The sequence below is a fragment of the Ranitomeya imitator genome, chromosome 2, assembly GCF_032444005.1.
Source record: "Ranitomeya imitator isolate aRanImi1 chromosome 2, aRanImi1.pri, whole genome shotgun sequence".
NCBI classification, from domain to species: Eukaryota; Metazoa; Chordata; class Amphibia; order Anura; family Dendrobatidae; genus Ranitomeya; species Ranitomeya imitator.
Window position 1 is genome coordinate 103,007,049 of NC_091283.1, and position 72,089 is coordinate 103,079,137.

The 72,089-nt window shown below is 43.4% G+C and overlaps 1 protein-coding gene across 1 annotated transcript; it reads left to right on the forward strand.

The window, feature by feature from the left end:
* The first annotated feature begins 11,363 nt into the window (after positions 1–11,363).
* On the forward strand, positions 11,364–36,268 carry LOC138667217 (homeobox protein ARX-like). The gene is made up of 5 exons (XM_069755494.1): positions 11,364–11,645; positions 12,841–13,159; positions 26,282–26,327; positions 29,448–29,734; positions 35,343–36,268. The coding sequence occupies exons 1-5, from the start codon at positions 11,450–11,452 to the stop codon at positions 35,572–35,574; spliced, it is 1,080 nt and encodes a 359-aa protein (XP_069611595.1). The 5' UTR covers positions 11,364–11,449; the 3' UTR covers positions 35,575–36,268.
* The last annotated feature ends 35,821 nt before the right edge of the window (positions 36,269–72,089 follow it).

Sequence of the window (72,089 nt, forward strand, 5' to 3'; positions counted from 1 at the left end):
TAGCACAATCACAATCCATATGCGGAGGTAGGGTATCGGACTTGGGCTCATCAAATACATCCCGGTAATCAGACAAGAACTCTGGAACCTCAGAAGGGGTGGATGACGAAATAGACAGAAATGGGACATCACTATGTACCCCCTGACAACCCCAGCTGGACACAGACATGGATTTCCAATCTAATACTGGATTATGGACTTGTAGCCATGGCAACCCCAACACGACCACATCATGCAGATTATGCAACACCAGAAAGCGAATAACCTCCTGATGTGCAGGAGCCATGCACATGGTCAGCTGGGTCCAGTACTGAGGCTTATTCTTGGCCAAAGGCGTAGCATCAATTCCTCTCAATGGAATAGGACACTGCAAGGGCTCCAAGAAAAACCCACAACGCCTAGCATACTCCAAGTCCATCAAATTCAGGGCAGCGCCTGAATCCACAAATGCCATGACAGAATAAGATGACAAAGAGCAGATCAAGGTAACGGACAAAAGAAATTTTGACTGTACCGTACCAATGGTGGCAGACCTAGCGAACCGCTTAGTGTGCTTAGGACAATCAGAGATAGCATGAGTGAAATCACCACAGTAGAAACACAGCCCATTCAGACGTCTGTGTTCTTGCCGTTCAACTCTGGTCAAAGTCCTATCGCACTGCATAGGCTCAGGTTTATGCTCAGATAATACCGCCAAATGGTGCACAGATTTACGCTCACGCAAGCGTCGACCGATCTGAATGGCCAAAGACATAGACTCATTCAGACCAGTAGGCATAGGAAATCCCACCATGACATCCTTAAGGGCTTCAGAGAGACCCTTTCTGAAAATAGCTGCGAGCGCACCTTCATTCCATTGAGTGAGTACGGAACACTTTCTAAATTTCTGACAATATACCTCTATCTCATCCTGACCCTGACACAGAGCCAGCAAATTTTTCTCTGCCTGATCCACTGAATTAGGTTCATCGTACAGCAATCCGAGCGCCAGGAAAAAAGCATTGATATTACTTAATGCAGGATCTCCTGACGCAAGAGAAAATGCCCAGTCCTGAGGGTCGCCACGTAAAAAAGAAATAACGATCCTAACTTGTTGAACTGGGTCACCAGAGGAGCGAGGTTTCAAAGCCAGAAATAGTTTACAATTATTTTTGAAACTCAGAAATTTAGTTCTATCTCCAAAAAACAAATCAGGAATAGGAATTCTTGGTTCTAACATAGAATTCTGAACCACAAAATCTTGAATATTTTGTACTCTTGCCGTGAGCTGATCCACACATGAAGACAGACCTTTAATGTCCATCGCTACACCTGTGTCCTGAACCACCCAAATGTCTAGGGGGAAAAAAAGGCAAAACACAGTGCAGAGAAAAAAAAAATGGTCTCAGAACTTCTTTTTTCCCTCTATTGAGAATCATTAGTACTTTGGGCCTCCAGTACTGTTATGATAAGGTAATTCAGTACCACAATGGACATAGAAGTCAGAGTACATACAGTGACCTGACAATAACCCAAAAACATAGAACGAGCTCTGAGACGTGGGAACTCTGCTGACCGCAATCCCTAATCCTCTCCAACCACACTAGAGGCAGCCGTGGATTGCGCCTAACGCTCCCTATGCAACTCGGCACAGCCTGAGAAACTAGCTAGCCTGAAGATAGAAAATAAGCCTACCTTGCCTCAGAGAAATACCCCAAAGGAAAAGGCAGCCCCCACATATAATGACTGTGAGTTAAGATGAAAAGACAAACGTAGAGATGAAATAGATTTAGCAAAGTGAGGCCCGACTTTCTGAACAGAGCGAGGATAGGAAAGGTAACTTTGCGGTCAACACAAAACCCTACAACAAACCACACAAAGGGGGCAAAAAGACCCTCCGTACCGAACTAACGGCACGGAGGTACACCCTCTGCGTCCCAGAGCTTCCAGCAAGCAAGAAAAAACAAATAAGCAAGCTGGAAAGAAAAAACAGCAAACAAAATAGCAAAAGCGGAACTTAGCTATGCAGAGCAGCAGGCCACAGGAACGATCCAGGAGGAAACAGGTCCAATACTAGAACATTGACTGGAGGCCAGGATCAAAGCACTAGGTGGAGTTAAATAGAGCAGCACCTAACGACTTCACCACATCACCTGAGGAAGGAAACTCAGAAGCCGCAGTACCACTCTCCTCCACCAACGGAAGCTCACAGAGAGAATCAGCCGAAGTACCACTTGTGACCACAGGAGGGAGCTCTGCCACAGAATTCACAACAGGTGGCCCAAAGTCGCATGTACGGTAGAGTAGGACCCATCAGAGGGAGGTCACCTTGCCGTGGTTGATGGGCACACATGAATTGGCCAATTTATGCACTAAGAACCTTCATTTCATCCATTACTGCAAGTTTTATGAAAAAAAAAATTTTTGAAAAAATATGTGAAAAAATATTTTTTGAGAAGTATAATCTATATTGAATATTTATGTGTTTTCATGTGGCCTAGATTCATGCACATGTGCTGCTGTGTTCTTTTTTTATCTATATGATGCAGTTTGCAACGTGCACTTGTTAACATTAGGAGTGCTGGTTGGTTGTTTTTGTTTATATATATTCTATTTGATTTTAACATGAGCTTTACATAGAGCAATTCTCTGTCATTTCCACATAATTTTCAAAGGAAATATTCTTTAATATACAGTACAGACCAAAAGTTTGGACACACCTTCTCATTTAAAGATTTTTCTGTATTTTCATGACTATGAAAATTGTACATTCACACTGAAGACATCAAAACTATGAATTAACACATGTCGAATTATATACTTAACAAAAAAGTGTGAAACAACTGAAATTATGTCTTATATTCTAGGTTCTTCAAAGTAGCCACCTTTTGCTTTGATGACTGCTTTGGACAGTCTTGGCATTCTCTTGATGAGCTTCAAGAGGTAGTCACCGGGAATGGTCTTCCAACAATCTTTAAGTGGTTCAAAGAGATGCTTAGCACTTGTTGGCCCTTTTGCCTTCTCTCTGCGGTCCAGCTCACCCCAAACCATCTGGATTGGGTTCAGGTCTGGTGACTGTGGAGGCCAGGTCATCTGGCGTAGCACCCCATCAATCTCCTTCTTGGTCAAATAGCCCTTACACAGCCTGGAGGTGTGTTTGGGGTCATTGTCCTGTTGAAAAATAAATGATGGTCCAGCTAAACGCAAACTGGATGGAATATCATGTCGCTGCAAGATGCTGTGGTAGCCATGCTGGTTCAGTATGCCTTCAATTTTGAATAAATCCCCAACAGTGTCACCAGCAAAGCACCCCACACCATGACACCTTCTCCTCCATGCTTCACGGTGGGAATGAGGCATGTAGAGTCCATCCGTTCACCTTTTCTGCGTCGCACAAAACCAAAGATCTCAAATTTGGACTCCTCAGACCAAAGCACAGATTTCCACTGGTCTAATGTCCATTCCTTATGTTCTTTAGCCCAAACAAGTCTCTTCTGCTTGCTGCCTGTCCTTAGCAGTGGTTTCCTAGCAGCTATTTTACCATGAAGGCCTGCTGCATAAAGTCTCCTCTTAAGGGCTCCTTCTCACTTGCGTGAAATACGGCCGAGTTTCATAGGTTGAAACCCGGCTCTGCCGCCGGCACTCCAGCAGCACAGCAATACATGGAGCTGCATGCTCCGCTCCCAAGTGACGGCCTGTGTGGCATTGACCTGGTCTCTAATCTGAACTGCTGTTATCCTGTGATTTCTGAGGCTGGTGTCTCGGATAAACTTATTCTCAGAAGCAGAGATGACTCTTGGTCTTCCTTTCCTGGGGCGGTCCTCATGTGAGCCAGTTTCTTTGTAGCGCATGATGGTTTTTGCTACTGCACTTGGAGACACTTTCAAAGTTTTCCCAATTTTTCGGACTGAATGATGGCCACTCGTTTTTCTTTACTTTGCTGCTTTTTTCTTGCCATAATACAAATTCTAACAGTCTATTCGGTAGTACTATCAGCTGTGTATCCACCAGACGTCTGCACAACACAACTGATGGTCCCAACCCCATTTATAAGGCAAGAAATCTCACATATTAAATCTGACAGAGCACACCTGTGAAGAGAAAACCATTCCCGGTGACTACCTCTTGAAGCTCATCAAGAGAATGCCAAGAATGTGAAAAGCAGTCATCAAAGCAAAAGGTGGCTACTTTGAAGAACCAAGAATATAAGACATAATTTCAGTTGTTTCAGACTTTTTTGTTAAGTATTTAATTCCACATGTGTTAATTCATAGTTTTGATGCCTTCAGTGTAAATGTACAATTTTCATAGTCATGAAAATACAGAAAAATCTTTAAATGAGAAGGTGTGTCCAAACTTTTGGTTTGTACTGTATATTAAAGAATATTTCCTTTGAAAATTATGTGGAAATTACAGAGAATTGCTCTATGTAAAGCTCATGTTAAAATCAAATAGAAATCACACTGCATTTGGATGTAAATCGGATGCTAGGTGTGAAAAATCAGATTGTACTCACATGAAAAATGCATGACACTCGCATAACACTTGCATTGCACTCGGCCGACTTTGCAGGAACAAAATCGGACCGATTTTAAAATCGCTAGTGTAACTCCAGCCTTATGCCTTAGGCTGGAGTTACACTAGCGATTTTAAAATCGGTCCGATTTTAATTTAGGAGAGTGTTGTGAATTCTGCTTTTGGGTTCCCTCCAGTGGTTGTAGGTGGGAATGCAGTTGTCCCTGAGTTGCAGTCCTGGCCAGGTGTATCTGCTGATTGCAGTTCTGACTGGGATATTTAGGTGTGCAGGATTCATTAGTCCTTGCCAGTTGTCCATGGTTCTGGGAGGTTTTGGATCTTTGTCTGGTTCCTCCTGCCTTGCTGCCAATTCAGCAAAGATAGTGTCTGGTTTTTGTTTCTGTGGCACACATGCTGTGTGCTTAATAATTCTGTGCTATCCATTTGTTTTCTCTTGTCCAGCTTAGACTGTGTCAGTGTTTTCTCAGTCTTGTTGGATTCTCTGGAGTTGCAGATATACGCTCCACATCTTTAGTTAGATGGTGGAGTTTTTTGTATTTTCTGCTGTGGATATTTTTGGAAGGATTTTAATACTGACCGCTCAGTATTCAGTCCTATCCTTTCCTATTTTAGCTAGAGTGGCCTCTTTTGCTAAATCCTGTTTCCTGCCTGCGTGTGTCTTTTCCTCTACTACTCACAGTCAATATTTGTGGGGGGCTGCCTATCCTTTGGGGTTCTGCTCTGAGGCAAGGTAGAATTCCTATTTCCATCTATAGGGGTATTTAGTCTTCCGGCTGTGTCGAGGTGTCTAGGATTTGTTAGGCATACCCCACGGCTACTTCTAGTTGCGGTGTCAGTTCAGGATTTGCGGTCAGTATAGTTTCCACCTACTCCAGAGAAAGTTCCATGCAGCTCCAAGGTCACCGGATCATAACAGGAGAGTAGGACAAGTGTCATGCGAGTGTCTTGAATTTTTTATGCGAGTACATTCTGATTTTTCACACCTAGCATCCGATTTACATCCGAATGCAGTGTGATTGCTATCTGACTGCAGTTTAAAGATTATGGAGGCCACTGTGCTCTTTGGAACCTTAGGTACTGCAGTACACGCTTACGTCGGAAAGGTGAAGTGACTTCATTGGCCATGAACTCACAGGACCTGTCAGATAGCACTGCGAGCAGGAGAGCTTTTTCACGCTCGCTGTGCTCTCAGACAGGGAATAACTGTTCACAGTGCTCAGTGTCGCCTTGATGACAGGCTGTATGGATGCATCATGCATCCATGCAGCCTGCCATCTAGGTGTGGCAGAGCTGGACCCATCGTGGGACAAATGGATTAGCAACATCTCTGTGGAAACACCTTTCCCAGGAATATTGTTGTTGTTTTTTTTTACTCTTTTGCAGATGACGAGGGCAACAGGGGTCGTAAGTATGGTTTAATTAAGAATATTAAAGGAGTCTGTGTAACTTTTTCAATTAAAGGACTTTTTCTGAGTGTCTGTGTTTTCTTCCAATGTGACTATGGGGTTACATTATTATTGACGCCTCTCCATAACTATCCTCGGAGCTTGATGTCACCTGACATTACAAAGGTGACATCAACCCCTCAACTATCACCCCAGTTGCCACCGCTACAGGGCAAGTGGGAAGAGCACGGTAAGTGCCAGAATTGGCGCATCTTAGAGATGCGCCTTTTCTGGGGTGGCTGAGAGCTGATGTTTTTAGCTCTCAGTGCTGAGAGAGTTATAAGGCCATTCCAGGGCTGGGTTGTTACGAGCAGTTATATGAGATGAGTGGGAATGACTGCTCACATATGCCAACCCCAGGGGCATGGTTTGGCTAATAAAATCAAGGCCGAATGTCTCATTCATTGCCTGTGGCTGGAGGTGTTTTTGCTAAAGACACTAAGGGACTGTTTATTTTTCTGTTTGCTTTTCACTTTGTGCCGGAAAAAACTGTTCATTTGTTTTCTATCCAGAGCAGTTTATGCAGTTTTAATAAACTTTCTTGGACATTTCAGCAATACTGCTTCCTGTAACTACCTCAACCGCAGCCGAGTGAGTACAGAACCCTACAATATCTATTCAACCTATTCTATTCTAACCTGTCAGTGTGATTTTACTGTACCCGTTCATATGAATTGCCGGATTTTCAAATGCGATCGGTGTGTAAAAATCGGACAGCATTCGCATGGTCCAAGTGCTGTGTGATTTTTTTTTTTTATAGCATCCATTGACTTCTATTGCGCGATGCAATCCTATTTCCGATTAAAATTGCAGCATGTTGCAATTTTTTTCCAGTCTGATTGTTATCCGGACACACATTCATAGACTAACATTGGTCCGAATTCAATCCGATTTTTTATCGGATTGCAGTCGTCCGATTTCATCGCAAGGGGGAATGAGCTCTTACACTATGCATACTGAGTTCCACAGCATGTTTTAACACACAATGGGCATGAGTCTTCAAGAAATCACATCTACTTTGCTTGAACAGTAAAATGCTGTTATATGTTCACACAAACAAAAATGTAGCAGAAGATCAGATGCATTTTCATTACGCGAGAAAGTACCCTGAAGGACTTTTACCAGCAAAGTGTATTCATTTCTTTTTGCAAGAAATAATCACTTAAAGTGAACCTGACGGCAGATAAATCCTGCCTGATCCAAGGACAGCGTGTATCAGGCACTGGCTGTACAGTCTCAGCCATGTATGTTTAACTGTATGAATGCACAGAGCACGGGAAATAAGCAAGGAGAATTGGAGCTGCTAACACAGGAATAGAAATATGATGTCATAGGCATCACTGAAACTTGGTGGGATGATACACATGATTGGAATACAAACCTTGAAGGCTACAACGTATTTATTAGAAACAGGATTAACAAGGGGATGAGGTGTTGCATTGTATGTTAGAAAAACGTATCTATCTCTACAGAGATGCACGCTTCAGAGAATGGCATCTCTGCAGAAACTAGGTAAGAATACAAGGAGAAAAGAACAGAAAGGACACTATTGTAGGTGTTTGCCATAGGCCACCTGGACAGTCTGAAAATATGGATGAAGTCTTTTTACATCAGATGCCTCTGTTCTCGAAAAAGTACGAAATAGTAATCATGGGACAATTTAACTATCCAGATATTTGTTGGGAATCTCTCTCAAGCAAAAGTAATGGGTCCAGAAAATTCTTATCTTCTCTTGCTAACAACTTTATATTTCAAAAAGTAGAAGCGATAACAAGAGGATCTGCAGTCTTGGACCTAATTCTTACCAACAGAGAGGAAATGGTTGAGGAAGCAAAGGTGGCTGGGAATTTAGGAGGCAGCGATCATGCTATCTTCGAATTTTGGATTACAAGAGGAGGAAGACCAGTGATGACTCAGGCTTTAAGACTGGACTTCAGAAACCCAGATTTTAATGGACTTAGAAAGAGGGTAGGAAAGGTCCAATGGCCTGATGTTCTAAAGGATAGAAATGTCCAAGAAGGATGGGAGGTTTTGCTAAATGAAATTCTCACTATACAATCAGTAACAATCCCATAAAGAAGGAATTTAAAGAGACCTGGATGGATGAAAACAGAACTTAACCACTTGTTAAAGAGGAAAAAAGAAATGTATATTAAATGGAAAGAGGGGGGCATGTCTAAAGAAGAATATTGTCAGGATTCAAACCCAGCAGCTTCTGTGCACCAGATGGCAGCTCTTTCCTCTGAGCTATTCAGCTCGCTAAACAGTTCTGTGCTAACCCAAATACTTGTACCTATTTTGTTGTGGATGTCTTCACACTGAGCTCCTGTTGGTCACCACCCTCAGATTCTGATTTGCTGATCCTGATTGCACACCCTATTTAAACCTGGCCTTGCTCTCCTTTACTTTAGAGATGGGCGAGCTCAAACAGCAAAGTTCAGGGTCCATACTGAACACCTACTGTTTAGCCATGGTCCCCAAACATGGATTCCACCAGAAAATCCGTGCTACTGTTCAGGTACGGCATCACGAAGCATTGGAGCCGTGGCTCTCTGACCGGCGATAGTTATCTTACTGCCTATTAAAGGCAGTATTTGCCGCACTGTCATGCACATGAGAGTGTTGCAAACATTGGATGCTCGGGCCCCCCATTCAAGTGAATGCATACCAGCTTTGGTCACTGTTCTTGTACCCAAACCAAGCTTTTTTTTAACTGTTTGGCTGAACCCACCGGCCCCGAACATCCAGGGGTTCCCCTATCACTACAACTGATCTTCATGGTGGCATTGAAGGAGTAAAAGATTACACACTATCTGTAAACAGAGAAACGGTAAGGGAACACAGCTAATTTAAGGTAAATCTTCTGGTCCAGATGAATAACATCCTAGGGTACTGAAAGAGTTAGCAGAGGAAATTGCAGAACCACCAGCTAGAGTCTTTGAAAAATCCTGGAGAACAAGAGAAGTCCCAGAAGAAAAAGACAAATGTTGTCCCTATTTTCAAAAGGAAGAAGATGGAGCCAGGAAATTACCTGCCATTGAGCCTTACTTCTGTAACAGGAAAGAGTAAATTATTAAACAGTATGTATGTAAGTACTTGGATAAGAATACAGCAAATAGCAAGAGTCCACATGGGTTTGTAGCAAGCAAGTCATGCCAGACTAATCTAATTTCCTTCTATGATGGAATTACTGACTGGGTGGATCAGGGAAATGTGATAGATATAACTATTACTAGAGAACACAGAGAAAGGATACAAAAGGATCTAGATAAGCTTTAACAATGGGCAGTGACTAATAGAATGGTACTGTATTTATCAGGGAGAAATGCAAGATTCTACATCTGGGCAAGAAAAACAAAAATTATATCTACAGAATGGGAGCAACAGCACTTGGGAAAGGACTTGGTTATACTAATAGATCACAGACTGCACATGAGTCAACAGTGTGATACAGCAGCAAAAAAGACAAACACAGTTTTAGGATAATAGAAAAAATTGAAGTCCGGCTCAACAGGACTGGATTTTCCTGTTCTTTTTCTTTTTCAAAAGAAAATATGGTGCACACAAAAGAAAAATTTACATGGTCGACATGACCCAGTTGACGCGTTTCGACTGCACTAGGCAGTCTTACTCATGACACCATTTCCTTGATGTGAGGCCTGAGTGAGGCCGGTGTCTGAGCCCCAGGTGGATGAGCATATAGCGACTGGGTGAGCTGGAATCAAATTTCTATAACAGTTCTAGGATGTATTAGGAGAAGTAGAGAGTCTAGATCATGTGAAGTAATTATCGCCCTCTACTCTTCCTTGGTCAGGCCTCATCTGGTATTCTGTGTCTAGTACTGGGCACCACATTTAAAAAAAAAATATTGAAAAACTGGAGCAAGTTCAAAATAGAGCTACCAGGATCATGAGTGGACTGCAAAGTATGTCCTACGAGGAACGGTTAAAGGATCTGGGAATGTTTAGCTTGCAAAAACAATGGCCAAGAGGAGACTAAATAACTGTCTACAAATATCTGAAGGGATGTCACAGTGTAGAGGGATAATCCATATTCTCATCTGCACATGGAAACACGAGAAGCAATGGAAACTGAAAGGGAGAAGATACAGTCATCACTCCCCACTCCACAAACTTGCACACCCTTGCAGAACTCTCAAACCCCTTGATCTACACTCACTCTTGCAGACATAAATTCCTTACACGATGCAGATGCTGCTGCCTCTTTATATAACACCACACCAGCAGCAGCGCTCAAATCGGTCGCCCCCCTCACACATAATAAAGCTCGCACAATCATCAGGCAACCCTGGCACACCAGCCTTAATAAAGAACTGAGGCGGGCTTCCAGGGTTGCTGAGCGGAGATGGAAAATGTCCAATTCCAATGAGCACATTATTGCATTCAAACATAATCTGGCCCAAAAGTCATGTTAAGAAACTGTTCTGTATCAGGGTTACAAACAGTAATTTTATCAAACATACTCTTAGAGATTTTCTTTCCGATGAACATATTAGTATTCCTTGTGGCTGTTGTAAAAGAGGTCATTAACACTAAGAATGAGTAGAGAGGGAATTTTCATAGGCTCATTACAGGGTGCACCAGTACCAGAAAAAAAACCCTTGTTGCACTGGACTCAGTGGATACTGCATTAAGGATCTAGGCTAGGAGAACAAGAGACACTGCAGAGACATTAACTGAGAAGATACAACCATGAAACACAACACATCAATACATTTGAAATCCAACCACAAGACCCTACTGGTTCTGGAGTGTAACCAGCCAGATTAGCTAAAATGGTAGTGCGATAAAACAAAGCCTACCAGGACTGTTGCAAGTTGAAGGCACCATTCAGAATTTTCTCTTACAACTTAGTAACTGTAGAATTTTTATCTTTTAATAGAAAACATTATTTTGTTATGCTATTGTTAACTAATAATTTTCTAAATTGGTAGACCATCTGATGTTTGCATCTTTTTCCTCATTACATATAGGGCCCTAAAATCTAGTTTTTAATCATCTGATTGATCTGATATCAATAGCAAATTTTTTGTGGGAGATTGGCGTGTCTTTTGGACACCACATTTGTTTACCTGTTTTATGAAATGCTGATTTTCCATCCTGCAATGATATATTTATTTTCAATCTAAGAAAAAAATTACTTAGAGTCCAACAAGTACATAATATTCCTGTACCAATCCGTTGGTCTTCGGTAGTGCCTGCGTTTTTCTCAGAACTACATGAAAGCCTTATGCAGAGTATTAGTATTTAAATAAACCTTACAGCTGCATGAGTCAGTGAGAAGTCTTTATACAGGAGGGGACAATAGTTCCTGTATTATAATCTCTGCCTCCCTGTGTAGTGTAAGTGCATGAATCAATTCAAGCTTAGAACTGCCCACCCCATAGCTGATGACATGGACTAAGTGACACAGAGGTTGCAAGGGACATCAACAGGACCAATGAGAGAAGCAAGGGAGCATGTCCTCCTATGTCCAGTATCCTCCCAACATCACACAGAAGTCACTTACCAGCCATGCAAACTCCAGCACCTTCATCCCTGGACAGCTCCAGAGAACCACAGCCTCCTGCTCAGCTCCTCACCTCTTACTTCATAGACAGCATCCTGGGTACAGCACAGAGTCCAGGGGGCAAGAAAAGTCCGGTAGAGGACCTCACAAGTCCTGGTGAGTAGTCACCTCTATGTACAACTGCTCTGTACTAAGCAAACTCATACTGTCGCAAAAATGGATATATAGTTTATAGTGAGTGAAGAAACTTGAATCTGCGATCATTCATTTTTTTTATTTAAAGGAAAAAAAAATAGAACAAAATGTAATAATCTTTAAAGCTATTTTTTATCAGATCATTTTTTAATCTTTAAAGCTTTTAGTTCTCCTGTCAAGTGTATGAATCTAATAATAAGCCATGTTATGTTTTTATTATAGTCATATAACATACAGGCTTACTTACCCTAATTACTGATTGGTCAGCATTAAAAAGTCTTTCTCTATTACTTTGCCTAAATGTTTTGCTGCAGTTTGAAAAATTGTGAGCTATGAGGAAGAACAAGTCTAGGAATATTTCACAGTTTCTACATATATACCTATTTTAAAGGATTGTTCAGAAAGTTTGAATTCTCTGTATACTGTCTGTTATTTGTTTTATGCATATGACGTCACATGGTCCTTTGTCAAACCTTTGATACGTATATATATATATATATATATATATATACAGTATATATATACCAAAAAAATGACGTAGCACCAGCTTCAGAGTTATGGATAGGTGGCAGCCTACTGGTTGTAGCCCAAAAACAGATACTATAAAAATAAAGAAAGCAGGTGGCACTAAAAAATGGGAAACTATCAAGAGTCTAGTATAATTTTGAATGAGCCATATGTGTAACAGACAGCATTTCCTATTAACAGAGACTAAAAATAAAAATAGAAAAGATATATATATATATATATATATATATATATATGCACTTTTTCCAAATATTTAACATATATCTTTGTATCTATATGTTATGTATATATATACATATTTACATGTATTATATACATAATAATAGTAATCTTTATTTATATAGCTCCAACATATTCCGCAGCGCTTTACAGTTTAACAGTTTCAAACACAACAGTCATAAGTAACAACGTTAACAATACAATAATTAAAGAAAAATAGGACGACCCTGCTCGTGAGCGCTTACAATCTACATATATATATGTGTCTCTATATACACATAGATATACGCGTGTGTCTGTGTGTGTATTAGCAGATTCTACCTGCTTCTATTGGAAATTTCTTAAGATCGCTACACTGCTAAAATAATGTGAAAATTGGAAGAGTTCACAATCATATTTTTTTCTTTAGCACGCAAAGACGATTCCTTCTCTCCTGTGAAGATTTTATATAACACCACATCCCACGTCCAAGAAAATATTGAAGAAAATTTATCATCCAAAGGGGCAAGTGAAATTATTACTACAGGACACAGATCAAAGAACATCTGTAATGATCAAAATAGTGAAAAGAAAGAACTCGGTGACCAAGAGCTGAATACTGGTTCTGAATTGTCAACATCTCCTGGAAAAAGGAAGCAGCGCCGCTACCGCACCACTTTCAGTAATCTCCAGCTAGAAGAACTGGAGAGGGCCTTCATGAAGTCACATTACCCAGATGTTTTCACCAGGTTATCACCTTAAACTTCTTGATTTTTATGCATTTCTGTAGGTTATCTTCAAGACATGATTTTGAATACATGTTTCACTTTGTCCATTTTAAAACATAAGAATGCTCAATAGAGATGGGAGGAGCAATTCATAGGACTCCGGTCCATCGGCCAAGTCAGTAATCTGTGACCGCCGGACGGGAGTTCTGGAAATGTCCTTACCTCCTGGCGTTCCGGGCTTCTCTCTTGATTAGCCGCACGGGGCGCAAAGTAGTGTGTGTGCATCGCACAGCAACGACGACGTCATGCCGTTCTGTAGTCACAGATTACTGACCTCCCGATGGAGTGGAGTACTCCCAATTGATTCCCTCATCTCTAAAGCTTAACACTCTTCTTGATGCTGGGAAAAAATCATGCCTAGAGCATGATAAAATTGTGAGACAATGAATATACTTGAAAGGAAATATGTACTTTGCTAAAATTTTAAAAGGCATGTCGAGCTCCTCGAAGCTTTTTACCAAGATGCTATAGTGGTGGAAAATAATAAACTGAGAAATACTCACCTTACCGATTCCCCTTCACTCCCATGCCATCACCTCCCAGGTCCCTGTATACTGGTCCCTAGCAATGGTGTTTCAACATAGACATCAGCGAGGTCACCACGTCTAGCATAGACTGACAGCACTGGTGCAATTTTCGTTCTAAACTGGAGGCGAGGATGCAGGAATCATCAGAGAACCCAACAGTGTAACTCAGAAGTTAATCTTTACCTTAGTATTTGGTGATAAAATTCAAGTATGCAATGGTTCATACAAGAGAAAAATCACCGGCCTAGGGCTGGTCACGTTAGCTGAACCCATCTATAAAAGGGCTGAAGTTTAGTTAGGATTATGTAGTGCCCATAACTAGTGCGAGGGACTTTAAAGTTTTAAGCTGGCTGCTTGTCTGTTGCTCAGATTTATTTTTTCTATTTAGGTAAAGGTTGAAGTTGTCCCCAAGCAGAAGTTAGTTTGTGGTGTTGTAAATAGCTTAGAGGAATGTTCTGATATATAGGTACTTGAAGAAAAGGTACAGTACTTTTACCATATAAAATGTAAACTGAGCATATCCGTTCACATATCAGGTTTAAAATACTTACCAAAAATTGTATGGAAATTCGTAAAGGCACAAATTTCACAGAATACAAATTCACAGTTAACCCCTTAATACCGCATGTGTTTGAAACCTTACGGGACATTATTTATTTATTTATTTTCAACTATTGCACTTGAAAAGCTATTTTTTTTAATTTTTTCTATCAATATAACTGTATGGACTCTTTTGGTTTTTGGGGAGATGAGTTGAAATTTTTATTCGTACTATTTTATGGTAAATAAAATTGATTTAATCATTTTATATTAAATTATTTTATATGTAATACGGTAGTTTGTTTTTTGGGGGAGCTGATTTTTATTTTTTTATATGCATCATTTTAAGGTGCAGATAACTTTTAATAACATTTTTGTGAAAAAGTGTAAAAAGATTCGCAGATTCGCAGCAGTTTTTCCATGAGTTTACAGTACCATGTAAACCTATGGAAAACAAAATCCGCAGTGCACAAGGTGCGGAAAAAACTGAGCGGAAACGCAGCGGTGTATTTTCCGCAGCATGTCAATTCTTTGTGCGGATTCCGCAGCGGTTTACACCTGCTCCTCAATAGGAATCCGCAGGTGTAAAACCGCAGGTGGAATCCGCACAAAAACGCCGGAAATCCGCGATAGATCCGCAGGTAAAATGCAGTGCAGATTTACCAAAATCTGTGCGGAAAAATCCGCACGCCATTCCGCAACGTGTGCACATAGCCTTATTTTTTTAGTGAGGTCTTTTTTTTGCGGGACGAGTTGTACTTTTTAATTTCATTTTTATTTTACAACATAGTGTACTAAAAACGGGTAAAAAATCCAGGTGCTGTGAAATTGTGCAAATGATTCTCCACATCAATATGATAACTGCGATACCAAACATGTCCAGTTTTTTTATTATTTTAGAGGTAAAAACAAAATGAAGTACACAAAAACACATTTTTGGAGTTGTGTCCCCATTTTACAAGACCCTTAAAATTTTTATTTTTCATCCGATGGAGTTATATGATAGCTTTTTTTTGCAGGGCCAGACAACCTTTTTATTAGTACTATGTTTGGATAGAAGTGACTTTTGATAGCTTGTTACAGCATTTTTTGTGGAATTGTGGTGACTAGAAAAACGTAATTTTGGCATTCTTGAATATTTCCATTTACAATGTTTACCGATCGGGTTAATTGTTTAATATTTTGATATTTCATACTTTACTGAAGGCGGCAATACCACGTGTGTATTTTTTATATACAGTATATTTTCAATTGGGGGAGGAGGTGTGATTTGAACTTTTTATTTTTTTCATAATTTTTAAAACTTTTTTTTTCCACTGATTTTGCTAGTTCACCTTGGATGGCTTGAAGATGCGATCATCTGATTGCTTATGCTATATGCATCGATGCCTTAGCAGGTACAGGTAGTGTTTCAAAGACATTCCGTAATGACAAGCACGGGGGTCATCAACTGACCCCCGGCGGTCATGCCAACCCATCGGCGATTGTAATACACAGCCATCGCCTGCTGGGTATGGGGCAGGCTCGCTGCGTGAGCCCTCTCCATACACCCGCTTCCGACATGCCCCGTATATATACAGCTCATGTTGTGAAGTGGTTAATGTATAGCTTTAGTACCTTTGCAGAATAAAAATATGTTTTACAGAAAACATTTGTTTTTTTCAGCAACTATATTAAGACCTGTTTCTTGGCAGAATGGGTTGGAGCTTTTAATAGTACTAATTTAGGATACATAGAATTTAGTGAATGATATTTTGATTTGTAGATGTTGTTTGTTATATTTTGCAAAATTACAAATTCAGTTATCTTTTTTTAAAAATTTTTATGCTGTTTACTGTGTGGTATTTATAACTATTTTTTACAGGAGTTTCTAGTCGCCTTATGATATGATTATATATTTTTATGGTGAATTTTGAAAAAAAAATTTCAAGCAAATATTTTTTTGTGTGAAATGGCACTTATTTTTATTTTGTACTATTTTGTCCCTATAAGGAACTTAAACTCATGGTTACTTTGATCTCCTTTTTTAATGTTTTGAAATATATGTTTTGGGTTTTTTACCCTTTCCCAACAGTGGACACATACTGGTTCATCCAATGTTCATCCATAGTCGCCATGTACATGATTTTAGTCCACATCATAGTCAGCAGATGCAGGCTGTGTTATGCAGCCATCATCTGCCAATAACAGCAGTGAGCGAAGCTGAGCTTTGGCTGTTGCTGTTAATTCCTTAGGTGATGGTGTCAATCTTTGACATATTTATAGCCAGCAGTTCCCCCCACACATAAGTCCAGCCGTGAAGCGATTGCAGGCTGACAATGGTTTGCTATAGAAATTATGGGCCTGCTGAAAGCCCCCCTGCCTGTCATGAAGGTGCTGCTGTGAAAGGACATCCTGTAGCTGGGCTTCATAGGAGACCATCATTTTTACTATATACTATAAAAATAACGACATAAAAATAGACATCTGTCTTATCCCTGCATCTATAAAAGTCTGGTCTATGAAAATATAAAAATAATTAACCTGGTTGGTAAAAGCTTTAAAAAAAAAGAAAAAAAATGAAATGCCAGAATTTTGGTTTATTAGTGCTCCACCAAAAAAATGAAATAAAAATCGATCAAAATAGTCACAGTAAAAATATCAGCTAGCCATTCAGAAAAATAAGCCCTCACATTGCTCCATCAATGTAAATTGAAAAGTATATAGGTCTCGAAAAGAGAGGACACAAAGAACTTTTTTTTTTTTTACAAACAACATAATTTTTTTCACAATTGAAGTAAAAAAATAAACATAAAAATCTGCTGTTGCCATAATTGTACTGATCTGGAGAATCAAATTGTCAGGTCATCTTTTACAGTACAATGAACGCCATAAAAACAAAAAATGAAAAGTTTGTAATTTCACAGTCCTTGGATTTTTTAAATCATTTTGCAGCAAATTGTATACTAAAATGTGTGCTGTCATTCAAAGCTACAACTACTCCCACAAAAAAAAACTATACAGCCATGTTGATGGAAAGACAAAAAAGTTTTGGCTCTTAGGCCTGTGTCACACTTGGCGTATGAAAATATGTTTTTTTACATGCGTAATACGCAGAAATGATCCCTAAACAGTGATCCGTATGTCATCCATAGTCAGAGTGTGGCTGCGTATTTTACGCATGTAAACCTCCGTATGTAATCCGTATGGCATCCGTACTGCGTGTTTTTTTTCTCACAACCTTGCAAAATGGACATGTAATGGATCCATGGGCTCAAATATTCATGAAAATATATATACAGTCTATATATATATATATATATATATATATATATATGTCAGTGAGACACATATAGGTATAAATATTTATATTTCATACAGTGCTAGATAGCATAAAAGCCGGTAATTGAATTGTCGGCTTTTGCTATTTCCTTAACAAACCCGACATGATATGAGACATGGTTTACATACAGTAAACCATCTCATATCCCTTTTTTTGCATATTCCTCACTAATAATGTTAGTAGAGTGTGGGTGCAAAATTTGGGGACTCTAGCTGTTAAAATAAAGGGTTAAATCACGGAAAATACTGTTGTGGGCTTCCACGCAATTTTCTCCGCCAGAGTGGGAAAGCCAGTGAGTGAGGGCAGATATTAATAGCCTAGAGAGGGACCATGGTTATTGCCCCCCCCCAGCTAAAAACATCTGCCCCCAGCCACCCTAGAAAAGGCACGTCTGGAAGATGCGCCTATTCTGGCACTTGGCCACTCTCTTCCCATTCCCGTGTAGCGGTGGGATATGGGGTAATAAAGGGTTAATGTCACCTTGCTATTGTAAGGTGACATTAAGCCTGGTTAATAATGGAGAGCTGTCAATAAGACACCTATCCATTATTAATCCAATAATATTAAAGGGTTAATAATACACACATTAAGAATAAAGTATTTTAGTGAAATAAATACACACATGGGGTTGTAAAATCTTTATCGTACACTTAATCCACCTGAAGACCCTCGTTCTGTAAAAGATAAAAAAGCAACAATATCCCATACCTCTCCGGCAGGCAGAATGCTGTAGATAAGCCCCTGATGGCGGTGGTCTTAGCTTATAGGCCAAAAATGGGGTGACAGATTCCCTTTACAAGATGACAAAAATGCAATAAAAATGCACTCTCAAAAGCAATGAAAAAACGCAAGTAACCTAAATTAAATAATAAGTGCAGAAAACAGGCGGCATCAAAAATTCACCAAAAGCTCATCATGGGAGTTTAGCCTAAATGTCAGGCAGTCAGAGTTGTACAGCTAAACCAGGGTCTTGGAGTCCGCAGATGGAGTTTCAAACAGAAATCACTTCAAAAAAGTCTTTCTTTTCCCATAGAGTTTATTGAAGTAAGCGTGGGGAGTTTTTGAATCATATTCAAAGTTTTTTTTTTCTCAGAAGCATTTTATGCAGCCTTTTGACGTGACATTGCTTAGTTTGTTACTTTCTTGTTTTGCCAATTGTCATTTTTCAAATCCTGAAGTGGAAAAAAATGCTGAAAAAAACAGCTCCTGAGGAATAATATTGAAATGGCTTCCAGTCTGCACATAGACTTACATTACGTTCACACAATTTTTTTTTACGGCTGTCAGAACCATCCATTTTTCAAGCAAAAGACACTTCAGGGATTGCTTCTTATCTCTGGCTGTTTCTTTGGGTTTTGTTCTTGTGAAGCCTTTTTTGTATTGAAGCGCTTTGTTAAAGTTTTTCGTATGCCATTGTTTTTGGTTAACTTTTTTTTCAGCGTTTTTTTGGATATCTTTTTGTTAACTTTTTCTTGTGTATTTTTTAAACTCAATAACCACTAAATAAAATGTGACCGTTCTTTGATTTGAAAACACTTACAAGATGCTCAACAAGCCACCCAGGTGTGTTTTTTACCTTCCCTTTTACCTGTATAGTAAACTATTGAGCACTGCCCTAATAGATAATACCTTTAGAATGGACTTGTCACTTCTTTTAAACGCCTGCAGTTTTTGAGAGGCTGAAGTTTTTTAAAAGACGCTCAAAAACCTGGCTCAAAAGTAAGCACTAGTGATGAGCGAACGTGCTCAGATAAGGCGTTATCCAAGCATTCTCAGGTGCTAACTGAATGTTTTCAACGTACTCAAAAAATATATTCGAGTCCCCGCGGCTGCATGTCTCGTGGCTGTTCCACAGCCGCAACACATGCAGGGATTACCTAACAACAGTGAGACATGAAGCTGCGGGGACCCGAACATATTTTTCAAGCACAACGAAGACTCTCAGCACCCGAGCATGCTCACATAACGTCTTATCCCAGCATGTTCGCTCATCACTAGTGGGTATTGTTGCCCTCCAATGCCAGGGTCCTGGGTTCAAATCCCACAAAGGACAACATCTGCAAGGAGCTTGTATGTTCTCCCCGACCTATGCGTGAGTTTCCTCCGGGTTCTCTGGGGTCCTCCCACACTCCAAAGACATACTGATATACTCATATACTACCAAGATGTATCATAGAAAAGAACCTTCATACTTTAATACAGTGTCTTTGGCTGTTGGCTTCACACTGATAAGCATTACAGAAGATTTATGAAGAGATGAAGGAAACAATAGTATTGCAAGGTCTGGTATTTAGTTCTCGGTTCCTGGCTGAATGTGAAGCTTTAATGCACATTAGCTTTCATTTAAATTCACAGTACTAACCCCAGTATTTGCACTGAACTTGGGCCTCAGGCAATCACTGATGTTTCCAAAATGTAAATTGAGAAGTCGATAATACAAACAAAACCTGCAGTAATTACACATCCTATAAAATGATCATTTTCTAATACCTCGAGGAGTTTGCATAACAGTTTCATATCACAAACAGGTTTCATTATCAGGCGCTGTGCTGGGAATTAAACTGCGGTTAAGACGCTACGCTGGAGATTATGCGGAGATAATAGCGGTTCTATTAAAGGGTTTATGCTATAATGAATCAACAGGTTTATTACAAAGAAATACATGAGAATAACGTTCTGAAATGTGCAATAGTATTATATGAAGCAGCAAGCGTGCTCAAATACTAGTCAGCTTTCCTGAATCCCTAAGCCTGACAATAATGGATCTAAGTATATGATCTACTGGGACAAAGTAATAGCAAATATCAGCATAAGGACAGGGTGGTCAGAGGTCGTCCTCTCCGGCGTGGCCTGCTTGCTGTTAATGCTAAACCATATCAGATTCAACAGGTTAAGGAAATATTTAGAATAGTGAAGAAACACTCTCCTCTCCTGGGAGGCACCAACGTGTCACCTAGTTAATTTGCCAAGTATGGAATCACTAAATACAGTATCTCATACAATATATTGTGCCGTTATATGTTTTATTTTTCTGACAAAGTCGACCATGTTCCTATTGGGAGGTCGCTAAGCATAAAACACATTCTCTATACTTATAAGGCTATGATCACAGTTCTGTTCTATTCGTCCATATGCTGTCCATGTCTTAGAAGGAGAACGCACGAACCCATAGAATTGAATTTACCCATACACACATTGGTTTTACAAATGCATCTGTGTAACAGTCAAATCGATAGCCAGCACTCACATCTTCTTAAAAGAATTGCTTTACTGGTGCATTAACAAATAACCTCCCCTATAGGAGGTGGAGCCGCATATTCATCACTGTAATGAGCGGTACCACATGACCGCTCACACAGGACAAGCTGCTGGCGCTGAGAGAAGGCATCGCGGGAGCTGGGTGGGTATTTCTCTGCAAGCGGGCAGGCACACGGGGGGTGAGAGGTGGGAGGTGACCCCCCAAACTTTATTTTTAACAAAAAAACTTGATCTTTCATCCCTTCTCTCCTGCAAGCGCTGCTTTCAGCTGAGCAGGACAGAAGGGATAAATGCCGGCTTCAGCACCACACGCAGGGAAAAGGGTTTACTGCAGCGCTGTCTCTCCTGCGCAGTCCGTGTGGTCCTCAGGATGTGCCACGCGAGCACACGGACATGGATAACTCCGGTATCGATTTCTCCGGTACCGGAATTATCTGGACGTGTGAGACTGGCCTTAATGTCTGCTGGCTATAGTGGCCTGTTCAGAAGTTAGAAACATTTAGGTGGTAAAAATAAATGTTTTCATTCCTGTCATGTCACATTGCATTAATTCCTGAAAAGCACCTGAACGGTGAATAAACCACTTGAAAGCAAATTTTAATGCATTGAGGGGTGCTGTTTTTAACATGATATCACTTTTGGGGGATTCCATTATATAAGACCCCCAAAGTCACTTCAAAACTGAATAGGTATCTAAAAAATAAGTTTTGTAAATTTCCTTAAAAAAATTAAAAATTACTGCTACATTTTTAAACCTTTTAAAATGTTAACGAAATAAAACAACATTTTAGTAATGATGCTGACGTAAAGCAGACATGAAGGAAATCTTATTTATTAATGGTTTTGGGTAGTATGACTATCTGGTTAAGGCCGGAGTAATACTAAACGTCGGTACAAGTCTCCCTGCCGACAGTCTCACCAGTGTAATGCAAGTGTCATGCAAGTACAATCCGATTTTCCACACCTAGCATCCGATTTACATCCGATTGCAATGCGATTTTAACATGAGCTTTTACACACAGCAATTCTCCATGTCATTTATACATCGTTTTCATAGGAAATATTTGTCAAAACACACACACATATATACCGTATATACTCGAGTATAAGCCGAGATTTTCAGCCCAAATTTTTGGGCTGAAAGTGCCCCTCTCGGCTTATACTCGAGTCATGGTCGGCAGTGGGGTCGGCGGGTGAGGGGGAGAGGGCGCTGAGGCATACTTACCTAGTCCCGGCGATCCTGGCGCTCCCCCTGCCGTCCCACGGTCTCCGGGTGCCGCAGCTCTTCCCCTCTTCAGCGGTCACGTGGGACCGCTCATTAAAGAAATGAATATGGACTCCACTCCCATAGGGGTGGAGCCGCATATTCATTTCTCTAATCAGTGGTAATGGTGACCACTGATAGAGGAAGAAGCTGCGGCACCGAAGACCAGCTGTCCGGGAGAAGGAGCGGGATTCCGGGAGCAGGTAAGTATATCATATTTACCTATCCTCGCTCCATCTTCCCGGCATCTCTCCGCTCTGACTGTGTAGGTCAGAGGGTGCAATGACGCATATAGTGTGCGCGCCGCCCTCTGCCTAATCAGTCAGTGCGGAGAGACGCCGGGACCGGACGTCGGGAGCTGCAAGCAAGAAAGGTGAGTATGGCATTTTTTTTATTGCAGCAGCAGCAATGGCACAGCTTTCTATGGTACATCAATGGGGCAATAATGAATGGTGCAGAGCACTATATGGCAGAGCTATGGGGCAATAATGAACGGTGCAGAGCACTATATGGCACAGCTACGGGGCAAAAATGAACCGTGCAGAGCACTATATGGCACAGCTATGGGGCAATAATGAACGGTGCAGAGCACTATATGGCACAGCTATGGGGCAAAAATGAACCGTGCAGAGCACTATATGGCACAGCTATGGGGCAATAATGAACGGTGCAGAGCACTATATGGCACAGCTATGGGGCAATAATGAACGATGCAGAGCACTATATGGCACAGCTATGGGGCAAAAATGAACGGTGCAGAGCACTATATGGCACAGCTATGGGGCAATAATGAACGGTGCAGAGCATTGTATATGGGGCACAGCTTTATATGGAGCATCTATGGGGCAATAATGAACTGTATGGAGCATTATATGTGGCACATTTTTATATAGAGCATCTTATGGGCCCATCATGAACTGTATGGAGCATTATATGGGGCTCCTGATTCAATATGGATATTCAAAAACACTTAACCTACTGATGTCTCAATTAATTTTACTTTTATTGGTATCTATTTTTATTTTTGACATTTACCAGTAGCTGCTGCATTTTCCACCGTAGGCTTATACTCAAGTCAATAAGTTTTCCCAGTTTTTTGTGGCAAAATTAGGGGGGTCGGCTTATACTCGGGTCGGCTTATACTCGAGTATATACGGTAGATAGATAGGTACAGTGGGGGAAACAAGTATTTGATCCCTTGCTGATTTTGTAAGTTTGCCTACTGGCAAAGACATGAACAATCTATAATTTTAAGGGTAGGTTAATTTTAACATTGAGAGATAGAATATCAAAAATAAAATCCAGAAAATCACATTCTATAAATTATAAAATTATACATTGCTCATGTCTTTGTCAGTGGGCAAACTTACAAAGCCAGCAAGGGATCAAATACTTATTTCCCCCACTGTAGATAGATAGATAGATAGATAGATAGATAGATAGATAGATAGATAGATAGAATAAAAGCTGGCAGTTCATGTGCCGCGTACAGTATGATCACAGCGTAACAGGTTACAAGAGAATAGATAGATTACATATATATATATTACATACATAGATAAAAGAAAAGCCAGCAATTTATCTGCCGTGTACTGTAAAATCACTGCAGGAGCCAACAGGATAGAAGAGAAGGATTACATACAGTAAACACATACAGAATAGGTAGATATATAGATGTCAGTGACAAATACAATTAGTTCAGTGTGTGTGCAGCTTACTGTACATGTATTTAATTAATAAAAGATTATTTCTCTGAAAAAAAATGGCATGGGCTCCGGCATAATTTTTGTAACCAACAGAAGGAAAGCCGATGGCTGGGGGCCGATGTTTATAGCCTGGGAAGGGGGTAATACCCATGGAGCTTCCCAGGCTATTAATATCAGTTCACAACTGTATAATTAGCCTTTAATAGCTATTAAAATAGGGGATCCTAAAAGAAATGGCGTAGGGTCCCTCTATAATTAATAACCAGCAATGGCTATGCAGACAGCTGCAGGCTGCTATTAATAGCCTAGGAAGGGGCAATGGATACTGCCCCCCCAGGCCAAAAACATCAGCTCTCAGCTGCCCCAGAAAAGGCTCATCTCTAAGATTCGCCAATTGTGGCACTTAGCCTCACTCTTCCCACATGCCCTGTAGCGGTGGCAAGTGGGGTGATAGTTGGGAGGGTTGATGTCACCTTTGTATTGTCAGGTGACATCAAGCCTTGAGGTTAGTAATGGAGAGGCTTCAATAAGATGCCCCATTACTAACCCCATAGACATATGGTATAAAAACACAGATACCCAGAATAAAGTCCTTTAATTGAAAGAATGACACAGACTTCTTTAATAATGTTAATTAAACCATACTTACGATTTCCCCAATTTCCTGAAAAAAGCCCTCGTCTTCTGCAAATGAGTTAAAAAATAACAAACAACAATATTCGTCATCTTTCCGCAGAGATGCTGCTAATCCATTGGTCTCACGACGGGTCCAGCTCTGCTACATTTAGATGGCAGGCTACATGGTTGCATGATTCAACCATACAGCCTGTCATCCATGCATTGATTTTACTGTATGCGGCACATGAATTGCCGACTTTTCAAAGGACACCGGTGCGTAAAAATCGGACAGCACTCATATCGTCCGAGTGCTGTGCGATTTTTTTTTTTTCTCACACTCATAGGCTTGCATTGGCGCGTCTTGGACGATATATGCGTACAATCATAGCATGCTGCGATTTTACACTCACATCGAATACACCTGAGAAAAAAAAACAGTGATGTGAGCTGCACCATAGATTAACACTGCGATCCGAGTGCTATGTGATGTTTTCTCTCATAGCACTCGCCCGTATTCTACAGTAGTGTGACTCCGGCCTTAAAGGGATAATCATTCAAACTTTGAAAATTGCAAATTTTTGTAAATACAATATAATCTCCAAATCAATGGGATGTGGAAGCATTCCAGAGTTATTGCTACATAAAGTGACAATGGTCAAATTTCAAAAAATTTTGTCCAGTCATTAAGGGGTTAACATAGGCTCAAGTCATTCTAAAAACATTTCTACAACCTGTGATTTTCCAGATGAGAAAAGGATTGTATTATTATACTAGCTGAAGAACCCGGTGTTGCCCGGGCATTGTAACTAACTGTGGTTAGTTATAACAAATTATAATGATCATCCTCCATCCCATAGTCCCATGCCCATATACCCATCAAACATATCCTCCATCTCATAGTCCTGTGCCCATATACCCATCATACATAACTTCCATCCCATAGTCCCGTGCCCATATACCCACACACCCTCCATCCCATAGTCCCGTGCCCATATATTCATCATACATAACCTCCATCCCATAGTCCCGTGCCCATATACCCATCATACACATCCTCCCTCCTTTAGTCCTGTGCCCATATACCCATCACACACCCTCCATCCCATAGTCCCGTGCCCATTTATGCATCATACATATTCTCCATCCCATAGTCCTGTGCCCATATACCCATCACACACCCTCATCCCATACCCATATACCCATCATACATATTCTCCATCCCATAGTCCCGAGACTATATATCTATCACACATCCTTCATCCCATAGTACCGTGCCTATATACCCATCACACACCCTCATCCCATAGTCCCATGCCCATATACCCATCATACATATCCTCCATCCCATAGTCCCGTGCCCATTTACGCATCATACATATCCTCCATCCCATAGTCCAATGACCATATACCCATCACACATCCTCCATCCCATAGTTCTGTGCCCAAAATACCCATTATGACATCTTCGCCATGGCAACCATTCTGACATCATCGTCACCATGGCAACTTATTATGACATCATCATCACCATGGCGACCATTACGACATAATTGTCACTATTACAACCTATTATGACACCATCATCACCATGGCAACCATTATGACATCATCTTCACCATGGCAACCTTTATGATATCATCATCGCCATGGCAACCATTATGACATCATCGATACACACATTTTATATATATATATATTTATATATATATATATATATATATATATATATATATACTGTATATAGATTGGTTTACTATTCATAGCAACACAAAAATGTAAGCATTTTGAGTGCACAAAAAGACTGATGCATGTGCTGATTTGCTAATCATTACATATTTGGTTTCACAGAGAGGACCTTGCTGTGCGGCTGAACTTAACCGAAGCGAGAGTGCAGGTATGTACTAATAACATTTTCTGACATTAATTTATATGAATGGAAAGTATGTAAGAATAATCTTGAAAAAAAAAAAAAACTTTTTTTATACCAGGGAAGTATGTGTGTGTGATAAGAAACTCACAATTGGCAAAATGCTAGCTTTAGTGAGATTAAACAGATTATTCACTTCTTTAAAAATGATAACTCAGCCTTAGAATAGGCCATCAATATTACATTAGTGGTCCTCCGATTAACAGTACCCCTGTGGGTAGCATTCAGTTAAAATAGTCTTCATACTAACTGTTTATGGACACAGCACGTTTTATTTTTTATCTGTACGTTTCAAGAGAGGAATAAAGGTATGTTTCCACGGTCCGTATATGCAGCGCTTTGGAAGCAGCACATGTCCGCTCTGTCCAAAGCACTGCCGGCTTTTGTACGCGTTGTGATTCATCTTGTGTTCATTGAATCATGCGGAATCACCGCGTCATACACATTGTACGGGTGAGATTTATCTTGCGGAGACTGAGCGTCTCCGCGAGATAAATTGACATGCTGCGGTCTGGAAAGACGCTCTGCATGTCTGTCTCCGCAGGGAAGCCGGAGGCATCCCAGCACGCATAGTGGAGATGGGATTTCTTGATCCACTATGCTGTAACATCTGGCCGCTGCGGGTTGGATGCTGCGGATGTACGCAGCATCTAATATGCAGCATTTACTGACCGTGTGCACGTACCCTAAGGCTGCCGTCACACTAGCAGTATTTGGTCAGTATTTTACCTCAGTATTTGTAAGCCAAAACCAGGGGTGGAACAATTAGAGGAAAAGTATAATAGAAACATATGCACCACTTCTGTATTTATCACCCACTCCTGGTTTTGGCTTACAAATACTGATGTAAAATACTGACCAAATACTGCTGGTGTGACGGCAGCTTAATACATTGCACTCAATAATAAAACAGTTTGCAATAATATCTGTGGGGGGCTCAGAACTTGGCATCAGAATAAACTGAGTTTCTAATGCAGTAAAGATATTAGTCAGCATACAATTTTTATCTTCAACTTGACACTGTGTGGTTTAGAAATTTATTATAAACTAGATGGTGGCTCGATTCTAACGCATTGGGTATTCTAGAATATGTATGTATGTATGTATGTATGTATATAGCAGCCACATAGTATATAACACAGGCCACGTAGTATATAGGAGCCATGTAGTATATAGCAGACAAATACTACGTGGCCTGTGCTATATACTATGTGGCTGCTATATACATACATACATATTGTAGAATACCTGATGCGTTAATACAGGCCACACAATATATAACAGTGGCCACACAGTATATAACACAGCCCAAATAGTATATAACACAGCCCATCCAGTATATAGCGGCCACGCAGTATATAACACAGGCGACGTAGTATATAACACAGGCCATGCAGTATATAACAGTGGCCACGTAATATGTAGCACAGGCCACGCAGTACATAACACAGCCCACATAGTATCTAACACTGGCCACGAAGTATATAGCAGCCACGCAGTATATAACTTAGCCCACGCAGTATATAACACTTCCCACGCGGTATATAATACTGCCCACGTAGTATATAACACTGGCCACATAGTATATAGCAGCCACGCGGTATATAACGCAGCCCACGCGGTATATAACTGCCCATGTAGTATATAACCCTGGCCACGTAGTATATAGCAGCCACGCTGTATATAACACAGCCCACGCGCTATATAACATTGCCCACATAGTGTATAAATAACTAAAAAGGTGACATGAGGCAGTAAAGTAAATATCATGGTCTGGGCAAGCAAATATTTAAATAAATAGAAAAACAAGTGTTAACAATTAATTGCCCAGTAATTTTTCTGCCATGGATTCTAGGAAAATAAGACCGGTTATCAACACATAAACTTGGCAGGGGGGAAGGAAAGAACTCCAACAGATAACCAATTGTCTATTAAAGTGCAAATGCTTTATTGTGCAAGGCATAGAGGTGGTGACAACACGGTCATCACCAAACATGAAACAAGAAAGGGCACTGAGAACCCACAGATGCCATACAAATATAAATAATGTAACAAGAATACATACAGATTCTTGTTACATTATTTATATTTGTATGGCATCTGTGGGTTCTCAGTGCCCTTTCTTGTTTCATGTTTGGTGATGACCGTGTTGTCACCACCTCTATGCCTTGCACAATAAAGCATTTGCACTTTAATAGACAATTGGTTATCTGTTGGAGTTCTTTCCTTCCCCCCTGCCACATAGTGTATAGCAGTGTGGGCACATATCCGTGTTAAAAAAGATAATTAAAATAAAAAATAGTTATATACTCACCCGCCGGGATCCAGCGAAGCTGTCCCTATGCGCGCGGCTGCCGGCATCTTCCGTTTCCAGGATGCATTGCGAAATTACCCAGATGACTTAGCGGTCTCACGAGACCACTAAGTCTTCCGGGTAATTTCACAAAGAATCTCTGGGAACGGAAGATGGCGGCAGCCGTGAGCGCATCATCAGACTACGGAAGGTGAGCATAGCAGGTTTTTTGTTTTTTTATTATTTTTAACATTACATCTTTTTACTATTGATGTTGCATAGGCAGCATCAATAGTAAAAAGTTGGGGACACACAGGGTTAATAGCAGCGATAACGGAGTGTGGTACCCGCGGCCCGTCACCGCTGGCATTAACCCTGTGTGAGCTGTGAGTGGAGGGGATTATGCGGATGCCGAGCACTGACTGCAGGGGAGTAGGGAGGGACTAATCGGACTGTGCCCGATGCTGATTGGTCGCGGCAGCCATGACAGGCAGCTGGTGAGACCAATCAGTGACGCGGGATTTCCGTAACGGAAGTTGCAGACAGAAAGACAGAAGTACCCCTTAGACAATTATATATATAGATGTAGCTACAAATATAGAAAAATACTGTTCCAATACACACAAAGTAAATAAACATATGTATAACAAAATATGTGCAATTGCAATAATTTTCTGGAAGAAATACCTCATTTTCTGGAACAATTTCAAGGGTGCCAACACTTTCGGCGATGAATGTATGCTTTAAGACATTTTATAGGTGCGCTTTTGTATTACCTTTTTGCTCCTTCATAGGTTTGGTTCCAAAATCGAAGAGCAAAATGGAGAAAACGTGAGAAGACAGACCTGCTTGGAGGTGTCCCTACCTTCCCTATTAGATCCCCACTGGGTCTGTATCTTGATCTGCCTTTAAATTCCACTCACCTTATTGACCCATTATGGAGAACAGTCCCCCTTTCAGCGGTGACATCACCATCCGTCAGTCCGGCCTTCACCACATCACACCAGGGCTCTCTGAACCTGAATCACATGTCATTGGCATCACTTCTCCGCAATCCCATCATTACACCTTACTTTGGAAGGTAAATTCATCTCCAGTAAAGCTTTCTTATTTAGCATACAGGTGGCATCTCAAGCTTTGGATGACCAGTTAGTTTTTTTGTTTTTTTTACTTTACCCCTGAAATGGTACCACTAATATAAGTTCCCTGCCTCTAGTACTCTACTTACCAGCCACCATCTTCATGTTCTTGGCGCCGCTACAGTCGGACTCCAGCAGGTTGTGATTGCTCCGGTATTTGCTGGACAATTCGTAAGTATCAACTCATTCTACATTTATGATAGGCAGAACACGGCCAGACAAGGCTCTCATAGACTTACACTGAGAGCTTGTGACCGTTACCTTTGACTTCCGGTCAGTCAGAAGTTGCAGTCACAAGACGGAGGTGCAGGATCAGAGTGGCACCGAGAAGAGCTGAAGACAGCGACTGGTAAGTATAAGACTAGGGTCAGGGAATTTAGATTAGTGGCACCGCTCTAGCACTGAAAAAAAAAAACACTGCATTGGTGCGTTAAGGTGTTTATTCACGATTTGGCAGGAGCAGCCAACCATCCAATGTGTATGTAAATTCCTCAAAATCTGATGTCGGGTTGTAGAATGATCAGGCATGTTGGATTTTGACGTCAAAAGGATCAGTGGGCTTTCTAAGTGTATTCTCAAAAAAAGATAGCAAATTATAATGGTGCTATAATGTTTAGGATAGTGAAAGAGGTGACTGGTAAGGGTATAGGACTAGAAATGTGTCTACCATGTAAGTTCATTTGACACCTTAAGGCCCAGTCAATTTTTCTTTTCTGCACTTTTCTTTGTCCTTCCCCTTCTTCCAAGAGTCATAACTTTTTTTGTTGTCATCATAGCCTCATAAGGTCTTTTATTTTTGTGAGACATATTGTAGTTTTGGATGACACCACTCATGTCACGATACTGTGCACTGTAAAATGGAGAAGAAAATTCCAAATAGTATGAAACAGTGAAAAAAATGCAGTTCTGTTGTTTGTTTGGAGGGGTTTTTTATTTTTTTTATTTTTAATGGAGAAAAGTATGGTAAATTTGAAATGCTTTATTTGTTTTACATTTTTAAAACTTTTTTTTAAAAAATATTGACTTTCTTCTTTCGCCCCTTTGGCGGTCTTCAACCTGCAATTGCTCAAATATTTATACTATATACTGCAATACGAAAGTATTGTATTATATAGTGAAATCACAGCCTCCAACTAAGGCTGCCGTCACACTAGCAGTATTTGGTCAGTATTTTACATCAGTATTCCTCAGCCAAAACCAGGAGTGGAACAATTAGGCCGGGGTCACACTAGACCGTAATACGGACGAGTGCAATGAGATAAAAACTCGCATAGCACTCGTTCCAATGTTAATCAATGGGGCAGCTCCCATCATCCGATATTTTCTCGGCCGTATTCAGGATCCGAGTGAAATCGCAGCATGCTGCGATTGTCAGCGTTTCTTGGCCGAGAATCGCCAATGAAAGTCTATGGAAGCCCCAAAAATACGGATCACACATGGACCAGCAGTGTGACTTGCGAGGAATACGCAGCGCTGTTAGAGAGAAAAGCCGGTAATTCAGTGCGGTGTACAGTAAAATCACACTGACAGCTTAGAATAGAATAGGTCGAATAAATGTGTACACATAGAATAGGTATATATATATATATATATATGTCAGTGAGACACATATACATATATATATATATTAATATTTCTTCCAGCGCTAGACAGCTTTAAAGCCGGTAATTCAATTACCGGCTTTTGCTATCTCCTTCCTAAAACCCGACATGATATGAGACCTGGTTTACATACAGTAAACCATCTCATATCCCCATTTTTTTTTTTGCATATTCCACACTACTAATGTCAGTAGTGTGTATCTGCAAAATTTGGCCGTTCTAGCTAGTAAATTAAGGGGTTAAATGGCGGAAAAAATTGGCGTGGGCTCCCGCACAATTTTCTCTGCCAGAGTAGTAAAGCCAGTGACTGAGGGCAGATATTAATAGCCTGGAGAGGGTCCATGGTTATTGCCCTTCCCCCCCCCGGCTAAAAACATCTGCCCCCAGCCACCCCAGAAAAGGCACATCTGGAAGATGCACCTATTCTGGCACTTGGCCACTCTCTTCCCATTCCCGTGTAGCGGTGGGATATGGGGTAATGAAGGGTTAATGTCACCTTGCTATTATAAGGTGACATTAAGCCAGATTAATAAGGGAGAGGCGTCAATTATGACACCTATCCATTATTAATCCAATACTAGTAAAGGGTTAAAAAAATACACAAACACATTATTAAAAATTAATTTAATGAAATAAACACAAAGGTTGTTGTATTAATTTATTCTACTCTCAATCCAATCACTGAAGACCCTCGATCTGTAAATCAAAAAAACATAATAAACCAACAATATACATACCTTCCGAGGATCTGGCACGTCCAACGATGTAGATCCATCTGAAGGGGTTAAAATATTTTGCAGACACGAGCTCCGCTAATGCAAGATGCTCATTTCTGCAAAACCCCGGCGAATGAAGCTAAATATAGGTCAATGATCTATATTTAGCTTCATTTGTGGTGAGGCGCCCTCTGCTGGCTGTTCCTAGATCGTGGGAACTTTCCTAGAAAGCTCCCTGGCTCGAGATCATATGAGGACAACCAGCAGAGAGCGCCTCACCGCAAATGAAGCTAAATATAGGACATTGACCTATATTTAGCTTCATTCGCCGGGGTTTTGCAGAAATGAGCATCCTGCATTAGCGGAGCTCGTGTCTGCAAAATATTTTAACCCCTTCAGATGGATCTACATCGTTGGACGTGCCAGATCCTCGGAAGGTATGTATATTGTTGGTTTATTATGTTTTTTTGATTTACAGATCGAGGGTCTTCAGTGATTGGATTGAGAGTAGAATAAATTAATACAACAACCTTTGTGTTTATTTCATTAAATTAATTTTTAATAATGTGTTTGTGTATTTTTTTAACCCTTTACTAGTATTGGATTAATAATGGATAGGTGTCATAATTGACGCCTCTCCATTATTAATTTGACTTAATGTCACCTTACAATAGCAAGGTGGCATTAACCCTTCAGTACCCCATATCCCACCGCTACATGGGAATGGGAAGAGAGTGGCCAAGTGCCAGAATAGGCGCATCTTCCAGATGTGCCTTTTCTGGGGTGGCTGGGGGCAGATGTTTTTAGCCAGGGGGGGGCCAATAACCATGGACCCTCTCCAGGCTATTAATATCTGCCCTCAGTCACTGGCTTTACTACTCTGGCGGAGAAAATTGTGCGGGAGCCCACGCCAATTTTTTCCGCCATTTAACCCCTTAATTTACTAGCTAGAACGGCCAAATTTTGCATAGACACACTACTGACATTAGTAGTGTGGAATATGCAAAAAAAATGGGGATATGAGATGGTTTACTGTATGTAAACCAGGTCTCATATCATGTCGGGTTTTAGGAAGGAGAAAGCAGCTTTCTGCTTTATCGCGCTGGATGAAATATTAATATATATACATATATGTGTCTACTGACATTTTTTTTTTGTCACACGGATCCCTTGTATAGCCGTATGTTGGTTTTGCAAGCCTGCGATAAAAACACGCAGTACGGATGCCATACGGATGTCACACGGATCATTTGATGCGAGAAAATCGCATCCTCGCACTGCACACGGATCAATGTTTTGGTAACATTTGTGCGATTCTCGTCCATCAAAAACGGTCCGTTTTTTTATACGTTGTGTGTGTCCCCGGCCTTAGAGGGAAAGTATAATATAAATATATGCACCACTTCTGTATTTATCACCCACTCCTGGTTTTGGCTGAGGAATACTGATGTAAAATACCGACCAAATACTGCTAGTGTGACGGCAGCCTAAGGGCTCCTTCTCTCTTGCGTGAAATGCGACTGAATCGCGCAGGTTAAAACCCGGCTCTGCCGCCGGCACTCCAGACCGGAGCGTGCGGCCCCACAACAATACATGGAGCTGCACGCTCCGCTCCCAAGTGCCGGCGACAGAGCCAGGTTTTAACCTGCGAGACTCGGCTGTATTTCACGCAAGTGAGAAGGAGCCCTAACACTTGAGCTATCAGGGAGATCACAAACTGCTGGAGATCACCAAGAGTGGTGGTGATACAAGGTGAAAACCTGGCTTGCCCCAGCAAACACTGGAGCAATCCAAGAGATCACAAACTGCTGGAGATCGTCAGGAGTGGTGCTGATACAAGGTGAAGACCTGGCTTGCCCCAGCAATCACTGGAGCAATCCGAGAGATCACAAACTGCTGGAGATCGCCAGGAGTGGTGGTGATACAAGGTGAAGACCTGGCTTGCTCCAGTAAGCACTGGAGCAATCCGAGAGATCACAAACTCCTGGAGATCGCCATAAGTGGTGGTGATACAAGGTGAAGACCTGGCTTGTTCCAGTAAACACTTGAGCTATCAGCGAGATCACAAACTGCTGGAGATTGTCAGGAGTGGTGGAGATACAAGGTGAAGACCTGGCTTGCCCCAGTAATCACTAGAGCAATCCGAGAGATCACAAACTGCTGGAGATCGCCTGGAGTGGTGGTGATACAAGGTGAAGACCTGGCTTGTTCCAGTAAACACTTGAGCTATCAGGGAGATCACAAACTGCTGGAGATTGTCAGGAGTGGTGGAGATACAAGGTGAAGACCTGGCTTGCCCCAGTAATCACTAGAGCAATCCGAGAGATCACAAACTGCTGGAGATCGCCTGGAGTGGTGGTGATACAAGGTGAAGACCTGGCTTGTTCCAGTAAACACTTGAGCTATCAGCGAGATCACAAACTGCTGGAGATTGTCAGGAGTGGTGGTGATACAAGGTGAAGACCTGGCTTGCTCCAGTAAACACTTGAGCTATCAGGGAGATCACAAACTGCTGGAGATCATCAGGAGTGGTGGTGATACAAGATGAAGACCTGGCTTGTTCCAGTAAACACTTGAGCTATCAGGGAGATCACAAACTGCTGGAGATCGCCAGGAGTGGTGGAGATACAAGGTGAAGACCTGGCTTGCTCCAGTAAACACTTGAGCTATCATGGAGATTACAAACTGCTGGAGATCGCCAGGAGTGGTGGTGATACAAGGTGAAGACCTGGCTTGCCCCAGCAATCACTGGAGCAATTCGAGAGATCACAAACTGCTGGAGATCGCCTGGAGTGGTGGTGGTACAAGGTGAAGACCTGGCTTGCTCCAGTAAACACTTGAGCTATCAGGGAGATCACAAACTGCTGGAGATCGCCTGGAGTGGTGGTGATACAAGGTGAAGACCTGGCTTGCTTCAGTAAACACTTGAGCTATCAGGGAGATCAGAAACTGCAGAAGATCGACAGGAGTGGTAGCGATACAAGGTGAAGCGGCACGTATAAGATTATGGTCAGAGACCTTATAATAGAAGCACCACTCCAGCACTGCAATAAAACAATGCTGAAGTGGGGCTTTAAAATGAATGATACATTCGCAATCAGTGAACTTCTCACAGTGGACATATAAATAATTTAAGCATTCAACAATATTTTTTGCTAAGGTAGTAAGAAATCCCTTATTCCTCCTACAAGTGAACCCCTAGTAAACATGTCTGTTTCTTATGTGAATTTCAGGTTTCTCGGTGTTCTTAACCCATTGGTCACCACCACACCTCCTCTACTGCTGAATAGTTCATCTTCTGCTTCAGACTCTGAACTTCCTTTACTAAGTGATGCAGCTGGAAGAGACTGGAAATCGTTGCCCACTGTGGGAGCTCTGAGACTTATTCCAAAGGAACACGCTGAGCAAGTGGCTCCGGTTAATTTGATTTCAGGTTTTTCCAGTGTCAATAAAGATCTCTGCTGATAGATATGAAAGCGCATGACGGATGCATCACCATAGAGAAGATTACAGCACACCCCTGATGATAATAAAATTCCTTTCCATGAATCAATATTATAAGCAAAGATAATACATTTTGGAATATATTTTATTAGAGATAAAAATGCACATTTCTCCACTGATCATGTTTGTGCCCATCTCTTAACCTTTGTTCACTTTAAATTCACAAGATCCCTTCCCAAAGAATAGAAAAATATTTAGAATTGAGAGTCCTCAGTGGTTGACACCTTTTTAATGGCTAACTGAAAAGATGGTAACAAATTGCAAGCTTTCGAGACTACTCAGGTCCCTTCATCAGGCAATTTTAAATATTCTAAATATTTTTCTATCTACTGGCTAACACGGTACCAAGATATATATCTTTCCTGTTTCCAGAGAATAGACAGTTTCCCAGCTTTATTGAGAGATCCGATTGCATGCTGCCCATAGAAGTGTATGAAGATGAAAGGGAGTTGAGAAAGTAGGAGCAAAGTGAAAGCGAAGCAAACACAGAGAGATGGAGCTGCTGCTGCTAACTAGTACGTGTTTTATCACATGCTAGTGAAAGATTCACAGGTACACTGCTCAGTACTACTGTACTCCACGCTGCTGCGTATGGGTGTGCTACAGAGAGATATAGGGCAAGTTTCTGTAATAAAAAAATATTATAAACTTTTGTATTTTCACTTGTATTATTGATTTTTTTTAAAACCGATTTCATTAATGAAAGTGAATGGTAGGCACAACTTCTCAAACATTTTTTCTAAAATGTAGGCCCTGATTTATCAAGACCACCACTGTCTCCATTATGGGGCGCCTAGGAGTCAAACATGGCTGATTCATTAAATGTTATCCGTCAGCATGGTTTTGTATGTAATCCAAAAGCAGTAAAGGGTAGGAGCAGAAAGCCTGTTATCAGTAACTAGATGGTGGCCCGATTCTAACGCATCGGGTATTCTAGAATATGCATGTCCACGTAGTATATTGCCCAGTCACATAGTATATTGCCCAGCGACGTAGTATATTGCCCAGCCACGTAGTATTGCCCAGTCACGTAGTATATTGCCCAGCCATGTAGTATATTGCCCAGCCACGTAGTATATTGCCCAGTCACGTAGTATATTGCCCAGCCAGGTAGTATATTGCCCAGCCACATAGTATATTGCCCAGCCACATAGTATATTGCCCAGCCATGTAGTATATTGCCCAGCCACGTAGTATATTGCCCAGCTACGTAGTATATTGCCCAGCCACATAGCATATTGCCCAGCAACGTAGTATATTGCCCAGCCACATAGTATATTACCCAGCCACGTAGTATATTGCCCAGTCACGTAGTATATTGCCCAGTCACGTAGTATATTGCCCAGCGACGTAGTATATTGCCCCGCCACGTAGTATATTGCCCAGTCACGTAGTATATTGCCCAACCACGTAGTATATTGCCCAGTCACGTAGTATATTGCCCAGTCACGTAGTATATTGCCCAACCACGTAGTATATTGCCCAGTCACGTAGTATATTGCCCAACCACGTAGTATATTGCCCAGTCGCGTAGTATATTGCCCAGTCACGTAGTATATTGCCCAGTCACGTAGTATATTGCCCAGCGACGTAGTATATTGCTTAGCGACGTAGTATATTGCCCAGTCATGTAGTATATTGGCCAGTCACGTAGGTATATAACACTGCCCACGCAGTATTTAGCAGTGTGTGCACCATATCCCTGTTAAAAATAATTAAAATAAAAAATAGTTATATACTCACCCCTGGGATCCAGCGAAGCTGTGTGATGCGGCCGCCATCATCCGTTCCCAGGATGCATTGCGAAATTACCCAGATGATTTAGCAGTCTCGCGAGACCGCTAAGTCTTCTAGGTAAGTTCGCAATGCATCTCTGGGAACGGAAGATGGCGGCCGACGCGAGCGCATCGTCCAACAACGGAAGGTGAGAATAGCAGGTTTTTTGTTTTTTTATTATTTTTAACATTACATCTTTTTACTATTGATGCTGCACAAGCAGCATCAATAGTAAAAACTTGGTCACACAGGGTTAATAGCAGCGGTTACGGAGTGAGTTACCCGCGGAATAACGCGGTCCGTTACCGCTGGCATTAACCCTGTGTGAGCGGTGACCGGAGAGGAGTATGGAGCGGGCGCCGGAGACACTGACTGCGGGGAGTATGGAGCGGGCGCCGGGGACACTGACTGCGGGGAGTATGGAGCGGGAGTATGGAGCGGGCGCCGGGGACACTGACTGCGGGGAGTATGGAGCGGGCCCCAGAGACACTGACTGCCGGGAGTATGGAGCGGGAGTATGGAGCGGGCGCCGGGGACACTAACTGCGGGGAGTATGGAGCGGGCGCCAGAGACACTGACTGCCGGGAGTATGGAGCGGGAGTATGGAGCGGGCGCCGGGGACATTGCGGGGAGTATGGAGCGGGCGCCGGGCACACTGACTGGGGGGAGTATGGAGTGGGCGGCGGGCACTGTGACTGCAGGGGAATAGGGGAGGGACTAATCGGACTGTGCCCGTCGCTGATTGGTCGTGGCAGCCATGACAGGCAGCTGGCGAGACCAATCAGCGACTTGGATTCCATGACAGACAGAGGCCGCGACCAATGAATATCCGTGACAGACAGACGGAAGTACGCCTTAGACAATTATATATATAGATGTATCACTTAGATTACTGGTGCAGCAGTTGTGATAGAATCAAAGTGTTCTCTGCTGCAGATCTAGCAGAGCTCAGAGTGCGGAGCCCTGTATAACCCGGCCCACATCACTGACTAGCAGCTTGCTGTGTACACTTTACAGTGACAGAGAGCTTCTGATCAGAGCTGGTGACCTGGATGGACCTGACACCTATTCCTTTAGGGATAATCTCCTGCTGATTGTATCGAGCAGTTATTGTATTAAAACAGCAAAACACAGCCTAGTAAGTGACACATCCCTGTAATCAGGGTCTCTACTTCATGCTGCTCTCAGATTACATAGCAAAAGCCTGCTGACATATTTTCTTTAATAAGAGCACTCCTCTTAATGAATGAGTCATATCCTAAAAGTGGTGTGCACCTCAATGCGCCTCGCCACAAATTTTACTCTAGTCAGAGACTCCAGTCAAGGACAGGAGTAAGATGTTTGGCCTAAGGAACACCACAGCTCGTTATTATGACTTAAAGGGAACCTGTCACCTGAATTTGGAGGGACTGGTTTTGGGTCATATGGGCGGAGTTTTCGGGTGTTTGATTCACCCTTTCCTTACCTGCTGGCTGCATGCTGGCTGCAATATTGGATTGAAGTTCATTCTCTGTCCTCCGTAGTACACACATGCGCAAAGTAATCTTACCTTGCACAGGCGTGTACTATGGAGGACAGAGAATGAACTTCAATCCAATATTTCGGCCAGCATGCAGCCAGCAGGTAAGGAAAGGGTGAATCAAACACCCGAAAACTCCGCCCATATGACCCAAAACTGGTCCCGCCAAATTCAGGTGACAGGTTCCCTTTAAATGTTGGCCTGCTTGTGCTGGGGCAGGACAATGTTGTGACTTTTCAAAGTGTTTTAACTAGATTTCTGTCATAAACACTTTCACGGTATGAGGCCGTTCTGTTCACTGGTGCTGGTTCCTCCAGGGCTTATATGTATATCTATATACAGCCACTTTTCATCTGAAGACTGCCACGCTGCATTCTGGGGTTTGACCAATATCTTGATGTTCACAATGCCAGCAGCGACTTGCACCATGTGTTGGCCATTTTGTAACTATAAGTTGTGCCTAGCTAGGATTAGTATAATTATCAGTATGAGGCTGCGGTCACACTAGCAGTATTTGGTCAGTATTTTACATCAGTATTTCTCAGCCAAAACCAGGAGTGGGTGATAAATACAGAAGTGGTGCATATGTTTCTATTATACTTTTCCTCTATTTGTTCCACTCCTGGTTTTGGCTACAAATACTGATGTAAAATACTGACCAAATACTGCTAGTGTGACGGCAGCCTAACAGATTGTGTAGATTGTGTTATGTATACTTCTTAGAAAAATGAACAAATAAACAAAATGACAGCAATAAAATGACAGACATATAACAGAAAAAACAGGCCATACGTACCAATACCTGGCGGCAGGGGTGAACCTTGCCACATTGCTGCCTGGGGTGAACTTCAAAACGGCGCCCCCCCCCCCCCCCCCCCAAACACATATACAGTACAGCCCCATATAGGGCTCCCATCTCATATACATTACATGAGTGATAACTATTGTACATTCTATTCTACAATAGGTCATAAATCAGACAGTATAGTCCTCCATACAGTATTCTGGGCACCACATAGTCCTCCATACAGTACTATGGGTACTGCACATCGCTCCATACAGAATAACATGCCCCATATGATGCTCAAAACTGTATAATGGCCACACATGATGCTCCATACTGTATAATGGCCACACATGATGCTCCATACTGTATAATGGCCACACATGATGCTCCATACTGTATAATGGCCACACAGTGCTCCATACTGTATATTGGCCGCACATGATACTGCGTACCGTATAATTGTGTGGCACCCCTAGGGGTATTTGCCACAAAAATAGTTACTGACAGTAAATGCAAATACTAAAATAGCAAGACTGCACTACCACCTCCGGCCAGAAGGGGGAGCTCCAGAGACTCCCCTTGATCCATTCTGGTCTGAGAGAAGAAATGGCAGTTGGGCTAAGGAGCTGAAAGTGAGAGGTCATACAGCTGAATCTCTAACAGCCCTGTGACTGTTACCAGGCCTAAATCACCGGCCTGAGGAGAAGAGGGATAGAGAAAAAGGACATTGTGAGAACCGGGTAGCATTAATCACTACCCAGAACAGGCGCAAAGACGGATACCGGATCCGTGGCTGTATTCATTACATATAATACAGCAACCGGAAAAACGTGAGGTGATATCAGCTTCACTAGGGTCGGACGCAGCAACAGACACAGAGTTTAGCGGTACTCCTGGAGGGGGTAAGCCGATAAAAGGACTCGGGTTGCCCGTCGAACCAGGACCCGCAGGGGACAGATTGGGCCGGCAGCCAGTTCACATACAGCAGCAGGGCCACACAGATATTGCGTACAATAAGAGGCGAAGACCCCGGCAGGGTCAAAGTAACTCAGAGTTCCCATACAGACTCCGGTGACAGGACTGGTTGTAAATCCTTTTTTGTTAAAGTAAACTGGTTAAACGTTTCAGTGCCTCAGTCTTTCATTTGGACAATAGCCATCTATCCAGGATTGGGATCATCACCGCTGGGAGAACCTGCTGCTGATCAAGTAAGTGCCTGTTCCCTCACGATACCCTTTACACTGTGCATTGCCTGAGGCCACAGCACCGGGTCAAGCCACCCGTGACACCCCCCTCAAGAGACAGACCCCATTGGTCCGGTGCTGGGTACCCCGGTCTCTTGGGCGTCACAATTGGCGTCACGAACAGGATCTAGCCAGCCCGTATACCGGGTATTGTGTGCCGTGATTGGAGCCCAAAACTGTGAAAACTTGGATGAAAAATCTTGAAAATTGACTTTATTAAAGAAAAATCCATTCTCCATTGAAAACTATTGAAAGTGACTTTTCCCCATTGGTTATAATGGAGTAAAGATGGCCGCCATCCCCTGAGGTAATCACTTCATAACCGTTAGGCACGAGACTGTTAATTGAGCTACGCCATCACCTGAGCCCCAGTCTAACTGAAAAACTTCAGAATCCGCCATTACAGAGCGCGGTGGGTGGGAGCAGCAGGGGGCGTGTCATTGTGGGCGGCACCAAGCTGAGCGCTCTGACATCAGAGCAAGGGGAAAATCGATCCTGCTGCACAGCGGAACGAATCTACACTATCCCGAAGGAAGCGGAGGACCGGAAGGGTCCGGATTAACTAAGGGGGCACAGTATGTCGCAGCACGGAGACGCCGCAGCACCCGGCGACGCTAATGCAGCTGAAAGACAGAGTGTCGATAGAGAGTCCGGTAGCGCAGCGGTGCAAGGAGTGGCGCCCATCATGCCGGTGCTGATGCCATATACCCCGGGTGGCCCATGGCTTCCAATGTATGAAGGTGAGCCTAATACCCTTGACGATTTCAGAGAAAAGATGCTGGCCCATTTTGACATGTTCCCTGTGGGTGAAGTTCAGCGTGTTAGTCTCCTGATGATGCAGTTAAGTGGCCATGCTAAGCGAGAAGTCACAGCATGGGCAGCTGATCTAAAAGGCACTGTTGAACGCATATTTGCTGGATTAAAAGCTACATTTGAAACCACTGTCAGCAGCAAAGCTAAAGTACGATTCTTTAATTGCAAACAAAAAGTTAATGAGGGCGTGAGAGACTTTGCCTTAAACCTGCAGGAAGCCCTTAAATCACTTACACTGGCTGAACCCATTTTTAACACCGGAGCGGATAAACTGCTAAGAGATCAATTTATTGAGGGACTCTACACCCCTTCTCACCGGGGGCATGTGAGCATGCTTGTTTTTAAGAACCCTGAATTGACATTTGCCCAATTAAAGGAGAGCGTTATACGTCTCCAGCTGGCAGAGGCACCTCGGGATCAGGATCCTGCGCAACTCATGGCAGAGGCTCCTCAACAACATGGAGTACCAGTGACATCAGCTATGTCCGGGGCCATTGCTAAGCCCCTGGGGCCCAGTACTAATGAGGCTCTTCAACAAAAGCTTGACTCTTTAACTGATGTTGTTGCTTCAATGGCTAAAACCATGCAGGAGATGAGAGGACCCAAGATGGAGTTGTCAAACCGTAGAGAAGGTGTTCCATGGATGAGACCCCGGAGATACCCGACATGGAGAGGACGACCCCGCGACCGCTACCAACCGGATGGACAGCCCATTTGCCGCCGTTGCCAGCAGCCAGGCCACTTTGCACGAGATTGTGATTTAAACGGGAATCCACTGGGAATGCGGGCCGCTTCGCAGGAATGAACTTTCAAGGCCCAACACCCTGGCACGACAGGTACATCGGAGGACGACCCATTATCCCTATCGTGCTGGATGGAATGCCCCTCAACGCTTTGCTGGACACAGGTTCCCAGATTTCATCTATACCGTATATCCTTTATAAGAGGTACTGGGCTGATGCAGATATTGATAAAGGGCCCTCTGATGTTGAACTAGATATATGGGCCAGTAATGGTAAGTTGGTACCGAAACTAGGATTCAGGGAGATGACCATAAAGATTGGTAAAGTAGAATTGAAGAAACAGGGTATAATTGTTGTTGATGTTGACCGGCGGAACTGTGAACCAACTGTATTGATAGGAATTAATGTGTTAGAGAACTGCTTTTCCGAAGTCATTTCTGTCTTACAGCAAATTGCTGAAACTGCCCAATCCTGCCAGCAGAGAGTTCTCCAAAGGGAAATAAAAGTATTGATGTTAAGGCAACAGGTAGAAGTTGCAGGTGGAGAAATCGGCAGTGTGAGGGTAAGTGATCCAACATCTATTGTAATCCCACCAAAAACAGAAATGCTGGTATGGTGTAGAGCAGCCATTGGTACTAAGGGACGAGATTATCAAGCCTTAATAGAACCAGTGTACACCGACAGCAGGCCCACTATACTCACAGCACGAGGGATAGTCGAGGTACACCGGGGACGAGTGCCGGTACGACTTTTGAACTGTGGAGAGGAAGAGGTCACTTTGCCAAGGTATGCTACAATGGCAAAGCTATATACTGTTGACAACAATGCCATCACAACCATTGAGCCCTTAGAACCAACCTGTCAGGTGGAAGGCAATGGCTCAGATGGAGAAATGGAGGATTGGTGCCAACAGCTACACGTGGGCATAAATTCAACACCTACCCATCAAAAACAAGGGGTGTATAGGCTAGTAACGGAATATGAACAAGTCTTCAGTAAACACCCATTGGACTTCGGACGGATAGAAGGGGTAGAACACACAATCCCCACCAGTGACCATCCCCCAATAAAAGAAAGATATAGACCCATACCGCCCGCTCACTATCAATGTGCAAAAGATATGCTGAGGGAGATGAAACAGGCCGGGGTAATAAGAGACAGCTGTAGCCCCTGGGCGGCCCCTCTAGTGATTGTCAAAAAAAAGGACGGAACCATGAGAATGTGTGTAGACTACCGGAAGATTAATAACATCACCCATAAAGACGCCTACCCCTTGCCTAGGATAGAAGAGTCCTTAACTGCTTTGAAATCTGCTAATTATTTTTCCACCTTAGACTTAACAAGCGGGTATTGGCAAGTCCCTGTGGCTGAGAGAGATAAGGAAAAGACGGCATTCACCACACCAATGGGTCTATGTGAATTTAATCGCATGCCGTTCGGACTCTGCAACGCATCCGGTACCTTCCAGCGGCTGATGGAATGCTGCCTCGGACACAAGAACTTCGAGACCGTCCTCCTGTATCTAGATGATGTGATTGTCTACTCAAAGACTTACGAACAACACTTAATAGACCTGGCAGAAGTGTTCGAAGCCTTATCCAGGTATGGCATGAAAGTCAAGCCATCCAAATGTCACCTTCTCAAGCCAAAGGTACAGTACCTGGGACACATCGTGAGTTCGGAGGGAGTAGCACCAGATCCCGAGAAAATAAGCGCCATAAGGGATTGGCCAAGACCTACCAGCGCAAAAGAAGTGAGACAATTCCTGGGATTGGTGGGTTACTATCGCAGATTTATAAAAGGATTTACCAAGTTGGCAGCACCCTTGCAAGACACCTTGGTAGGGCAGACGAAGAAACCTTCAAACCGAAACCCTCCTTTTCAGTGGAACGACGAAAGGGAAGACTCCTTTGAACAACTAAAGAAGGCACTAACCGGAGAAGAGGTTCTGGCATACCCAGATTACCATCAACCTTTCATCCTCTACACCGATGCCAGTAATGTGGGACTAGGAGCGGTGCTGTCACAAAAGCAAGAAGGTCGGGAGAAAGTCATCGCCTTTGCAAGTAGAAAGCTCCGGCCTACTGAAAGAAATTCAGAAAATTACAGCTCCTTCAAATTGGAACTACTGGCAGTAGTTTGGGCTGTGACTGAACGTTTCAAACACTATCTGGCCGCTGCAGAATTTATTGTCTATACTGACAACAATCCGTTGACCCACCTGGACACAGCCAAATTAGGTGCGTTAGAACAGCGATGGATAGCCCGGTTATCTAATTACAACTTCAAGATCAAGTATCGAGCAGGTCGCAAGAATGGAAATGCCGATGCCCTATCCCGGATGCCACACTTGAGAGATGTAGAAGAAGAAATGGGGGAGCTTGAAGAAATTGAACTACCAGCCTTCCATCATCCCAAGGCAAAACATCATCAGTCAAGTACCTATCAGAAACAACAAGAGGTGAATTTAAATCCGTTAGCACACCATAGATGGGCTGACACCCAAGACAGCAATCCGGCTGTGAAGTTGGTGAAGGAACTGTTAACTGAGCAAAGTGCATATCCCGATGAGGATGTCCCAGAAGAGACGCATCAACTCTGGAAAGAGAGAGGCAAAATGTTCCTGTATCAAGGGAAGCTCTGTAGAAGGTACACCAATCCGAAAACACATGAATTGGTTTGGCAGATTATCGTGCCTAAACAAGATGTCAAGATGGTCCTCGAAGCTTACCATAATGGTGCTGGTCACTTCGGTTGGAAAAAGTTAGAAGTACTTCTAAGAGAAAGATTTTATTGGGTCGGGATGAGAAAATCAATCGAACAGTGGTGCAGAAATTGTGGCCCGTGCAACCTCAGAAGAAACGATCAAAAGAACCAAAGAGCACCACTGCAGCCCATAATCACCAAACAACCACTTGAACTTGTAGTCATGGACCACGTGAAGTTGACACCAAGCCGGTCTGCCTATGTCTATGCCTTGACCATCGTGGACCATTATTCACGCTTCTTGGTAGTAGTACCCGTAAAAGATCTGACAGCAAAAACAGCAGCCAAAGCGTTCCAAACGTACTTTTGTAGACCCCATGGATATCCGGAACAGGTTCTCACCGACCAAGGTACAGCCTTTGAATCAGAGATCTTCAGAGAATTCTGTAATATGTATGGTTGCAAAAAGATCCGGACGACGGCCTATCATCCACAAACAAACGGCTTATGCGAGAAGATGAACCATATTGTAATAGAACTACTAAAGACTTTACCTGAGGCAGAAAGGAATCAATGGCCAGAGAAATTGCCTGACTTGGTGGATCTGTATAATCATGTCCCGGTGAGTTCCACCAATTGCACCCCAGCTTACCTTATGCGTGCAAGACCCGGCCAATTACCAATCGATCTAGAAATGGGAATTCTGAAACCAGACGCAGAAGTCCAAGACTCCAATTGGGATATCATACGGCAAAAGCAGTATCGCCAAGTGCAAGAGAGTGTGGAAAGAAGCCTTCAGCAAACTAGAGAAAGACAAGAGCGAACTTTCAACCAGAATGCTCTAGCGACCCCATTAAGACCAGGTGACCAAGTGCTCAAGAGAAATCGTTGAACCAATAAACTGGACAATCAGTGGGAAGCCGTACCCTACACAGTTTTACCAACAAGAGTGGATAATCCTAAAAGGTGTCTCATTAGCAAAAACGGAGGCTTAACATCTGTACTAGTGTCAAGAGACAATCTTAAATTATGTCCGGAAGCATTGAAAGAGCCAGACGTTGTCCAGCCAGAACCAGAAGTTATTCAACCCATACAGGTTCAACCAGTAAAGGAAAAAGAAGAGGAAGTGTATCACACCTGTATAGGAGACTTTCCCAAAACCCTACTAACATACCATGGTGCAGTAGTGGTTCCCATGGTGGCCTTTTACCCAACACCAAACCCAATACCAGAAGTCCCAAGAGAGGAAGAGGCTGACCCCGTACTACAGGAGGTTCCAGGCCAGGAAGAACAGATTCCTGGTCAGAGTAATCCCATTCACGGTGGACTTGCCAACTCCATAGTCGTGGAATTATCTTTAGCAGAGCGGGCAGATACTACATCCGCAGTAGACAGTAGTACACCACATGAAGAGACACCGCTATTACGTAGATCACAGCGTAGTACCCAGGGTCAATTACCGGCCAGGTATGTAGATTACCAACTATAAAGCTCATAATGTGAATTGTATATATGTTATGCCGTATATAGTTAAACAGAAAATGTAGTATAGTCATTGTTATCAGTCTGCAACGTTTAAGCCCAGTGCCTACAGAGACTTGTCTGTATGAACTTCTTGCATATTCTTGAACTTTTTATCAGCCCGGAGGCACTAAATCAAAGCTCCGGAAAGACTGCTTTTTGAACTTTGCTCCTCGCTCTTTTTGAACTTTCTTTAGACTTTATATTGATAACTCCGTTGGAAAAATGGAACTAAATTCCTGGACACTAAGTACAGTGCCTTTCCTAATACCTTCAAGGATAGAACTGTATTAATGGACGCTATTTGAAGTGACTTTGTACAGAACTATATTTTTGTTTCCTCGAGTGGTTTTTGTAACTTTTCATTTTTAAGACTCTGTACATATTAATTGTTATTTCAAAATGTTATTGTCCCACAGTCCCGGAGTACTGTTCTTAACTAAGGGGGAATGTGGCACCCCTAGGGGTATTTGCCACAAAAATAGTTACTGACAGTAAATGCAAATACTAAAATAGCAAGACTGCACTACCACCTCCGGCCAGAAGGGGGAGCTCCAGAGACTCCCCTTGATCCATTCTGGTCTGAGAGAAGAACTGGCAGTTGGGCTAAGGAGCTGAAAGTGAGAGGTCATACAGTTGAATCTCTAACAGCCCTGTGACTGTTACCAGGCCTAAATCACCGGCCTGAGGAGAAGAGGGATAGAGAAAAAGGACATTGTGAGAACCGGGTAGCATTAATCACTACCCAGAACAGGCGCAAAGACGGATACCGGATCCGTGGCTGTATTCATTACATATAATACAGCAACCGGAAAAACGTGAGGTGATATCAGCTTCACTAGGGTCGGACGCAGCAACAGACACAGAGTTTAGCGGTACTCCTGGAGGGGGTAAGCCGATAAAAGGACTCGGGTTGCCCGTCGAACCAGGACCCGCAGGGGACAGATTGGGCCGGCAGCCAGTTCACATACAGCAGCAGGGCCACACAGATATTGCGTACAATAAGAGGCGAAGACCCCGGCAGGGTCAAAGTAACTCAGAGTTCCCATACAGACTCCGGTGACAGGACTGGTTGTAAATCCTTTTTTGTTAAAGTAAACTGGTTAAACGTTTCAGTGCCTCAGTCTTTCATTTGGACAATAGCCATCTATCCAGGATTGGGATCATCACCGCTGGGAGAACCTGCTGCTGATCAAGTAAGTGCCTGTTCCCTCACGATACCCTTTACACTGTGCATTGCCTGAGGCCACAGCACCGGGTCAAGCCACCCGTGACACCCCCCTCAAGAGACAGACCCCATTGGTCCGGTGCTGGGTACCCCGGTCTCTTGGGCATCACAATTGCCACACATAGTTACTCCTACGCACGGCTCCGCTCCATACACTTCATACACACCCTGCTCTGCTCCGTACACCTCGTGCACACGCAGCTTTTCTCTGTACACCTAGTACACACGTGGCTCCGCTCCATACACCTCGTACACACCTGACTCTGCTTCGTACACCTCGTACACACGCGGCTCCGCTCCGTACACCTTGTACACACATGGCTCTGCTCCGTACACCTCGTACACACACGGATCTGCTCCGTACACCTCGTACACAAACGGCTCTGCTCCGTACACCTCGTACACACACGGCTCCGCTCCGTACACCTCGTACACACGGCTCCGCTCCGTACACCTCGCACACACACGGCTTTGCTCCATACACCTCGTACACATTCAGCTCCGCTCCATACACCTCATACACACACAGCTCCGCTCCATACACCTCATACACACACAGTTCTGATACATCCACACTGTAAACCCCTCCTGAACCCACACATAAGGCAGCTTACCATGGCAACCAGCACAGCAGAGTCCTGCAATCCATGGAGGTCCCGATCATGTGACCCCTGACTCCTCCCCTCCTGTGACCTCATCACAGGACCTGTGCGCACAGAGCAGCGAATATGTGGTGTGCTGCTCTGCGGGTGCAGGGATGACCGGCTGATATTGCACACCGTGGGTTGTGACTAACCTAACGGTTAGGTTGTGAGCAGGGGCGCACACACCGCACTAGTGACACTCAGCAAATGTCAGGGATTATGGAGAGTCGGCACCACGTGTTCAGACTGCCGCTCTGCTGCCCCCTGTCTTTCAGTGAGGACTGCCGCCTGAAGCAAGGGCTCATCATGCCTCATGATAGCGGCGCCCCTGTTGTGTGCCTGACACACTATTGAAGCTTTATCTGCATGCAATTATAATGAACACCAACCTCCCCATCATGGATGATAGGTGTGTGAGTACATGGTCATCAGTGATGGAACTTGTGCAGACGACTGAATTTATAAAAAAAACTGTATATGAAAAAAATCGCAGCATGCAAGATTTGCATCGGTAAATCAGATTGCACTCGACCTTCCGAGTCAATGGATCAGTGAAAAAAATGTCAGATAATATCTGAGTGGGGTCCGATTTTCATGTACTGACAGAATGGAGATGGAGACCTTTTTTTACATCTTCTCCACATCCGAGAAAATCGGATCACACTTTGATCAGAGTGTGATTAGCATGATTGGACGGATTTTTTTCGATGAGAAGAAATGGGATCGTGTGCATGAGCTCTTACACCCCTGTGCTACCTCCTCTGTTATCATTGAGGCCTGTCTGCATCCTACCATACACTGGTATTGGGGCCAGGTATTGGGACCAGGTATTGGGAAGTAATGCTACTTTCTTCTGTGATGTGGTTTTTTCCTTTACATTGCAGTCTATGTAGTCATATTTTGACGTGAAATGTCACATCTAGTTTTAGATTTATTTATATGGGTTTAAAACACTGCAGCTAAAATTTAAAAAGTGTCATTTGTTATTTTGGCCTCCATTTACCTACTTTGTGCCGGCGTACCATTTGTCAAAATTTATAGGAAAGTTCAAGAGACTGTTTTCCAAGACAAAAGGCTGCTACATAAGGTATACGTTTGTTTACAATGGGTTCCTCGGCATACATCCTGACAGTGGACACTGTTGGGTATATACCTCTTGAGAGTATGCGCCCAACAGTGGCCACAGACACATTCTGGACCTAGCCAAAGTAGTTCTTCCCCAGTGTATCTAGCAGTGATATTAATATTCCTCTTAGGGTAGGTTCATACGACTGTAAAGAAAATCGTTCAGAGTTCAATCCAAAGTGGGACAATTTTTTTCTCACTTGATATCCATGTACAATCCATTTTCTATAGTGGCATCTATTATACATTCATGTACAAGAACAATTACAGTTTCCTATGCTGCAATGTATCCAAAAAAATCGCGTGGCATCCATTTTTTTGTACACCCATAGACTTGAATAGCTGAGTTTCATCTGATTTATGGAAGAAATTAGCGCATGCTGCAATATTTTTTCTACGTAGATTCTGCACACAACTGCAATGCCGCATTGAATAACATTGGTCCAAGTGTGCTTCGTTTTTTCCACTGACAGCATTCAGACCGGTAATACAATCATGTGATCGAATCCTCCCCAGAAGAAACATTCAAATTATTTGATGGTAGAATAATTCCGAGCAAGTAAAGTTTAGTTCTGGTAAAAGAATTGTAAATAATCATACTCTGATCGTTTCCCTGGGGGCTAGTGAACATCCATCTATTTTAAAATTATCACGCCTACCAGTGGCGTAACTACCGCGGTCGCAGCGGTCGCCATTGCGACGGGGCCCGGGCTGGTCAGGGGCCCTCCGCCCGGCAGGTCAGAGGCACCGGCCGACACCATGTTGCAGTGCAGGAGGAGATCCCTCCACACGGCAACAGTCCCAGGCGTATCTAGGGGGAGGGGGCAGCCGGGGTATGGGAGAGGAACTTGGAAGCAGCTCCAGTCAGTCAGCACTGTGAGACTGTGACAGCGTCTCCTGCTCTGAGCCCCGGGACTGAAGGGGAGAGCGGGGGAGGGGCGGGACATGACAGCGGTGTGCAAGCAGGAGAAGCTGAGGAGCTGCAGGTTAATATCAGCCTCCCCTTTACCAGAGAGGAGTGTGAGATGTGTGTATGAGCTGGTGTGTTTGTGTGTGATATCTATAGTGTGTGTGTGTTATATGTGTGTGTGTGTGTCTTATCTGTAGTGCATGTGTGTGATATCTGTAGTGCGTGTGTTATATATGTAGTGTGTGTATGATATCTGTAGTGTGTGATATCTGTAGTGTGTGCGTGTGATATCTGTAGTGTGTGTGTGTTTGTGAGATATCTGTAGTGTGTGTGTGTGTGTTTGTGAGATATCTGTAGTGTGTGTGTGTGTGTGTGTTTGTGAGATATCTGTTGTGTGTGTGTGTGTGTGTGTGTGTGTGTGTGTGTGTGTGTGATATCTGAAGTGTGTGATATCTGTAGTGTGTGTGAGACAGGGGCGTAACTACGACAGACTGGCAAGTCAGGGGCCCGATAGGTCAGAGGCACCCGACTCCCCCCGTCGCAGCCGCCGCAGTGAACTATACCGGCATTTATGATGCCGGTACAGTTCAAAGCAATGATGGAGGAGAGAGCGTCAGCTGATGCTCCCTCTCCCATCATTCCCTTCTGCCTCTGACACTGCGGGTGCGTGATGACATCACTTCATCGCGCACCCGCTGTGTGTGGGGCCCAGGCAGTGCAGCATCTGCACAGGTGATGGTGGCCGCCATATTGGCAAAGCCTGTGGCGGCTGCTGGGTCCGGGAACAGGTGGTTCCGGAGCTAGTGGGGGGCACGTGGACCAAGCCGCCCAGGAGGTGGATGCCGCAGCGGCTCAGCCATATGGAGGATCCGGGGATGAACATGGAGGTGTACGGGACCGGCGGTGTGTCTGCTGCCCGTGTGTCGCCGTCTCGGCCCCCAACGTCCCTGGCCCCCTGTGACACCAGCCCCGTTTCCTCCCTGCTGTCCCGTGCCCCATGTCCTAGTAGGTCCCCAGGTTCAGGTCATGGTGCTCCTCTGGGCTCCCCGTACACACCTTGTTCCTCCTCCCCTGGTCTCCCAATGCTCCTCATCTCCCATGCCCTGAGTCCTCCTGCACCCCCCATGCATTCCCTGCCCCTTGTCCCCGTGTGACTCGTCTGCCCTGCTCTCAAGTCTCCCCTGTCCCCTTTCTCACCGTGTGTTCTCCATCTACCCTGTCCTTGTAATCCCTGTGCCCCCTTCTTCCCTCCTCCCAAGTCTCCCCCCTCCCCATCTTCCTCTGTCCCCTTGCGTCCCTATCTACTCTGCCCTCGGAGTCCCCTTGTGTCCTCTTGTGCCTGTCTCCATTGCACCCTAGTCCCCGTGTGCCCCATTGTGCCCTTCTCCCCTTCCTCTTAGTCCCTATGAGTCCCCTTGTGCTTCTATCACTTGTCCCCGTGTGTAGCCTTGTGTCAGTGTCCCTTGCCCACTAGTCCCTGTGTGTCCCCTTGCGCCTGTCTCCCTTGTCCCCTTATGCTTGTGTCCCTTGTCCCCGTGTGCCAGTTTTCCTTGCCCATTAGTCCCTGTGTGTCCCCTTCTCAGTCTCCCTGGCCAACTAGTCCCTGTGTGTCCCCTTGTGCCAGTCTCCCTTGTCCCCTTGTGTCAGTCTCCCTTGCCCACTAGTCCCCTTGTAACCTTCTCCCCTGCCTCCTAGCCCCCATGTGTCCCCTTGTGCCTGTCTTCCTTGCTCCCTAGCCCCCCTATGTTACCATTGTGCCTGTCTCCCCTACTCCCCTTGTGTCCTTGTCCCCTGCCCCCTAGTCACCATTTGCTCATGTCTTTCTCACTGCCCCTGTATAGAGGGGCTGCATTACACTGTGAGGGGGGCTGCATTATATTCTATGGGGGTTACATTGTATTGTATGGCAGGGCTGCAGTATACTCTGTGGGGTGGCTGTATTATACTATATGTGGGCTGCATTATACTGAATCGAGGACTATGGGGAATATATTATACTATATGAAGAACTATGGTCCATCATACTATGGGAAGTGAATTGTACAACATGGATGGCGGTGCATTATACTATATGGAGCACTATGAGGAGTGTATTATACTATATGGAGGACTGAGCAGTGTATTTTAATATATGGAGGACTATGTGGAGTGTATAATACTAAATAGAGGACTGAGGAGTGTATTATACTATATGGAGGACTATGAGGGGTGCATTATACTATATGGAGCACTATGAGGAGTGTATTATACTATATGGAGGACTGAGCAGTGTATTTTAATATATGGAGGACTATGTGGAGTGTATAATACTAAATGGAGGACTGAGGAGTGTATTATACTATATGGAGGACTATGAGGGGTGCATTACACTATATGGAGGACTGAGCAGTGTATTATACTATATGGAGCACTACGAAGAGTGTATTATGCTATATGGAGGACTATGAGGAGTGTATTTTAATATACGGAGGAGTGTATTATACTATATGGAGGACTGAGGAGTGTACAATACTATATGGGGGACTATGGGGAGTGTATTATACTATCAGGAGTACTATGGGGGTGCATTATACTTCTCATGTGGATCCCATGACTTCTATGTTAGCCCCTGATGAGTATAATGGTTTATTTTCTTTTATACATTACATAACAATGGCAGTACGGGGGACAAGTATATGCCAGGATGGGGCACTGGATAGTTATGCAACTGAGGTCACACTATACAACTTTGCAATAAAGCTATCGTGTGCAATATTAATAGGGAAAATGTGAATTTGGGTGGAAAATATTTTGGCATGGTGGGGGGCCCCATTTGAAAGTTCGCACCCGGGCCCATAACTTTGTAGTTACGCCACTGACGCCTACAGTAAGCAAACATTTACTTTGCCAATAATTGTGATAACGTAAACCTAGATAACACAATGGTAAATAAAAAAACAAATGCTTCTTCGCAGTTTTACACTTTGGTTCTCATCTTCTCAAGACTGCTATTTTGCGTGCAGGCCTGATGAAGAATGTGCGAGAGTAAAATGATCCAAGTTTATTAAAAGGCGACCATGCGCCACCATATAAAATGCCCTCCAGTCATAATTTACACCACTTTCATCACCTTAATTTTGGTGAATTTGTTGGCTGAGCTCAACCTTGACCTCTTCCAATTAAGCTCCGCTGACTTTTCAAAACGTTGGTGGAATTTTCCAATACTCAGAAAGTAAGTAGTCAAATATGACCCATATCCGCTTCTCTAGAGAGTAGTTGTAGACCAATATTTAAATGGCTTCCTGCCCCTTTCATTTATTCTGTATTTGTTGATAGTGTGTTATAAAAATTAATAAATAGTACATGTTATTTTTATTATTTTACAGCACACTTGCGACATTTGTAAAATAAAGAGAAGGGTGAAAACCATTTAGTTTAGAACTAGCAACATAGTCTATTAAAGGGGTCGTCCACTACTAGGGTAACCGCTTGTCGATCTGAATGTTCGCCCCTAGTAAAAATAAAAAAGTTTATACTCACCTACCATGCCCCTGCTGTTCCAGTGGTGTTAGCACTTGTATACCCGCGGCTCAAGGATGATTGTTATAACACATGAGACCAGCTCCCAATCATCGCTGGGGTCACTGTCCACACCTTCAGATGTATAAGTAATCAACAGGAAGTCAGCGGCCATTCGCCATGATAAATACTGGGCCTATTAGTTTCCTAATATATCTTCATGGTGGCTGTAGCCAGGGGCGAAATTCAAATAATCAACAACAGGTTCCCCACTCAACGGGGAATGGCAAAAATGTGACACCGCCACAAATACATCAAACATTCAGTGCTGTGCAACCATTTTAAGCAGATGTGGAAAAAAGTTATGGACAATAACCCAACAAAAAAACAACATCACAAAAAACCTGAAGAAGTGAAGAAATATAAGGAATCCTGGAAGTGATGATATGGCCTGTTGTGAATTCTGTTGTCGGGCTCCCTCCTGTGGTCATGAATGGTACTTCGGCTGGTTCTGTCCATGGACTTTCTCTGGTGGCTGTGGGTGTTTCTGAGTTTCCTTCCACAGGTGACGAGGTTAATTCGTTGGCTGGCTGCTCTATTTAACTCCACTTAGATCTTTGCTCCATGCCACCTGTCAATGTTCCAGTATTGGTCTAGTTCACTCCTGGATCGTTCTTGTGACCTGTCTTCCCAGCAGAAGCTAAGTGACTGCTTGTTTTTCTCTGGTTTGCCATTTTTTTGTCCAGCTTGCTATTTTGATTGTTGCCTTGCTTGCTGGAAGCTCTGGGACGCAGAGGGAGCGCCTCCGCACCGTGAGTCGGTGCGGAGGGTCTTTTTGCGCCCTCTGGGTGGTCTTTTTGTAGGTTTTTTGTGCTGACCGCAAAGCTACCTTTCCTATCCTCAGTCTGTTCAGTAAGTCGGGCCTCACTTTGCTTAATCTGTTTCATCTCTGTGTTTGTATTTTCATCTTTGCTCACAGTCATTATATGTGGGGGGCTGCTTTTTCCTTTGGGGAATTTCTCTGAGGCAAGGTAGGCTTTATTTTTCTATCTTTGGGGCTAGCTAGTTCCTTAGGCTGTGCCAAGTTGCATAGGGAGCGTTAGGAGCAATCCACGGCTATTTCTAGTGTGGTTGATAGGATTAGGGATTGCGGTCAGCAGAGTTCCCACGTCCCAGAGCTCGTCCTATATTATCAGTAACTATCAGGTCATTCCGTGTGCTCTTAGCCACCAGGTCCATTATTGTCCTGACCACCAGGTCATAACAGTGCAGGTGGCCCAAGGTACTAATGCATCTCAATAGAGGGATAAGAGAAGTTCTGAGACCATTTTTTTTTTCTTTGCAGTGTGTTTTGTCTCTCTTTTCCCCTTTACATCTGGGTGGTTCCGAACACAGGTGTAGACATGGACATTCAAGGTCTGTCCTCTTTGATGGATAATCTCACTATAAGTGTACAAAACATTCAAGATTTTGTGGTTCAGAATCCGATGTCAGAGCCTAGGATTCCAATTCCTGATTTGTTTTTTGGTGATAGATCTAAGTTCTTGAATTTCAAAAATAATTGTAAATTGTTTCTTGCCTTGAAACCTCGCTCCTCAGGTGACCCTGTTCAACAAGTAAAGATCATTATTTCTTTGTTACGTGGTGACCCTCAAGACTGGGCATTTTCCCTTGCGCCAGGAGATCCGGCATTGCGTGATGTTGATGCGTTTTTCCTGATGCTTGGATTGCTTTATGACGAACCTAATTCAGTGGATCAGGCAGAGAAAATCTTGCTGGCTCTGTGTCAGGGTCAGGAAGAAGCGGAGATATATTGTCAGAAGTTTAGAAAGTGGTCTGTGCTCACTCAGTGGAATGAATGTGCCCTGGCAGCAATTTTCAGAAAGGGTCTCTCTGAAGCCCTTAAGGATGTCATGGTGGGAATTCCCATGCCTGCTGGTCTGAATGAGTCTATGTCTTTGGCCATTCAGATCGATCGACGCTTGCGTGAGCGTAAAGCTGTGCACCATTTGGCGGTACTATCTGAGCATGGGCCTGAGCCTATGCAATGTGATAGGACTTTGACCAGAGCTGAACAGCAAGAACACAGACGTCGGAATGGGCTATGTTTTTACTGTGGTGATTCCACTCATGCTATCTCCGATTGTCCTAAGCGCACTAAGCGGTTCGCTAGGTCTGACACCATTGGTACGGTACAGTCTAAATTTCTATTGTCCGTTACTCTGATTTGTTCTTTGTCATCCTATTCTGTTATGGCATTTGTGGATTCAGGCGCTGCCCTGAATTTGATGGACTTGGAGTATGCTAGGCGCTGTGGTTTTTTCTTGGAGCCTTTGCAGTATCCTATTCCATTGAGAGGATTTGATGCTACGCCTTTGGCCAAGAATAAGCCTCAGTACTGGACCCAATTGACCATGTGCATGGCTCCTGCACATCAGGAGGATATCCGCTTTCTGGTGTTGCATAATCTGCATGATGTGGTCGTTTTGGGGTTGCCATGGCTACAGGTTCATAATCCAGTATTGGACTGGAAATCTATGTCTGTGTCCAGCTGGGGTTGCCAGGGGGTACATGGTGATGTTCCATTTTTGTCTATTTCGTCTTCCACTCCTTCTGAAGTTCCAGAGTTTTTGTCGGATTATCGGGATGTATTTGATGAGCCCAAAGCCAGTGCCCTTCCTCCTCATAGGGATTGCAACTGTGCAATTAATTTGATTCCTGGTAGTAAGTTTCCTAAGGGCCGATTGTTCAATTTATCTGTGCCAGAACACGCCGCTATGCGGAGTTATATAAAGGAATCCTTGGAGAAAGGCCATATTCCCCCGTCGTCATCACCGTTAGGAGCAGGGTTCTTTTTTGTGGCCAAGAAGGATGGTTCTTTGAGACCTTGTATTGATTACCGCCTTCTCAATAAAATTACAGTCAAATTTCAGTATCCTTTGCCGTTGCTGTCTGATTTGTTTGCTCGTATTAAAGGGGCTAGTTGGTTCACCAAGATAGATCTTCGAGGGGCGTATAATCTTGTGCGTATTAAACAAGGCGATGAATGGAAAACAGCATTTAATATGCCCGAGGGCCATTTTGAGTACCTGGTTATGCCATTCGGGCTTTCCAATGCTCCATCAGTATTTCAGTCCTTTATGCATGACATCTTCCGAGAGTACCTGGATAAATTCCTGATTGTGTATTTGGATGATATTTTGGTCTTTTTGGATGATTGGGAGTCTCATGTGAAGCAGGTCAGAATGGTGTTCCAGGTCCTTCATGCGAATTCCTTGTTTGTGAAGGGGTCAAAGTGTCTCTTTGGAGTTCAGAAGGTTTCATATTTGGGGTTCATTTTTTCCCCTTCTACTATCGAGATGGACCCTGTTAAAGTCCAAGCCATTTACGATTGGACTCAGCCGACATCTGTGAAGAGCCTGCAAAAGTTCCTGGGCTTTGCTAATTTTTATCGGCGCTTCATCGCTAATTTTTCTAGTGTTGCTAAACCGTTGAATGATTTGACCAAGAAGGGTGCTGATGTGGTCAATTGGTCTTCTGCAGCTGTAGAGGCTTTTCAGGAGTTGAAGCGTCGTTTTTCTTCTGCCCCTGTGTTGTGCCAGCCAGATGTTTCGCTCCCGTTTCAGGTTGAGGTTGATGCTTCTGAGATTGGAGCTGGGGCTGTTTTGTCGCAAAGAAGTTCTGATGGCTCGGTGATGAAGCCATGTGCTTTCTTTTCTAGAAAGTTTTCGCCTGCTGAGCACAATTATGATGTTGGTAATCGAGAGTTGTTGGCCATGAAGTGGGCATTCGAGGAGTGGCGTTATTGGCTTGAAGGAGCCAAGCATCGCGTGGTGGTCTTGACAGATCACAAGAATTTGACTTATCTTGAGTCTGCCAAACGGTTGAATCCGAGACAGGCTCGATGGTCGTTATTTTTCTCCCGTTTTGATTTTGTGGTTTCGTACCTTCCAGGCTCTAAGAATGTGAAGGCTGATGCCCTGTCAAGGAGTTTTGTGCCTGACTCTCCGGGTGTTCCTGAGCCGGCGGGTATTCTCAAAGAGGGGGTAATTTTGTCTGCCATCTCCCCTGATTTGCGGCGGGTGATGCAAAAATTTCAGGCTGATAGACCTGACCGTTGCCCAGCAGAGAAACTGTTTGTCCCTGATAGATGGACTAGTAGAGTTATCTCTGAGATTCATTGTTCAGTGTTGGCTGGGCATCCTGGAATCTTTGGTACCAGAGATTTGGTGGCTAGATCCTTTTGGTGGCCGTCCTTGTCATGGGATGTGCGTTCTTTTGTGCAGTCCTGTGGGACTTGTGCTCGGGCTAAGCCCTGCTGTTCTCGTGCCAGTGGGTTGCTTTTGCCCTTGCCGGTCCCGAAGAGGCCCTGGACGCATATTTCTATGGATTTTATTTCGGATCTCCCCGTATCTCAAAAGATGTCGGTCATTTGGGTGGTTTGTGATCGCTTTTCTAAGATGGTCCATTTGGTACCTTTGTTTAAATTGCCTTCCTCCTCTGATTTGGTGCCATTATTTTTCCAGCATGTGGTTCGTTTACATGGTATCCCGGAGAACATCGTTTCTGACAGAGGTTCCCAGTTTGTTTCAAGGTTTTGGCGATCTTTTTGTGCTAGGATGGGCATTGATTTGTCTTTTTCCTCGGCTTTCCACCCTCAGACAAATGGCCAAACCGAACGAACTAATCAGACTTTGGAAACATATCTGAGATGCTTTGTTTCTGCTGATCAGGATGATTGGTGTCCTTTTTGCCGTTGGCTGAGTTCGCCCTTAATAATCGGGCCAGCTCGGCTACTTTGGTTTAGCCGTTTTTCTGCAATTCTGGTTTCCATCCGCGTTTCTCTTCAGGGCAGGTTGAGTCTTCGGACTGTCCTGGTGTAGATACTGTGGTGGATAGGTTGCAGCAGATTTGGACTCATGTGGTGGACAATTTGACATTGTCCCAGGAGAAGGCTCAACGTTTCGCTAACCGCCGGCGTTGTGTGGGTCCCCGACTTCGTGTTGGGGATTTGGTTTGGTTGTCGTCTCGTTATGTTCCTATGAAGGTTTCCTCTCCTAAGTTCAAGCCTCGTTTCATTGGTCCGTATAAGATTTCTGAGGTTATCAATCCTGTGTCATTTCGTTAGGCCCTTCCTGCTTCTTTTGCCATCCATAATGTGTTCCATAGGTCGTTGATACGTGGCGCCTGTGGTTCCATCCGTTGATCCTCCTGCCCCGGTGTTGGTTGAGGGGGAGTTGGAGTATGTGGTGGAGAAGATTTTGGATTCTCGTATTTCGAGACGGAAACTCCAGTACCTGGTCAAGTGGAAGGGTTATGGTCAGGAAGATAATTCCTGGGTTTTTGCCTCTGATGTTCATGCTGCCGATCTGGTTCGTGCCTTTCATTTGGCTCGTCCTGGTCGGCCTGGGGGCTCTGGTGAGGGTTCGGTGACCCCTCCTCAAGGGGGGGTACTGTTGTGAATTCTGTTGTCGGGCTCCCTCCTGTGGTCATGAATGGTACTTCGGCTGGTTCTGTCCATGGACTTTCTCTGGTGGCTGTGGGTGTTTCTGAGTTTCCTTCCACAGGTGACGAGGTTAATTCGTTGGCTGGCTGCTCTATTTAACTCCACTTAGATCTTTGCTCCATGCCACCTGTCAATGTTCCAGTATTGGTCTAGTTCACTCCTGGATCGTTCTTGTGACCTGTCTTCCCAGCAGAAGCTAAGTGACTGCTTATTTTTCTCTGGTTTGCCATTTTTCTGTCCAGCTTGCTATTTTGATTGTTGCCTTGCTTGCTGGAAGCTCTGGGACGCAGAGGGAGCGCCTCCGCACCGTGAGTCGGTGCGGAGGGTCTTTTTGCGCCCTCTGGGTGGTCTTTTTGTAGGTTTTTGTGCTGACCGCAAAGCTACCTTTCCTATCCTCAGTCTGTTCAGTAAGTCGGGCCTCACTTTGCTTAATCTGTTTCATCTCTGTGTTTGTATTTTCATCTTTGCTCACAGTCATTATATGTGGGGGGCTGCCTTTTCCTTTGGGGAATTTCTCTGAGGCAAGGTAGGCTTTATTTTTCTATCTTTGGGGCTAGCTAGTTCCTTAGGCTGTGCCGAGTTGCATAGGGAGCGTTAGGAGCAATCCACGGCTATTTCTAGTGTGGTTCATAGGATTAGGGATTGCGGTCAGCGGAGTTCCCACGTCCCAGAGCTCGTCCTATATTATCAGTAACTATCAGGTCATTCCGTGTGCTCTTAACCACCAGGTCCATTATTGTCCTGACCACCAGGTCATAACAATGGCCAAACAGAGCCCTGATCTCAACATCATTGAGTCTGTCTGGGATTATTATGAAGGGACAGAATGATTTGCACCCACAGATCTGTGGTTAGTTCTCCAAGATGTTTTGAACAATCTCCCTGCTGAGTTCCTTCAAAAACTGTCTGCAAGTGTACCTAGAAGAACTGGTGAAGTTTTGAAGGCAAAGGGCGGTCACAACAAATATCGATTTGATTTATATTCTTATTTGGTTCATTCAATTTGTGTTTTGTTAATTGATAAAAAATAAACCATAAACACTTCTATTTGTGAACGCATTCCTACTTTATAAAACTTAACCTTTATTTAAAAAGTATTAAAATAGGCAAATAACCTTGTATTAAAATTGGTCACTCATATTTATACAGATGACTCGAAAAATACAAACACACAAAAAAATATATAATCCACCATTGCATATTCACATACCCAGGAAGGAATTATAGTCCTATTTTACTGATGAGACGAGTGCCTTCCCCCTTGATGAATCTTAAATGAGGAAACGCGTCTGGAGGCACATAGGGACGGTCCAGGACCACTCAGCATGTGAGGTTCAGCTGTGGTCTACCCTTGGAAGGGCGGGAGTCTCTGGGGTTGACCTGGGTTAGCTTATTATATTAGCGACCCTCAGGGCTAACACCAGGTCTTTTTGAGGCTGGCAGCAGGAGCCATGTGAATATGGACCAGTTCATGACTACTCTAATTGCATCATCAAATGGGTGAGACTGTATTATTGGCTGAATGGGCCTGGTCATTTGGACTTGGCGTAAGGCAATTTTTATTACTAATGGTTTCAATCCATAGAGACCATTCCATCTTGAACAAACCCCTGCCAATTTATTCCCAACAGCGAGGTTGATTATATCTGGCTTTTTTTGTGTGTTTGCGTTTTTCAAAGTCACCTGTATTGATATCGGTGACCTGTTTTAATACAAGAGTATTTGTGTATTTTAATACTTTGAGTAAAGGTTAAGTTTCATACATTCACTTTTTTACTTCTTTTTCCTATGATATTTTGTGAATTTGCTATGTCATAAGGGAAAGTCAGATTCTGACTTCCCTGTTTTTTTTTTATCTTACGTATTCCTACATTGCAGCATTTTGTACACACTTGCCTATAACTTTTGTATAAGGGTATGTGCACACGTAAGAATTTCTTGCAGAAAATTCCTGAAGAAAACCGGACATTTTCTGCAAGAAAACCGCGTGCGTTTTTTCGCATTTTTACCGTGGTTTTTTTTGCATTTTTTTCCAGAGCTTTCCCAATGCATTATATAGAGGGAAAAACGCGAACAAACGCAAAATTAATGAACATGCTGCGTTTTTGACCGCGATGCGTTTTTTTCGTGGAAAAAAAGCATCATGTGCGCAAAAATTGCAGAATGCATTCTAAATGATAGGATGCATATGTATGCATTTTTTATGTGTTTTATCGCGTTTTTATAGCGAAAAAAATGTGAAAAAACAATGTGTGCACACAACCTTATACTGCATTTATTCACCAAATATCTAATAATCACTGCAAACCATATTCAAATACCATAATAGACTAAACTCACAGACATATACTGTATATATATATATATATATATATATATATATATATATACTGCTCAAAAAAATAAGGGGAACACTAAATTCCCACAATCTAGATATCACTGTATGAAATATTCCAGTTGTAAATCTTTATTCATTACATAGTGGAATGTGTTGAGAACAATAAAGCCTAAAAATTATCAACGTAAATCACAACTAATATCCCACGGCGGTCTGGAGTTGGAATGATGCTCAAAATCAAAGTGGAAAATGAAGTTACAGGCTGATCCAACTTCAGTGGAAATGCCTCAAGACAAGGAAATGATGCTCAGTAGTGTGTGGCCTCCACGTGCCTGTATAACCTCCCTACAATGCCTGGGCATGTTACTGATGAGGCGGCGGATGGTCTCCTGAGGGATCTCCTTCCAGACCTGGACTAAAGCATCCGCCAACTCCTGGACAGTCTGTGGTGCAATGTGACGTTGGTGGATGGTGTGAGACATGATGTCCCAGATGTGTTCAATCGGATTCAGGTCTGGGGAACGGGCGGGCCAGTCCATAGCGTCAATGCCTTCATCTTGCAGGAACTGCTGACACACTTCAGCCACATGAGGTCTGGCATTGTCCTGCATTAAGAGGAACCCAGGGCCAACTGCACTAGCAAATGGTATCACAAGGGGTCTGAGGATATCATCTTGGTACCTAATGGCATTCAGGCTGCCTCTGGCAAGCACATGGAGGGCCGTGCATCCCTCCAAAAAAATGCCACTCCACACCATTACTGACCCACTGCCAAACTGGTCATGCTGAAGGATGTTGCAGGCAGCAGATCGCTCTCCACGGCATCTCCAGACTGTCACATGTGCTCAGTGTGAACCTGCTTTCATCTGTGAAGAGCACAGGGCGCCAGTGGCGAATTTGCCAATCCTGGTGTTCTGTGGCAAATGCCAAGCCTCCTGCACAGTGTTGGTCTGTGAGCACAACCCCCATCTGTGGACGTCGGACTCTCAGACTCAGTGGCGTATCTAGGGGGGCAGCCGAGGCATGTGCCCCGGGCGCAGCCGGCAGGGGGGTGCAGTCGGGCTGCCTAATGTGGCAGGTCCACAGTCTCTCCCCTAGCGGCTGCATTCTGCCGCTCCCGGTCTGGGAGTCAGCTGTTCTCTGTGCCGACTGTCAAGCTGACAGTCAGCACAGAGAATCTGCAGAGCGCCGGCTCCCAACATGTGCGAAGGCAGGGTTGCAGAGAGAAATCCCTGCAGCTCTGCTGACTACAAGGGAAAATAGCAGTGGAGCTGCATCGATCTGTCTTCCTGCTTCCTGTCCGTGCTTCCTCTCACACAGACATGCTGCTGGATGATGTCATCATTCAGCGGCAGGCTATGTCAGATGAAGGCGATGGAGATGCTGTGGCAGAGCGTGAGGAGAGGTGAGAGGGTGTGTGTAGAGGTGAGAGGTGCTGTGTGTGCGCGTGTGCGTGTGTGTCACGCTGCAGGGGAATGTGCAGAGAAGTAAATGGTGTGTGTGTAGGGGAAGGAGAGGGCAATGATGGGGCTGACGGGGAGAGGGAAATGATGGGGATGGTGGGGGAGGAGAGGGCAATGATGGGGCTGATGGGGAGATGGCAATGATGGGGATGGTGGGGGAGGAGAGGGCAATGATGGGGCTGACGGGGAGGGCAATGATGATGCTTGTGGGGGAGGAGAGGGCGATGATGGGGCTGACGGGAAGAGGGCAATGATGGGGATGGTGTTGGAGGAGAGGGCAATGATGGGGCTGACGGGGAGAGGGCAATGATGGGGATGTGGAGGAGGAGAGGGCAATGTTGGGGCTGACGGGGAGAGAGCAATGATGGGGATGGTGGTGCAGGAGGAAATGATGGAAGTGGTGGAATGGGCAAGGATGGGGATGTGGGGGAGGAGGAAATGATGGAAGTGGTGGAATGGGCAAGGATAGGGATGGTGGGGGAGGAGGAAATGATGGAAGTGGAGGAATGGGCAAGGATGGGGATGGTGGTGCAGGAGGAAATGATGGAAGTGGTGGAATGGGCAAGGATGGGGATGGTGGGGGAGGAGGAAATGATGGAAGTGGAGGAATGGGCAAGGATGGGGATGGTGGGGGAGGAGGAAACGATGGATGTTGTGGAAAGGGCAATGATAGGATTGGGGGGAGGAATGTTGTGAATTCTGTGGCCAAGCTCCCTCCTGTGGTCGTGAGTGGTACTGTGGTTGGTTCTGTCTATAAGCTTCCTTTGGTGGATGAGAGTGGTACTGCGGCTTCTGAGTTTCCTTCCTCAGGTGATGAGGTTAAGTCGTTAGGTGCTGCTCTATTTAACTCCACCTGGTGCTTTGATCCTGGCCTCCAGTCAATGTTCTAGTATTGGTCTTGCTTCCTCCTGGATCGTTCCTGTGGCCTCTCTATCCTGCATAAGCTAAGTTCTGCTTGTGTTATTTTTGTTTGCTATATTTTCTGTCCAGCTTGCTATATTGGTTTTTCTTGCTTGCTGGAAGCTCTGAGACGCAGAGGGAGCACCTCCGTACCGTTAGTCGGTGCGGAGGGTCTTTTTGCCCCTCTGCGTGGTTGTTTGTAGGTTTTTGTGTTGACCGCAAAGCTATCTTTCCTATCCTCGGTCTATTCAGTAAGTCGGGCCTCACTTTGCTAAATCTATTTCATCTCTGTGTTTGTATTTCATCTTTACTCACAGTCATTATATGTGGGGGGCTGCCTTTTCCTTTGGGGAATTTCTCTGAGGCAAGGTAGGCTTATTCTATCTTCAGGGCTAGTTAGTTTCTCAGGCTGTGCCGAGTTGCATAGGGAGCGTTAGGCGCAATCCACGGCTACCTCTAGTGTGGTGTGTTAGGATTAGGGATTGCCGTCAGCAGAGTTTCCACGTCTCAGAGCTCGTCCTATGTTTTTGGTAAATGTCAGGTCACCTTGTGTGCTCTGAACTTCAAGGTCCATTGTGGTTCTGAATTACCTGTTCATAACAGAGGAAATGCTGGAGGTGGTGAAATAGGCAATGATGGGCGTGACGGAGAAGGCAATGATGGAGGTAGTGAAGAGAGAAATGATGGGGTGGGGTAGAGGACAATAATAGGTGTGTGTCATGTCGGATGCTATTCACACTAGGGCGTCCGACAGACAGCGGTAATTCCACATTTGTCCACTATATGCTCAGTGGCGCCGGCTAGATTTTATCCAGGTTATCCGGGGTTAATCTAGCTGGTAATCTGGTTGGAGGCTGGGTCATGCCCATGGCCTTTAAATAGTCATTCTGGACTTTGGGCGTCGCCAATTATAGCTTGTGTCTTGTGCCTGTTGCTTCCTAAGTGGACAATTTGATTTCACAGAAGTTCTTGGAGTTATATTCTGTTGTTTAAGCGTTCCCTTTATTGAGCAGAGATTATATATACACACACCCAGAAACACTAGATATATGCCATGCCACACCATCACTTGCATAAACATGCATTACACATGTGGCACCCATACTGTGTAAAACATATCACATATACATGCTGCCCACACAATTATACACAGGCCGACATTATCTGTAGAATTCATTCACTGTTTTAAGGCTTTCTCTTCCTTCCTATGGCAAAGTTGTGAGCTGTGACGTCCTCTCACTATTCAGATTCACCTAAATGACTGCTGCATTCCCTGCCTCAGCTTTTGTACAGCCCATATGATAGTTCTTCCTGACTCGCTGTGTTACACAGTGTGATGTGATAGCTGAAAGCAATACCACAATATAAAAGTATAACTACCAAGCTAAAGTGCCTCAAATTTGACTTGTAACCATCAAGACCTGAATTGCGTAACCAGGGAGATTGTACCCAAAGAAACAATAACTTCTACACTTGCTTGCCTCATATTGAAGTAAACTTATTTCAAGCTACCATTGCTGTTACTCACTGTGCCACCCTCGTGCTGGGAGCAAAGGGCCACACACAAGTTCTGACCTGTTTACAAACAGTTTTGGAAAACTTTTTTCAACCATGTCAGATGAAACATTATTCATTTGCTTTTGTCTTTTAATTTAATTTTCAGCACAGTGCTCATTGGGGAGATTTTCTCTGCATGAGCTGTATTCCAGCTGTGGAAGCTAATAATATAATAAAAGTCCACAGGTAATGTCATAACATTCAAAATCTGCTTATGTTTAAAGCTGATCAACTCAACTCTTGCTAAGAAGCCCAGGGAGCTTTTGTTGATGTTTCTGAATTTGCAATCAGAATGTGCGCAGTCAAAATCCATAAATATGTAGCTATTTCCATTGTGTGACATTGGTTCATATTGTTAACCCTTTTAATGCGTTCACAATTACAATGTAAATCATACAGTGTTCCTTGAAAGTTTGTGAACCCTTCAGAATTTTCTATATTTCTGCACAAATTTGGCCTATAACTACATCATATTTTCACACAAGTCCTAAAAGTAGATAAAGGGAACCAAATTAAACAAATGAATAAAAAATGTTAGACTTTCTTGTTTTTAAATGAGGAAAATTATTCTAATTAAAGGGTGAATTTTAAGAAATTACCCTTCCCCTCCTGAATTCTACTGTTCCCATTGGGAGGCTTTATGGAGGACAGTTACAATTACTGTACCCCCGCTGATCTTGTTGAAAATGATCCTAAATCACCTTTGTGAGTTTTAAGTCAAATTTATGCAGAAATGTTGACCATTCTGAAAGATCACAAACTTTCAAGCATCACTTTGTGTGACTGCAGACCTCTGAATCTTGACATCGTGAAGCGATTCAACAGAGTTATTTACATGCTGTCACCAGTAGCGTAGCTACCGGGGGGCAGAGGGTGCACGTGCCCGGGCCCCGCACTCTGAGGGGGCCCACACGGAGCTACGCTATGTAACTGTACTGGTATGCACTTTCAATCACATGACCACCAGGTCTCTCCAGTGATACCAATGAACCCTTACAACATGCGTGCACATGCTGCCAAGTCTGCAGCCATATAGAGTGACTGCAGACTCACATAAAAGTGATTGGCTAAATCACTAATATACTAATAGTTATTACAGATTTCCCAGGTGAAAACCGCAACAGGAGGCAAAAAAGGAGGAAAAAAACTCCACTATTCTAGAGAAAACACTAAACTAACCGACACATCCAATTCTCATCTAGTTCAATCAAATAGACAATAAAATTCTGGCTATCTCAATGTATACATATATACAACATACATATGCAGCCAGCTCCCTGTAGTGGTGGTTGGAACATTGCTAGCTCTGCCAGGAAGACTCCTAGACAATACAGTAAGGCAAAATGGCTGTGCCTTGCAACACATGGTCCAAGGTTTTGAATGAGTCAAAGAAACATCTGCTCAACACATCAGGGTGATTTACTTCATATGAAATGTATCTTTGTACTTGATATGTATCTGATATATTAAAATTACATTGTAGAAGAGGGGGCACTGTCACGGGGTTACCACAACAGAGTGGAGCCAGAGGACCGCAGCGTCTGATTGCTTCTACTCTGGCGTTGAGAAAAAGCAGTTCTCTTTCATATTAAATGTGTGTATTTCTTCTGGCAGTAGTTAATCGGCCATGTAAGGAATCCCTGTGCTCAGCTGTGCTCGGTTAGCCACTCCTTTTCCCTATATAATCTGGACTCTGCTACTAATACTCATCAGAGCTAGCTTTTGCTGCATGGCTAATGGAGGGAAAGGGATTGGTATGAGAAGGAGTGCTGGAGGAGTTTGTATGCATGGTAGTTCCTTATCCTTCTCTATTTTGTTTTTTCTCCCCTTCCTGCACACCCCTGTGGATTCCTCCGTTATATGTGAGTGAATATTTTGTGTGTCTGGAGTTTTCAGTTACCCCTTGTCAGCTACTCTATTTGTTGGGTTGGTGTACTGTGGTGCACTGTAGCCCCCCTCTTCCTTGGATGGTGAAAGGGAACAGACGGAGAACTAACTTAGGAGATAAGGCAAGTGCGGAGGCCCCGGCATCTTTGCAATCTGAAGTATCTCGGGGAGCAGGGTGAGCTAGGGCGCCCCCTAGTGTTAGGGCCAGGAAAGGAGCCCCTAGTTCTGGGTCAACTGACAGGTGTGTCATGACAATTTCTGTTTTTAAGGTTGCAATAAAAGTCATTTTAACTGCTCAAACTTGTGCTTCAGATTCTGGATTTTATTTTTCCTGCTTTCAATGCCGCCATTGCCTAGCCCCTGGTCTGTAGTCTTTGTGCACAGCCTTCCATTGAGGCATTCTGTGATTGACAAGCTGATATTCCTCTTTTCCTAGCTTATATTTGGTAACTATGTATTTTTTACAAAAACAGAGTGCAAGGTGGAATAACCAAAAAATAATATCAGAAGTGAGCAAATTAATATCACAGTTAAAAACCCTAGTGATATGAATAAGCACTATATGAATATAAAAGCCAGGGTGTCACTTTCTGTAGTATTCCTAAGGCAGGGAGTGCGGTCATAAACAAAAACTGAGCATGAAGATAGAGGGGAGTAAAAAAGAGGGAGAGCAAGTCACAAGAAAAGCAAGACAGGTGTTTCCAGAAATTACAAAGAAGTTCCCAGCAGGATGTGGGACTCTTGAGGCTAAGTTGTATTCATAAAGAAAATTCATTTACAAAGTATGTAAGCTTTGGGTTTGAGTCTGTAAGCCTTTTCAAGAACAGATTAGCGATTACAAAGTTTTTTTTTCACCTTTTTTCAACAGCCTGTTAAACAATTAGTGCAGTAATTGGAATGGGAGCAACTACTAAAATGTACGCAGCATCAGAAGAGTTTCCTATTGAGACTCCATGCACCTGCTTTATAGTCGCGGGAATCACGAAGGATCAGGAAACTCAGGGGAATTTACAGGGACAAAAAAGCAGCAGTAGACGAATCGCAAAAAATCTCCAAAAAAAAGTATATAGACTTATAACTATACACATTAAAATATCTGCATGAAAAATAATTAGCGAAGAATACAAAGAGTCTTGCATGCAGCTTGAGGAAAGAATGTCCATGTATTCTTAACCCTAATGAACCAGGAAAAAATAGAACTGAAGGTAATGTGGATCTCCAAACTCTATTATAAATGAAGAGACGCCTTAAAGTGAACGTCTACCCGCGAACACCACTTTGGTGCCTGATAGCCTAAATAAATTCAACATTCTGCACAGATTCATTTCTTAATACATCTTTATTTCGGTACCTTGTTTCAAAACATCTGCATAGAATAAAAATGAAGCTCACAAATGATATTAAAATCACTAGAATGGATTTATAAAGACTGGCAATTTTCTGGCTGTTTTTTATGAGGGGGCTGTGGAGGAGTCAGACGTCCTGATTCATGAAGAGTTACACGCCTCATCATGAATCAGGAGCATTTGACGAGGGGCATGTGCCGCTGTGTGCTACACCAGAAATCTTACTCTAGTCAGGCAATGGAGTGAGATTTCTGGTATAGGGAATGCCACATCTCTTTAAAGGGAGCCTGTCACCTGAATTTGGCGGGACAGGTTTGCGGTCATATGGGCGGGGTTTTCGGGTGTTTGATTCACCCTTTCCTTACCCGCTGGCTGCATGCTGGCCGCAATATTGGGTTGAAGTTCATGCTGTGTCCTCCGTAGTACACGCCTGCGCAAGGCAATCTTGCCTTGCGCACACGCAGTATGCTTTGCCCAACTGTGGGCAAAGCCGAAAAGCATTAGTGCGCATGCGCCGGCGCTCTATGTCCCGGAACTCTTTCACTGTGTAAATTCATTGCATCAAATTACTTATAAAACAAACAAAAAAAATACTTTTTTTTATTAAGCATAAAAAGTTCCAAAATCGACCAGGGGTCAAGTGTGCCACATGCAGTTCCCCCAGTCTTTGAATGTGACCCACGATTAGGCGGCGCTTAGGTGCCCTCTGTACACAGGATATACATTGAATTCAATAAGAAAAGAATTTGCAGAAAGACCCTTGTCTGGCTGATGTTTGCCAGAATGTTGCCCCTTTTATCATGTCAATGCAGGGAATTTCAAGCTCAGTATAAGAAAAATAGAGCTCTAATCTGATGGCTGAAATAAAGCCTCACGGAATGTTACAACTGAAAATAATTGGTATGGCGTCACTATCTTCTGATTACGAGTAATTGTGCATCCTCTGTGCTTCTATTTTATCACAATCCAATCTCACAGAACAGCGGGAATGTCTTGCTTATAAACGCTATCATGTGGCAGTATTACTGACAACTTTACTCCTCTTTTTATGCACCGTGGCTTTGGCTGCAATAAAATATCATAAAAGAGGAATACGAAAATAAATCATAGAATTCCGAGCAATAATTCTGTGCATTTTAGAATTCGATGTTTTTGATGACATACAATTCCATAACGTTTAAATGAATGGAGAAATAATGTTCTCTGATATTGTGAATATAAACAATTGTAGGTTATTGTTAGAAATGTCATTTTGTGTAATACAGAAGAAGCCGGCAGCCTTCTTTAACTAACAATGGAATATTATTTAACATAATTTCATAAATGGCATCGCTTCCAGCGAGCTTAAAAACAAATCAAGGGCTTGTGCTTTAAAAGCCATTTAGCGCTGCTACTTAAATCAGCCTTGATAAAAAATACAAGCAATTAATGTTCTAGTGACACTGGAGCTGATATCGGCCTCATCCTGACACTTAGAACCAGATCAGAGTAAACTGCGCATTATTTACGGCATGTGTAATGTATCTATCAGAGTGTCCCCGGCCTCTGCTGAGCGTTCCCTTCTACTTAGGGGATACGGAGAAGACATATCGCGCCATACTATCTGCCTATCAGCTCAGAAGGAATAGGATGATGATGCGCTTATGCATTCAGTAAGTGTAACAACAATTTACCGAGATAATATTTTCTGGACATAAAATCACCTGCCTCATGCTGAGTGATAAAGACAATCTAACAGGAAATGGGCCGTGATTTTATTGCTTTTTAAATAGAACAGACGGTGAAATCCAACGGGCAGATGCTAAAGCGTTGGATATACAAAGTCAGAGCGCAAATTAATTTTTATAGAATTATTATTTTTCACTGATAAATTTCATTGCTAAGGAGAAAGGATTGTTTTTTGGGTCCACCGTGAACAGACAGTTCTTGTCATGCCGATAAATAATTACGTAATCACATTTATAATTAATGTAGTAATGTGGATTGCTAGGCTTTGTTGGAAATACATTGATTAACAGAATATTATCATAAAAATCGCCATGATGTAATAAGCAAAATACTATGTCGGTATCTACAGTTGTTTATACTTCAGCATTTAGAATTGTCTGCCAAAATTAAACCTTATACCCAAAAAGAACTATGGTCAATATCAAATTACACTTCCTATCATATACAAATCTGTTGTGAATTCTGTTGTCGGGCTCCCTCCTGTGGTCATGAATGGTACTTCGGCTGGTTCTGTCCATGGACTTCCTCTGGTGGGTGTTTCTGAGTTTCCTTTCACAGGTGATGAGGTTAATTCGTTAGCTGCTGCTCTATTTAACTCCACTTAGATCTTTGCTCCATGCCACCTGTCAATGTTCCAGTATTGGTCTAGTTCACTCCTGGATCGTTCTTGTGACCTGTCTTTCCATCTGAAGCTAAGTTCCAGCTTGTATTTCTTTGGTTTGCTATTTTTCTGTCCAGCTTGCTATTTAATTTGTTGTCTTGCTTGCTGGAAGCTCTGGGACGCAGAGGGAGCGCCTCCGCACCGTGAGTCGGTGCGGAGGGTCTTTTTGCGCCCTCTGCGTGGTCTTTTTGTAGGTTTTTGTGCTGACCGCAAAGTAACCTTTCCTATCCTCGGTCTGTTCAGTAAGTCGGGCCTCACTTTGCTTAATCTATTTCATCTCTGTGTTTGTATTTTCATCTTTACTCACAGTCATTATATGTGGGGGGCTGCCTTTTCCTTTGGGGAATTTCTCTGAGGCAAGGTAGGCTTTATTTTCCTATCTTCAAGGCTAGCTAGTTTCTTAGGCTGTGCCGAGTTGCATAGGGAGCGTTAGGCGCAATCCACGGCTATTTCTAGTGTGGTTGATAGGTTTAGGGATTGCGGTCAGCAGAGTTCCCACGTCCCAGAGCTCGTCCTTTATTATCAGTAACTATCAGGTCATTCCGTGTGCTCTTAACCACCAGGTCCATTATTGTC

What these genes read in the sequence shown, in the direction of transcription:
- LOC138667217 (XM_069755494.1), top strand. Translation starts at nt 11,450, where the DNA reads ATGTCCAGTATCCTCCCAACATCACACAGAAGTCACTTACCAGCCATG. An exon ending in AGAGGACCTCACAAGTCCTG is followed by an intron (nt 11,646 to 12,840) that starts GTGAGTAGTCAC and finishes TTTTTTCTTTAG; the next exon opens with CACGCAAAGACGATTCCTTC. An exon ending in TACCCAGATGTTTTCACCAG is followed by an intron (nt 13,160 to 26,281) that starts GTTATCACCTTA and finishes TTGGTTTCACAG; the next exon opens with AGAGGACCTTGCTGTGCGGC.